This window comes from Bombyx mandarina, chromosome 23 (genome assembly GCF_030267445.1).
Source record: "Bombyx mandarina strain Sakado chromosome 23, ASM3026744v2".
NCBI lineage: Eukaryota > Metazoa > Arthropoda > Insecta > Lepidoptera > Bombycidae > Bombyx > Bombyx mandarina.
In genome coordinates this window covers 3,566,506-3,638,594 of record NC_143229.1, presented here as the reverse complement: position 1 = coordinate 3,638,594, position 72,089 = coordinate 3,566,506, and the positions used below count along the sequence as shown (strand labels likewise).

The 72,089-nt window shown below is 40.6% G+C and overlaps 1 protein-coding gene and 1 long non-coding RNA gene across 3 annotated transcripts; one reads left to right on the top strand and one right to left on the bottom strand.

Moving 5' to 3' along the window:
* The first annotated feature begins 30,051 nt into the window (after positions 1–30,051).
* On the top strand, positions 30,052–31,197 carry LOC149500117 (uncharacterized). Its single transcript, XR_016325215.1, has 2 exons — positions 30,052–30,259; positions 30,458–31,197. It is a non-coding gene; the product is annotated as an uncharacterized LOC149500117 (long non-coding RNA).
* Positions 31,198–31,840: 643 nt separating this feature from the next.
* On the bottom strand, positions 31,841–35,275 carry LOC149500116 (uncharacterized). Of its 2 annotated transcripts, XM_089737398.1 has the most exons (3): positions 34,156–35,275; positions 33,501–33,733; positions 31,841–32,093 (listed from the first exon to the last, which is right to left on the bottom strand). In XM_089737398.1, the coding sequence occupies exons 1-3, from the start codon at positions 34,372–34,374 to the stop codon at positions 32,036–32,038; spliced, it is 510 nt and encodes a 169-aa protein (XP_089593524.1). In that variant the 5' UTR covers positions 34,375–35,275; the 3' UTR covers positions 31,841–32,035. The 2 variants fall into 2 exon arrangements, with proteins under 2 accessions (XP_089593524.1, XP_089593525.1); XM_089737399.1 differs by lacking the exon at positions 31,841–32,093 and having other exon boundaries at positions 32,511–33,733; positions 34,156–35,267.
* Between the last annotated feature and the right edge of the window lie 36,814 nt (positions 35,276–72,089).

Sequence of the window (72,089 nt, the reverse complement as noted above, 5' to 3'; positions counted from 1 at the left end):
ACTTTATTGGTTATCCGATAAATTGAATGCTTCAGGTATACGGAAAGACATTGAAATTAACATAAATAATGTTACCTACTTATGTTTAATGTTATAAATATTAGCCTTCAAGCTAAAATGAGAATTTTCACCACATCAAATCTTATGTTGGTACCAAAGTAAGCAGAAAGCAATATTTATGTGTTGAGTCATATTTAGTAAGTTAAACGGCCACTGAGTTTCTCACGATTCCGATCCGGTGGTAGGTTCATCGAAGCACTGCTCTTGCTAGAACTTGTGTTAGCAAATCCGCCAGAGTGAGCCCCATGAGCTCGCCTACACGTTCGGTGATACTAGTATAACTCCTCGAGCTTACTAGAATAGGTAGAAAAAAAAGTAATTTATTTTTTCAAAATGGCGTCACCCAGTAGAGCAGGAGCTGGGCATCTTGGGCATAACGTGGGAGGAGTTAGAACATGATTTCAAAGACCGATGCAAATGGTAGAGTTTGATTCGAAGTCTACACCCCAGCAGAGGGCAACAGGAAAGAAAGAAGAAGATTTTATCATGAAATTTCAATCTTTGAAGAAAGATGTTCCCGATATCAGCGAATGTATAGTTTTATTTCCTTATAAATTACTATTTCATTACTTTTGATTGATTTTTAACCCGTCGAAAATCTTTAGGATTATTATTAGTAGGAGATATGGAAATGTGATTTGATTGTATTGAAACAATGATCTCGAAGAAGTTCTAAATACTGAATATTTATTGAGTTTATTTATTCTTCTCATTTGTGCAGTGAATAATAAAAATGGGCGTTGTAATAATAATAAACATATTATGTAATGTTAAATAACTAAACTAACCTTTACTAACTAAACTTAGTTTAAGTTAACTGTTTCATTATTGTTAAAATTATTGGGTAGCTACTATAAGTACAATCCATGTAAATAATTGCTAGAGATGAGTACGAAATACGAGTGGTCATTATCTGCCATAATACACTTGAAATGCAATCAATAAATTCCTGTTAAAAAAGGAATTATTTTGAGAAGTGAGATTTAATTACTGTCACTATGAAGAGTAATGATAATAATGAACAGAATTTATGATAGAATATTATTTATAAAAACAAGATAGCGTCAATGCCGCTGCTATACATAAGAATATATAATCAATATGAACTTCAAGAACAGTTGGAGGACTACGGACCAATGATGTAAAGTTTGTTTGAAATTTATTTTTCAATACAACGCTTTCACATTTCTGCTTTTATTGTATCGTTTCGTTTTGGCCTAAATTATTCAGTTATTTAAGTGCTCTGAATTGAATTTGCATGGGACGACGTCGAGTGAAAGATCTACGAATCTATTGTATTCGCGCATTAGAAAAGGCCGTTTTATATTATGTAAACTAGATTATCCTGAGGTAAATTTAGAATATTATGTTTATTGAATGTAGGTACTTCAAAAGGCAATTTAATTATTCCATCGTTTTTTTTCTCAGTCACCGGTTCTCTTTATAGCATTCAGATAAACTAAAGAGACTATATCTTTACTTTTGTTTTGGGTATTTCACTTGAGTTTAGTTAGTTATGTTTTACGTAGGATGTTTTGTGAGCAGTGTCGTGGGCATCAAAATTGAACCTACTTCTGCTGTAAAGCATTAGTAAGTGGTAGTGGTAGCGGTGGTAGGACATTTTGTGAGTCCGCACGAGTAGGTACCACTACCCTGCCTATTTCTGCCGTGAAAAAGTAATGCGTTTCGGTTTGAAGGGTGGGGCAGCCGTTGTGACTATACTGAGACGTTGGAACTCATAACTCAAGGTGGGTGGCGGAATTTACGTTTTAGATGTCTATAGGCTCCGGTAACTACTTAACGCCAGGTGGGCTGTGAGCTCGTCCATCCATCTATACTGTAAAAAAAACAGTACTGTTAAGACTTCTAGTGCACGTTTAGATATAGGTAGCGGCGCTTACCTTTTAATGTCTATGGACCTTAGTGCTCACATTATCATGTCCGTCTCTATTGATAAAAACATGGATGGATAATGATGAGGAAAATATTAGGAGCTCTAGATATACTGGTCGATTTATATTTGACTCAACTTATTTATATCGCGTCAGATCTTTTGAAGTACCTAATGCGATATGAAGTACTTTTTAACGTACGTGACTGTTAACATGCGAATTTTATTACTTTTCCGTTTTTTTTTCGTTTGTTTAGTGCTAAGATAAATTTTAATACTGAACCACTCAATACCAGGCAGACCGTGAGCTCATTATTCTATTAAAAGGAAAACCAATACCTCTTAAATTTAGAATTCACGTCGTGGACGCCATCATATATCTGTTCCGGTCCCAATAAAATAATTAAGAAAATTCATAAAATACTCTTCTTATTCAGGATTATGAATGCATGCTTCTTGACCCTCGGAGAACCAATTAAGAGAAGTCTGGTTGATTATAATTGAATGGAAATTTATTTATGTTGATATTTGGACATATCAAATTATTGAAATCGATCAGACTCACTTCAATTATTTCAGGCAAGTACAGTTTCATAATTTAATTAAAATTATAAAAATTGTAGCTTTTACCCAACGTGTTTTCGTTGCCTATTTCCGCGGTCAAAACAGTTTTGTTGTTTACGGTTTAAATTTACAGATTTCGCCATTGTTCCTGTTTTTCAATCCCTATCTTGACCATGACACTTTTTTATTGCTTAGATAGAGGACGACCTTACGACTCACCTGTAGTTACCGGAGTCCATAGATTATAACAATATAAATGCCGTTATCCACTTTGAGAAATAAGTTCTAAGTCTAAATTTTTATAGTACTGCCCCATCTTTCAACCAGAAACGCATTATTGCTTCACTGCAGAAATAGAGAAGACAGTGGTCACATCAGGGCAGGCTCATAAGACGTCTTTCCACCAATAAAAAAAATGTAGCAGTTGTGCAATGCCTTCTGTTGTTGGATCATCCACCGTGATGGTTTTTGCCAATTTACATCGGTTAAAAAGAATAGTCGAGCCGAGAAAAGACTTTAATTTAAAATTTAGTTATAAACCTTGATTATCTTACAACAAAGGAACAAGTTTTAATCGAAAGAAAGGCAGAATCTAAAAATTCACGAATATCCTTAAGCGTACCGAAAGTTTAAGCTGAGCTTATTAAGTGAGGGCTTTTTTTTTTCCGGGCCGGGGGCCGAACCTCCTACGAGGTCCCCGCGCCTAGGGGGCGCGCGGGGTATGTGAGACTCAACGATCTGCAGGTGTTGAGAGCAGATCGCGGGCCCAAGGATTTTAGTTTTAAGTGAGAGCTGAATTAAGTTTTTTGTGCTTAAATACTACATTAAGGCAAGTCCATAGTGTTCTGTGTTCGTTTATACAAAAGCCATGTTGGTTGAATGGGCACAAATGGTGTCATAGTTAGTTAATTTTCAATAACAGCCGAGCTATTAATACTTTACAAATGACAAGGTTTTGCTGATTATTAATAATTCTGTCGTTTGGCCTATCGAATATTTTTTGTATTTCAATAAAATTACGAGAAATGATAATAATAATATACGAGTTTTGATTTTAATAAACATACTTCTAGGAATTTAGGAAAATCAAGTAGAAAAGGCTAGAAGATTTGAATATATTGACAGTACATTTTGACTACCTCCCCCTCCTCGCTTCGGTTTCCTTAATGCCGAGGGTCGTTCGTGACCATGTCCTAGCAACAAGAGCTTATTGTGGATCACTTTAACTCGTTTGTTCCCATCTGCCGCCGAGTGTAGAGCATCGTGGACTGTGGTGTTGAGAATAGTGCGGATCTGGTTAGTCCAACGTGTTGAGCCTCTACCTCGTGGTCTTATTTCGTCTACTTTGCCGGTGAATATTAGCTACTCCAAGACTATTAAATAAGAAATGCAAATATACGATACTGACTTCCTCGAGTATTGTATTTGGGAGACTGGTTGTAAGAACCCTCGTAAAATCCAAACCCTTAAGATTCCTTTTTTCATCTTACCTAAGCTAATAGCCTTGAGAGGCTATGTCCGCGTATCCCTAACGTGGTAGGTGAGCTCTCGGGGCCCAAACCAGGAGGCGTTGCCAACACTGGCACTAGCAAGAGCAGTGCTTCGTAGAATCTACCATCGGATCGGAAACGCGACCCACTGAGAAGATCCGGCGAGAAACATAGTGCGCTGTGTCTATGGGTTAGTTTACTCGCCAAACCTTTCGTCGCAAGTGACGGGTTCGACGGGAACGGTGACCGCTGCTTTTAGGTACCTAAAAGTTAGTGGATCGGGAGGATCCGAAATGTCGTGAAAAAGTCTGAAAAAGCGTAAGATAGTAATAATATCATTGCGGTTATGACTGCGGTAGGCAGCGGCTTGGCTCTGCCCCTGGTATTGCTGAAGTCCATGGGCGACGGTAACCACTCACCATCACGTGGGCCGTATGCTCGTCTGTCTACAAGGGAACTAAAAAAAATGGTGGAGAGCGGACTTATGTTTTGGAGCTTGTAAATGGCCAGGTGGATAACGCGAATACGCGAATTAAAAAATAGAAATAATTTAAGAATACTTATAATCAAAGAGAAATCTGTCTTTTAGTAATTTGAAACATGAGAAGATTTTCAAGCTGAATCTCACACTAATCTCCGGAGAATACATTGCAATACTCGTAGCTGTTTTGGTACTTGTAAAAAATATATTTAACATCTAGTCCTGCTCTAAAAACATCAGCGTTTTAAGCTGAAAAACTATGATTTTTAATCAACTCAAGTTCATGATTTAAAATTCAGTACATCGTCGAATAGAAGGACAATAAATTAACAGATTAATGTAGCGAAAATGAAAGATTCAGTGAACTAAACGTAATATACGGCGAGTCGCGCATGAATCTCCTACTCTTATTCAGTAGATCGAGCCCACTCTTATCCGCTTTGAAACAAAGGCAGGCACGTAATTTTGTCCATGATATTTCCATGTCCATAGGTGGCGATAACCATACTATATTATGTGTAATGCAAAATTGTTTGTAATAGTTATATTAAAAATAATAATATGTAATCAAAATAACCAAGTGGCTAGGATTATCCATCAACAGCTTGCTCTGAAATATGGTTTTCTTTATTCTGCTGTACCTATTTACCAAATACCAACCTCAACCAGTTCTTGAAAATGGTCATGTTAAGTTCCACTAAGACCGATCTATTATCATGGATAGGTATATTGTTGCCAATAAGCCTAATATTGTGATAATAGATCGGTCTACGCGTCGAGCAGTGTTGGTTGATATCACCATTCCTCATGACGAGAACCTCGTGAAGACAGAAAAGGACAAATTAATAAAATATTTAGACCTGGCCTATGAGACTACCGCGCCATGTGGCATGTTGATTCAACCATCATCGTTCTAATAGTTGTGTCGGTACACGGTTTGATAGCGATAAGTTTCCATCAACACCTTGAGAAACTTTCGTTATCCAGCTGGATCAGCTTGATACAGAAGGCAGCAATCCTCGATACTGCGCGTATCGTGAGGAGACTTCTCATTCTGGAGTCCTAACCACTGATGGCTTGTGTCGTAGACACCACCATCGGTGGCAATCTATTTTTATATAGTGTTTTTTAAAATTTGGTTTAATATCTTCTTAAAGAATATTGTATACTAGCGACCCGCCCTGGCTTCGCTTCGGAAACATTAAATTTTATTATTGATAGCTGAGTCCCACGCTGTTACCCGCGGTTATTGTCGTACCGCGGGTGAAGCCGCGGGGCGAAGTCTAAAAAAAGTAGCCTAAGTTACTCCTTAAATCATCAGCTACTTATCAGTGAAAGTTCCGTTAAAATCGGTCCAGCCGTTCCAGAGATTAGCCGGAACAAACAGACAGACAGACAGACAAAAAGACAGACAGACAGAAAGGCAGACAGAAAGGCAGACAGAAAGGCAGACAGACAGACAAAAAATGTAAAAAATGTTATTTGGTGTATGTACCGTATATATATTCATATGCATGTAGTAAAAAGCTCGTAAATGGAATCAGTGACATACACATTCTGAATTACGTTTTAAATATACTCATAAATAGTTATTAAGCACCCAGACAAAGAGAAAACAAATTGTTCATTGCACGAATATTTGTTGAATGTAGAAATCGATCCCACGACCCTCAACCAAGCAGTTGTGCTCACTACTTCACCACTGAGTCAGTCAGAATGGTAAACATTATGTTCAAGATTCCATGGTAATATACGTAGAGAAATTGCAGAATCATTTTATTCACAATACCTTCTGCTGTCAATCAATAATTGAGCGTTTTAGAAGATAATACAAAATATTAATACAAAAGAAAACCAGTGTAGTGTGCAGCTCACCTAACCTTATATTTGTAACTGCACACACTAAATTATAACAGTATTATACGAATTGTCGACTAGAACAGTTCTCTTTATTTCACCTACAACACTCCAATACATGGCGACCCTGCCAGCAGTTAAAATTTTGCAACATACGTAAAATACGAGAGTAGCTGAATAAAATATGAAGAAATATAATTATGAGAATAGTATGAAGAATAGAAGTTTGTAAAACGAGAAGAGAAAAGAAGATTTTCAAATTATAGAAAATGAAAAAAAAAAAAAAATAACCCTCACAGAAGATTGATTTGGATGAAGCGATGAGAACAATAGAAGAAGACAGAAAAGGGTGTTGCTGCCGGGGCCGGGAGAATGCTCAAGCCTTATGATGAGAGGATATGCAGGGCACCGGGAGATAAATTGTACGGGTCCGAGATGGAGCAGCTAGGAGTTATAGCTCGAGTCCAATGCTGAGGAGTTCATTCACCCATGCTACGTAAGACGTCATGACCTACTTATACGTTGACAGTAAATACGTGCTTACTGCAATGTAAGTTTTTGCTCTGATATTGTAATAATTTTTTTTACGTTATTTAATGTTCTGTATTATATGTTATTATTAAGTTCATGCGGAATTTCTTTATGTTTAGTTTACGGAAATGATGTCACGATAATTACGAGATTTTCATGCTAATTTAAAATATTAAGAGATATGTAGTAAAACTTGGTCCAAATAGGCGTACAGAAGATTTAGGTTTTAAGAAACTAGAGGAAGCTCAAAAAGAATATAGTAAATTGGAGTGTATTTTGACTCAACCGAATCAAGAAATTCAAGATCAGAAATTAGATTATAATCGTAACTATAATTGTTATGAAAATAGTACAGGTCAAAGAACTTCACATATCGTAAATCGAGGTAAACACTCAGGCGATCAACGCCAGCGTCAGCATTTTCGCGGACGGCCGATGAATAATCAGCGTGTACAGCATAATACGCAAGAGTCCAATGTCCAAGACAACTTGCGCAACGATAACGCAAATAATTATAACAACTTAGAGTTTTTCGCACCTAAACAGTGCACTCATTCGATTTTTAGTTATAGTAATTTTTGTGTAATTAAGTGTCAACTGAAAAATAGTAATATCGATCTTAATTTATTAATAATCGATAGTGCAGCTAGTTTAGTAGAATTTATTGAATTTAGTAAAACATGATAAGATAATTATAAAAGAAATTAGTGGTAATTTAGAGTCGATGGGATATATTTATTTAAATATTATAATTAATCATGTGAATTTTGCTCAACGCAGTTGCAGATGCATTGAGCCGGATACCTTTTACATCCAACAGCTTAAAGGAAATGCAACAGCATGTAGTATCGTTCATGACAAGAGTACAGGCTCGTAGATTACGTATTGACTGTGACAACAATAATATGACTACGGAGGTATCCTCTACTCCAAGGCCTGATCAACCTAAAGTAGTGGAAATCCTCAAACGACCAATTGACGGCGTTGAATTGATTCTATTTTGTAATAAAAATATATTAAAACAGATAGAAAAATTCAAACATTTTACTAGTGATAATGGTAATTGCAAATTCGTGCCTGAAAAATCAGCAATTTTTATAATTTCTCAATCGTTGTCTACCGTAAGTGTGTTAATGAGAGAATTATAACGTTTTTGCAAGCAAATCAAAATAAACGTGCTCGTAATAATTAAAAGCAAGCGCTATGAACAATTTGTAAACAATTTTATAAAGGAAATGAGCCATTTGAAAGATTTTCCCAAGTTACTTGTTATAAAAGATGTGACAAGAATTACTGACAAAGACACAAAGACTGTGTGATCCTAAATGACTTCCACCTGTTATCCACGAGTGGCCACGCGGGAGTAAACAGAATGTTAAATAATATTAGGAAGTATTATTATTGGCCAGGAATGACCAATGACGTATCAGAATACGTAAAGAAATGTAAAAGTTGTCAGATTAATAAACATTCCAATAGATATACGAAGGAGCCAATGGTTATCTCATCCACGGCATCCACTGTTTTTGAGAGAGTTAGTTTAGTTTTAATGGGGTCATTAGATGTAGATAATTTTAAAGGATAATAAAGCATATAGATAATAAAGCATAAAGATAATAAAGCATTCATAAAATAATACAAATAAGTTTGTAACTTAAAATATTGTTTTATTGGATTTTTGTTAGTAAAGTATGAAATTTAATAATATTTTGCGTAATTTAGTTTAAGTAAAAAAAAAAAGGAATTAAATAATAATATATATTTTTTTAAAAAAGGGGGGAGGTGTAGTGTGCAGCTCACCTAACCTTATATTTGTAACTGCACACACTAAATTATAACAGTATTATACGAATTGTCGACTAGAACAGTTCTCTTTTATTTCACCTACAACACTCCAATACACCAGACTTCAACAAAATAAAATGATAATATCATCGATGTATATTTCATTTTGACGGATAACTCAAATATGACTGATTAGATCCCAACTTCAGTGTTAGATCCTAATAGAATTGAAGTTGGACAACATGAGAAGCATTGGTTGGCAAATGAAAAAGGATCAAGAGAAAAGAAACCTAGGTACAAAAAACTTCAGAGGTGACATTAAAAAAAGTCAATTCATAAACTCCTTTTTTAAGCCGTTTTAAAAAAATACACAATAAAAAACATAATGAAATTCATATAAAAAAATTATTACAAAACACACATCAACATCACAATATTTCATTAATGTACCCCGTAAGTAATACCCGCATTTCCATTTCAACCAATCCTCTGAGCTTCAAATGGAAATTGTGTTAAGGGGCAGGTTTAGTTTGGCTCGTGAAATGCAGTGCTAACAGAGATTTAGCATTCGTAATGCACACACTAAAAGGTCTTCTGTTGTCTGTTTTCACTAGCATACATGTGTTAGTTCTAACGATCGAACGAAAAGTTTTGGAGTCGTCGTGGCCTAAAGGATAAGACGTCCGGTGCATTTGTGTTGAACGATGTACCGGTGTTCGAATGTTACCAATTTTTCTAATGAAATACGTACTCCACAAATGTTCACGATCGACTTTCACGGTGAAGGAATAACATCGTGTAATAAAAATCAAACCCGCAAAAATTAGAATAATCACTGGTGGTAGGACCTCTTATGAGTCCGCGCGGGTAGGTACCACCACCCTACGTATTTCTGCCATGAAGCAGTAATGCGTTTCGGTTTGAAGGGTGGGGCAGCCATTGTAACTATACTTGAGACCTTAGGACTTATATCTCAAGGTGGGTCGCGCATTTACGTTGTATATGTCTATGGGCTCCAGTAACCACTTAATACCAGGTGGGCTGTTTGTCCACCCATCTAAGCAATAAAAAAAAAAACTTCGTTCCAAAAAAAGAATACTCATTGTCTAAGCTGACAGACATAGCCTATCTACTTCCAAATTCTACTGACCCTATTTCCTATACCTATTGTAATTTCCGTTTTTACTGTTAATTGTTTGTATTGTTATATTGGTGTACAATAAAATATAATCTACTAAAGCCAATGATTGTTCAACACCAGTAATGGGATTTCGTATACTTGCATTGACAAGTAACAATTTTATTGAGCTTAAATCGCAGCAGAGAGGACAAACATTTGACGCGCTGGCAACACATTGAATCATTCAACTCGTCGGCAACGAAAGGGTTTTCTCAAATTGACTTTGACGAGAATTCGTTATAACGTTTCAATTTAGATTTCGCGGTGATTCCTCAAGGCGACGTTCAATAAATAGGCTGCTTACTGATTGTGTTTAGTATTCTCTTCGGTTTTCGTGAATCGTGGAAATTAATAATTTCATTTATTAACGGCCGTCTGGTGTAGTGGTAAGTGACATGGTCACTACACAAGGGGGTTGCGGGTTCGAATCCTGCCAAGGGAAGATATTTGTATGATAAATATAAATGTCTTTTCCAGGGTTATGGATGTATATTAAATATATGTATGTGTAATAAAAATCTTACATTTATTTCCGTTATCTGGTACCTGTAACACAAGTTCTTTACGAACTTATCACGGGACTAGTTAACGTGGCGTGATTGTTAGTAAATATTTATTTATTTTTTATTAAAAACGCGAGATTAAAGCGTAAAAGTAATTTTAATGATATTTAGTTTTCATCTAATATAGTTTTAATAAAAAAAAGATGTGTGGTGTCGTGGGACACCGGATAGGACGAAGTTCCTTATTATAAAAATATTAATATAAAGTTCTATTCGAGGTATAAAGAAAATAAAACTAGAGGTTTCGCAACCCACCGGTCATTCGGTAACGTGCGAACTTATTATGGTACTACACTTCATTCATTGTTTGCATAAGAGTTAGTGTATTGCGCAAACGAACGCTCTGAGATCGTGGTCAATGAATGATAAAAAAATGTTATTTTTTGTACGTTTTTTAATGTGTGCATTACTAATTTGTACGTTATTACAAAGTTAAGTCGTAAACTGTATGCATTACTAATAAAAATCTTACGTTACGGACGTTTTTTCCCGGTTAGGGTACCCCTCCGCATCGTTTTCGTTCCAAAAATCCTACTACCTATTTGCTAGTAGTGTAAGCTATTTCATCTACGCCTGGACGGGTAGGTGAGCTCACGGGCTCAACCTGAGAGAATATGCAGAATATGCTAACAATAGCCCTAGCAAGAGCAGTGTTTCGCAGAATCTATCATCAGATCGGAATCGCGACCCCCTAAGAAGATCCGGCGAGAAGTAGGCTCAGTGGGCTATAATAAATACTAGAGGTCCCGCAGTAGTCGAAATTCGACTATAATTAATTAGAACTGTAACTTTGTACACTATTATGATTGTATTTTATACTTCTATAGTCACAAATTTCGCCAAGACTACACTATCTTCTGCGAGTGCACTATCTCGCAGAAGGAGGTGGCGGGCGCGTGAGAGACGCACAATCCCGCCGCCGTCGAGCGGGGGCCAGGGAGGCGGATCTCGCCCAAGCCCTGGCCCTCTAAGTGTTTCGGGTCCCCCTCACATGTCGGTCTGGGGACCGGCGAGGGGGCCTAAGAAGACGACGTGCAAGCTGCTCTGCACGCGTTTTACGCAAGAGCATCCGGGTGATGGAAGGCCGGCTATCCTGGACCCACGCTGGTTCTGGCCCAGCGGGTATTCCGTAGGGTAACCCACTCAACCGGGCTTCGGACAGTCTGCCGACCGAGAGGGCTGGTGGTCGTGGCGCCGACGACCGCCAGTCCGGCGTCCCGAGGGGAGGGTGATGGGAGAGATGTGCTCCGCACTAAACGCTTCACTTTCCCCCTTTGCCTTGTCATGAGTTCTGTCTCATGCGAGGTTTGGACGTTGGTTGTTAGGTTTTAGTCAGTTCGACTCTGACATACCCCGCCCGGTAACCCAGAAAAGGGCGGAAGTCCGGCGATTTCCTCTTGACCAAAAAAAATAAAGACTACACTATAAAAAATATTAACAAAGACAAACATTTAATCTATTCTCAATTTGACAACAGACGTCAAGAACAAAAGTTTGACAATAAATAGTATCATGCGTGTGTGCGTCAAATACATGGTCTGTAGTGTGTGTAATGTTTTCTTTATTGATTTAATGTATCTTTTATGCATTATTTTAAAAAATATTAGCATTTTGCACTTCTTCTCTATATTCTCTATAAGTGTGGAAATATTTCATACTCCTCCGTCCGCGCAATTTTCGTAAAAAGGGATACAAAGTTTTTGCTTCACGTATTAATATATAGATTATCTTAGTAGAGTATCGTATATTTGATATGCAAATATATATACGTATTATATTCAGGTACATTTATTAAACATTACACATGTAAGTGTAATGTTAAATGCTTCAGACAACAAAATAATAGCTACAAGGACAGATTATATTCGAAAACAATTTGAATTATCAAACAATATCTAAATATAGGTATATAAAAATGAATTTGTTCGTTAGTCTCGCTAAAACTCGAGAACGGCTGGACCGATTTGGCTAATTTTGGTCTTGAATTATTTGTGGAAGTCCAGAGAAGGTTTAAAAAGTAGATAAATATGAAAATACTCGGAATTAAATAAAAATAACAATTTGTTTTCCCTTTAGTTTGTTTTATTTTATACAAAAGTTTAGGTTTTATTTGTCGATTGAGGCACTACGAAGTCCGCCGGGTCAGCTAGTTTGAAATAGAGTTTTTGTTGTTGAGTGAGGACGAGCTCACAGCCCACCTGGTGTTCAGTGGTTACTGGAGCCCATAGACATCCACAACTTAAATGCGCCACCCACCTTGAGGCAATCGTGAACATTTGTTGAGTACGTATTTCATTAGAAAAATTGGTACCCGCCTGGGATTCGAACACTGGTGCATCGCTCGACACGAATGCACTGGACGTCTTATCCGACTTCTAATTCTGGTTTTCGTAAACATAATACTTTTAAACTTTCGTAAATTATTGTGGATACGAGTGTAGATGGGACGGCGTGGTCCTAACGCCGAGTGCTGCTTCAACATAATTTATTAACGTGCTTCATAACTTCATTTAAATACGGGATCGGAGCACGCTTCTGTTTTCGTATGAGGACGGTCGTGTTTTCGCCTGCGTATGATTGATGTTAAACAGGATTGTGTTATTAATTAACACTAATCATACCAACACTTACTGGTACCTATTTCTACCGTAGTGGCTAGATAACAAGTAGACGACAAGTATTACTCAAAAACAAAAAAAAAAGGAAAATAACTGTAAATTAATTGGTAAAAAAAAGTCATGTAGTCAAACGTGCAACAGCAAAAGATGATACGTGCATTTTCAATGCAAAAGCTCAAAATGGGTCATTTGACCTATTATGGTATGTTTAGTGTTAAAAAACTACTTTTGACGTTGTCGTTTGGTATACATCACAGTTTTCCTGGTCACCGACTACCAAGGTGTTATTCAAAATGTGATCGTTGTGCTAACACAATAGAGCACGAATCAAATTAAATAGGATTAAATCGTCAAAGTGCTTTTAATTAGTTTTAAGCCAGCTAAAACTTAAGAAATTATTAAACAATAAAATTGTACGCGTAAATTTTAGTGCTTTTTGTTTACGGTAGTGTAAATAAATGTACGTTCCAAATTTTACGTTTCTAAGCTAGTATTTTCCGGGTTCTCTAATAGTACATGTTCAAGGGCATTCGAGCACGGAATAAATAATCACGGCCAAGTTTCAAACTAGACCCAACTGATACAGTTATCAAATTCACTTACCTCTACAAAGCAGGGAGATAGAAAGCAAATTAAATTAGACCACTACGAGTTTGAAAAGTGATTTAATTTTATGTATTTTGTAGGTATTTCTACTATATTTATGTATATTAGTTCATATTATTATTAATTTACATTGCACACCTACGCAATATTTAATATTATATATTATTAATTACGTATTCTATAACACACTCTCATACAGTACACAAATACGCTAAACAATCATACATTCACAACACTACTCAAAATTATATTATTTACACAAGCATAGTCGGGCGCAACCGCTAGTATGCGGCAAAGACCCCGACTATGTATAGCTGCGTACATACTGGTCGTCGCCTGCGCCAAGACTCGGCCGCCGCTCGCGGCCAGTCGGGTTTGATCAACGCTAGACTGTGTCACTCCTCGACTTACGCGTACTCTGTTGCTTCGTTACGATTTATTGCTTTCACCTATTTTTATTATTGTGTTGCTTTTATCTGTGCCTTCTGTACTCCGTAATTTCTCCTTCTAAATATTGCTATACTATCTGTGATTGGAAATAAACTGTCCATCCAATTACGGACTCGTTATTGTGCCGCCCGGCACTGGTGACCTTACCACCACCATCAACGACAACCAAACTGGTGACCCACGACTACGAGCACCCGGAGGAATAGATGTCGGAATCCAGCGGATCGGACACGGCGCGTTCGCAGGTAACTACACGACCACGTCGACACGTCAAGATGGCGTCGCCTGTCGGGCCAGCGTGCCAGAATACACTCCTACATCAGGATACCACCGTTCTGGCCTGAAAACCCGAAATATGGTTTGCGCAAGTGGAAGGACAATTTGCCATCATGCGAGTGACTGACGAGGCGACAAAATTTTATAATATATTGGCCAGCCTTGATCGCCAATATGCTGCCGAGGTAGAAGACGTGCTCACCGGTCCTCCCGATTACCAGCGCTTAAAGAGGAGCTGATAAAAAGGTTGTCGGCGTCCCGCGGTAACAAGGTGAAGCAGCTATTGACGCACGAGCAGCTCGGTACCCGCAAACCGTCACAATTCCTGCGTCACCTACAACACCTCGCCGGACCGGAGATCCCGGAGGACTTCCTGCGGACTATATGGACCAGCCGGCTACCAACCACGTTGCAGCCGATCGTCGCTTCGCAGTCGACGCTTCCATTGGACGCACTCGCCGTGCTCGCCGACCGTGTCCACGAGATCGCAGCACCAATCCACCACGTCGCGGCAGCTGTGACGTCATCATCATCATCATCTGCGTCATCACAAATCAACCGGCTGTAAGTAGCGGAGCTGACGCGGCAAGTCAGCGCCTTGACGACGCAGGTGCATCATCAACCGCGGCCGCAGGAGCGCGGGCGCGAACGTGGACGTCAACGACAACGCAGCCACTCATCATCACGCCGGTCGCAGTCACACTACCGCAGGTACCCATTTGCTGGTACCACAGCAAACACGGTGCCGAGGCGCGAAGTGCGTGCGACCCTGCGACTACAAGGCGGAACCCGACAAAGGCAATTTTGTCTCTTCATCAAGGACCGCAGCAATAATATAGACTTCCTCATAGACACTGGAAGTGACATTTTGTTTACCTATTCTAAGTTGTGTGAACGTCGTTCTAAGACTAGTTATCAACTCAGTGCTGCCAATGGTACAGTTATAGACACTTATGGTTATACGCAATTAAATGTTAATTTAGGCTTACGCCGCAACTTTCCATGGCGCTTTGTTGTTGCTGACGTCACTAAAGTCATTATAGGCGTCGATTTTTTGTCTCATTATCGACTCATAGTGGACGTCAGCCAACAAAGATTAATCGATAGTCTTACCAACATGAGCACAGTAGCCAGTCTAGATGTAAATAATAATCGTGTTACTAGTGTTAAGATAATGACAGGTGGCGACAGTAAGTACCACGCTATCTTGGCTGAATACCCGGAGCTAACACGCCCAGCTGGTACTCCAGGTATTGTCAAACACAACACGAAACACTACATACGCACTACACCAGGTCCACCCGTAGCATGCTCACCCGTCGTCTCGCGCCGGACAAACTTAAAATTGCAAAACAAGAATTTAACATTATGATAGCCAACGGAACTGCACGTCCGTCTGACAGTCCATCATGGTCATCCCCACTTCACCTTACTACCAAGAAGGACAACGGTTGGCGACCGTGTGGCGATTACAGACAGTTAAATTCACGCACAATACCCGATCAGTATCCGATTCGTCATATTTCACATACGATTTTATACATACGATTTTTCACAAAGTTTGTCTGGTTGTAAAATTTTTTCAGTCATCGATTTGGTAAAGGCTATAATCAGAACGGGGAGGATATCCCGAAGACCGCGATCACACGCCATTTGGTTTGTTTGAATTTCCTTTCTGAATTTTGGACTTAGGAATGCCGGTCAAACCTTTCAGAGATTGTCGATGAAATGACGCGTGGCTTTGACTTTTGCTACCGTATTTAGACGATTTTCTTTGTTTTAGCAAACACCACGTGACCACGAGGACCACTTGCGCAACTTTTCAATCGTATGAAAGACTACGGTGTCTCATCAATCCGGCCAAGTGTTTTTCGGTGTGCCTGAAGTTACATTTCTCGGGTACCAAATCTCTCAAAGGGGCACAAAACCACTGGATAGCAAGGTTGAAGCAATCAGCATTTCCCCCACCAAAAACCGTCCGAGAACTCAGACGATTTTTGGGATGGTGAATTTTTACAGGCGATTTTTTCCCAACGCCGCGTCAGATTCAAGCCCCGCTGAATACCTTGTTATCCGGTTCAGTTAAAGCTTCTCATCCAGTAGTCATGAAGGAGATTACTCAGAGCTTTCAAGGATTGCAAGAAAAGCTTGCAGATGCAGCTGCTGGCTCACCTGACCCTCAAGCCAATTAGGTCTAGTTACGGACGCTCCGATACCGCAATAGGTGGAGTACTGCAGCAGCTCAAAGAGGAAGGTTGGCAGCCATTAGGTTTCTTCTCCCGCAAGCTGAGCCCGTCACAGATGAATACTGTCCGTACGACCGTGAGCTCCTTGCGATTTACGAGAGCATACGCTACTTTCGGCACATGCTGGAAGCTACCCACTTCACAGTCTACACTGACCACAAGCCGCTATGTTACGCTTTCCACCAGCGGAAAAGTAACTGTTCCACGTCAGTATAGGCACCTCGACTTCATCTCGCAGTTCACCTCGGACATTGTCCACATCGCCGGTAGAGATAACGTGGTGGCGGATACCCTATCGCGCGTTGATGAACTGCAGACGCCTGTCGACCTAGAAGTGATGGCCAATCTACAAGCCTCAGATGCTGAACTCCACCTAACAGGCGAGACTTCTCTTCGCCTAGTCCAGACGGCATACCTGGGAGTCGTGCCTTTTGTACTGCGACGTCACCCCAGACCCTTCGTCCCACATCAACTGCGCCAGCAGGTTTTCTGCTCCACTCGCTCAGTCACCCAGGCCCCAATGCGACAGCTAAACTCGTTGCGCAACGCTTCGTTTGGCCACTGATGCGTAAGAACTGCCGTGAATGGGCCAAGGCATGTTTGACTTGTCAGCGTGCGAAGATAACTAGACACGTTGCCTTTTTTTTTTTTTTTTTTTCGGGTAGAGGGCCGAACCTCCTACGAGGTCCCCGCGCGGGGCGCGCGGGGTATGTGAGACTCAACGATCTGCATGGTGTTGTGAGCAGACCGCGGCCCAAGGATTTTAGAGCCCACCCACTAAACGACTCCTCTGCATTACACCCGACGTCCGATCCCCTCCGAGGTCAGAACCCGGATGAGGTAGGGGGGCTACCGCGGTCAACACTACACCAGACGGCGCGGCTCACCCAAGGACGCCCAGCCGACGGAGTCTTCGAGGCGAATCGAAGGCTCTAAAACGTCAGCCGTCTCGGTACGGCAGCCCGTCGGGCCGCCCAGACGGTGCCGCTGGTGTCCCGGAATACCCCGCTGGACCAGAACCAGCCTGCCGGGTCGGGACGCGATACACCGTCGACCGGTCGCTCTATTCACTCCACGGCAGCGCGCTAGAGTGCTGGTAGCGCGCCGCGCGGCCTCCTCAGGTCGCCCCTTGACCTTCACCGGGGGGAGGCCGCCACCTACAGGGGCCGGGACGTACGGGCGTATTCCCGCCTCCGGCCGCTCGACGGCGACGGATCGGTGCGGAAAGGGAAGAGCTCTCCCTCTCTCGCTCCGCCGCCTCCTTCTGCGAGATGGTGGACTCGCAGAAGTCGAGCATCGCCTTCCAGGACGCGTCGCTGCCGAGCATCGTAGCCACGACGCGCGGCAGCGAGAGGTCCTCTCTCACCTTTAGGTTTTTTTTTTTTTTTTTTTTTTTTTCACAGGAGAAAATCGCCGGATCCCCACCCGCACGGCAGGTGGGGTATGTGGGAGTCGAACCTCACTAAAACTCCTGCCGCTCACAGCCGGCGCCCTACCTCGGACCGGGTGGGAACCCAGTCGGAGTTATTGAGACGGCGGGACAGGGTTTACGCAGAGCACATTACATCCATCCCGCCGTCCCCAGACGCCGGACCGGCGGCCGCCAGCAACATGACCGCCGGTTCCCTCGGTCGACGGGCCAAGAGCCCGATTGATAGCACCGCGCTACACCTTCCCCGGAGCGGTCGGGGAACGCGACCTACCACGCTGCCCCACGCCTCAGCTCCTCCCCGCACAAAGCGGTGGAGCCGAAGCTCTTAGGGGCCGGGTTACGGACGGGACCCCGGTCCCGACCCCCTGCTCGGCGGCGGCGGGTTTCTGCGTAGTGAGGAGAGCTTTGCCTCACTCGCCCGCCGCTCCTTCTGCGAGATGGTGCACTCGCAGAAGTCGAGCATAGCCTTCCAAGATCGTCGCCGCCAAGCATCGACGCACGACGCCACGACGCCAGGCAGCGACAAGTCTGGTCCTATCTTTGCGACAGGACACGGCGCTGCACCTCCCAAGCGGGGCAGACAGCGAGCGTATGCTCCGCCGTGTCCAGGTCGTGTCCACAATGGTGGCACCTCGTCGTCGGCTCAGCTCCTATCCGGTGCAGGTACTTTCCGAAGCATCCGTGCCCAGTCAGCACCTGCACCAGACGGAAGGTGAGGCGTCCTCGGCCACGATTCACCCAGTCATAAAAGACCGGGTAAACCGCCTCGACGGTCCGTAGACCCCACGTGGGGTGGCCAACCGCTCGACCACGATTCGAGCACAGACCGCCGAGAATGGGCCTTCCGCGCCCGCAGCTCACTTTGGAGGGACGCGCCACGCCAGAGCACGAAGCACTGCGCCACCGATAGTCGGCAGCGAGCGACTCCGCCTCCAGCTCCCATGGCGGCGTCCCCGCCAACACACACGCCGCCTCGAATGAGACGGTGCGATATCCACGGATGACCCTGATAGCAACGGTGCGCTGCGGCCGGCGCAGGACCGAGCCATAGTAGCCCGATTGCGCGGCTCAGCCCATACAGGCGCACCGTACAGGGCCATCGATCGCACCACCCCAGCGTAGAGGCGGCGTACAACCTGATCCGGCCCCCGATATTCGGGAGCAGTCGGTTCAAAGAACCGGCTGTCCTCATTAATCGAGGGACCAGCTCCGCAAAGTGAGCACGAAAAGCCACCGGCCGTCCAACACGAGGCCGAGGTACCTTAACTGCACCCGACCCCTATCCGGACGCCCCAACCACGATGTGGGCGTCGACAGGTGGCGCTCTCCGCGGCCCGTGAAACCACAAGGCCTCGGATTTACTGAGCGACACGTCGAGGCCCAGTCTCTTGATCCTCCCGACGACGAGGGCCACTCCCGCTGTGGCGAGACGGGCAGACTCTCTATAATCATCCCCCGGGCCACGACCAACGTGTCGTCCGCGTAACAAATAACGCGGAGACCCGGGAGGAGGGCACCCTCAGCACCCAGTCGTACCCGAGTTCCACAAGAGGGGTCCGAGAACCGACCCCTGCGGAACACCACGCACGACCGGAAACGGTGAAGGTCCCACCGTACCCGGTACATTCGACCGACCTGGCCTCCAAATAGGAGCCAACCAGCCGGCGGAGGTAGAGGGGCACCCCATGCCTCTCCAGTGCCCCCCTATCACAGACCAGGGCAGGGTGTTAAATGCGTTGGCGATGTCAAGAGACACCGCCAGCGCCACCCACCCCGTGAGACAGCCTCGTCCGAGAGGGCCCGCACGCGAAGAATTGCATCCACGGTCGAACGGCCCTCCCGGAAGCCGAACTGCTCCGCCGACAGGTCAGGTCCAACCCCGACCAGGTGCTGAACGATGCGGGCAGCCACAATACGCTCCAGCAATTTTCCCGCCTCGTCCAGCAGTACGATAGGACGATACCCGGCGGCTGTATCCACCGGGCGCCCCTCCTTTTTCAACAGCACAAGTCTGCCCGTCCGCCAGAGCAACGGAAACCGTCCCGACTCCAGGCAACCATTAAATAGCTCCAGGAGCCGGTCCCCTAGGGCATCGAGGGCCAAGGCCAGCACCCGACCATGGACTCCGTCCGGCCGGGGGCCGTGTCCTTTGCAGTCATCCTGACAACGGCCACACGGAGCTCTGCCCCAGTAATATGGGGCACCTCAGCAGGGGCTTCGCCGTCGATGGCGTCCGACGGCTCACCCATAGCGGGGGGAAAAAAACCCTCCCGCTCCTGCGGGAACAACGCCGAAACGATGTCCCGCAGCTGTTGAGGCTGAAGTCGCTCAGTCAAAGGGGGGCCCACGGGCGCAGTTTACCGCGCACCAGCCTGTACGGGCTCCCCTCACCTTTAGGTACGCACGTTTTGCCTTCAGCGCGTTTCAGACATGTTCATTTAGATCTGATCGGTCCACTACCGCCCGCTGGCGAATATCGGTATTGCCTCACAGCCGTCGATCGCTTCACACGATGGCCGGAAGCAGTGCCTATTACTGACATTACCGCTGAAACAGTAGCCAAAGCGTTCATCTCCTGCTGGGTGGCGCGATATGGTTGTCCTACCGAGATCGTTACCGATCGAGGCGGACAATTCCAGTCGGCGTTGTTTCAACAACTGTCCAGGTCCATCGGTTTCGATCACCGGAGGACCACTGCTTACCACCCACAATGCAACGGTTTGGTCGAGCGTTTTCACCGACAGCTGAAGGCAGCCATCACCTGTCATGCTGACGTCAACTGGACCGAGTCTCTGCCGCTTGTACTCCTCGGCGTAAGGAGTGCCTTCAAAGAAGATCTTCAGTCTTCGTCGGCTGAGTTGGTTTACGGTGAGCCGCTTCGTCTACCGGGCGAATTTTTCGGCCACGATGTTGCCTACTACACCACCGACATAACCGAGTTCTCAGCACGGATGAAGTCTTTTGCCGAGAAGGTACGTCCTGTTCCACCCCAGCACCACTCCAAGCAAAGAGCCTTCGTTTTCAAGGACCTGAAAACTTGTACTCACGTATTCCTTAAGGAAGAAGTGATACGTGGCGCATTACAGCCAGCTTACACGGGTCCACACGAAGTACTCAAGAGAGGCGCCAAAATGTTTGTTGTTCGCGTCCTGAACAAAGATATGACAGTAAGCATAGACCGCCTTAAGCCAGCTTATATACTGTCGTCCGATGTTCCTGTACTCCGGCGCAAGATACCAAAACTTCCCGATTCCGACCCGGATCCAAAACCAAATCCAGGGCCTCCACACCAGCAGACGACTCGATCGGGGAGGAAAGTACGTTTTCCCGATTATTATCGACCTAAGTAGGTCTCAGGAGGGGAGTGTTGTAGGTATTTCTACTATATTTATGTATATTAGTTCATATTATTTATTAATTTACATTGCACACCTACGCAATATTTAATATTATATCATATTTAATTACGTATTCTATAACACACTCTCATACAGTACACAAATACGCTAAACAATCATACATTCACAACACTACTCAAAATTATATTATTTACACAAGCATAGTCGGGCGCAACCGCTAGTATGCGGCAAAGACCCCGACTATGTATAGCTGCGTACGTACTGGTCGTCGCCTGCGCCAAGACTCGGCCGCCGCTCGCGGCCAGTCGGGTTTGATCAACGCTACGCTAAGACTGTGTCACTCCTCGACTTACGCGTACTCTGTTGCTTCGTTACGATTTATTGCTTTCACCTATTTTGTATTATTGTGTTTGAACTTGCTACCGCTTTATCTGTGCCTTCTGTACTCCGTAATTTCTCCTTCTAAATATTGCTATACTATCTGTGATTGGAAATAAACTGTCCATCCAATTACGGACTCGTTATTGTGCCGCCCGGCACTGGTGACCTTACCACCACCATCAACGACAACTAAATATTTCATATTTTTATAATTAGGAAGTCGATATTCTCGTTTGATCTGTATATTTTAGTCAGTCATCTTTTTTTAATTAGTTGTTTCTTCTGCGAAGCTTGAATAATTTATTGGAAAACCCTCCTTGGTCATGAATTAATATCGTTTTAACGAATTCAGAAGATACTCGAGAAATTAAATGATAATTTATGTAATTATGACTACCTAATTTATGTAGCGCACTTATGTACGAGTCTACCATAGGATTTTGTGAGTGTGGTTTAATTTTTGAAGCTATACTTCTTTAGGCGCGTTATGAAAAATTGATGAGAGTGAAATTTTACGATGCGCGCTCACCGTGACACAAAATGTACAGAAATGAAGTTGCCCACTAAATCGCTCATTACAATACGACCGACGTAACTAGGCGAGTCTGAATATAGCCGCAGGTGAACTTTCGCGCATGTACACTCGTAAAAAAACTGTTATTAGCATTCATTTTTTAGTAATATAAATGACAAAATTATGATTCATACTAAACATTATTAAATTATTAACGTTAAATATTTATTATTATATACTTAAAAAAAAAAAAAAAAAAAAGTATAACTTCTTACGCGCGTACATAAGTACACGCACCCTTTCTTATTACGCACATTACACACTTGGAATGTTTTAAGTTTCAGAGAAACGGCGTTGTCTTTAGATAGCTAATTAACAAGCTTTGAAGTTTTCGTTTGATCCACCACCTGGTATAAAGTATTTATCGGATCTATATATAGGCTTTAAATTGAAATCCCGATTTTGTGTCTGCCTGTATGCTAATTTATTAAATTTGTTCGTTCGAGCTAATGCAATGACTATTATTTAGTTGGAATGACAACTCCAAAAATAAAAATTAAAATTCACTGGCACACGTAATAAGCTGGTATTTTCTACAATAATAATTATACCTAAGCTAAGTTAAGCTAAGCGTAGTTCGTTTCCAAATGATTCTTGTTCGCCAGATGGTTGTCTAGAAGAGATCGCTCTTAGCGATAAGACGGCCAATTGTACTTTTTTGTATTTAATGTATAGCACTGTTTATTTGTTTTTTGGTGTACAATAAAGAAAACTCTCTCTCTCTCTCTCTCTCTCTCTCTCTCTAAGCTTAACTAACACAACATGAGCTCCGATTTCAAGTACAGATTATACATATTATGTATCTAAATATCTAATTACAATTTATATTATAATCGTAAAAATCGTATAAAGCGTAAAAAATTATGGGGTAATCCCGGTCATGCATCAACATCGTCTGCAAAACCAAACATCCATGGTTCGAAGCTTCTTCTCTGTAGTTGGTGGGATCAGCAGGGTGTTATTTATTTTGAACTGCTCAAACCGAATGAGACTATCACGGGGGATCGCTATCGATATTAATCGATGCGTTTAAGTTGAGCCTTAAAAGAAAAACGGCCGCTATATGAACAGAGACACGACAAAGTGATTTTACCACATTTTTTTTTATTGCCCTTGTAGGCAGACGAGCATACGGCCCACCTGATGGTGAGTGGTTACCGTCGCCCATGGACTTCAGCAATACCAGGGGTAGAGCCAAGCCGCTGCCTACCGCTTAATACTCTCCACAAGCCTCGTTTGAAGAAGGACATGTCATAGCGCTCGGGAAACACTGTGGAGGGGAGCTCATTCCATAGCCGGATGGTACGTGGCAAAAAATACCTCTGGAATTGCACTGTGGATGACCGCAGTGGCTCCAGGTAGTATGGATGAACTCTAATCCGGTGGCGGGCGGTGCGATGGTAAAAACGAGATGACACATGACAACGCTCGACCTCATGTTGCAAAACCAGTAAAAACCTGCCTGGACACGCTTCAACGGGATGCTCTACCCCGCCCGCCATATTCTCCGCCTCTTTTGATTTTCACCTATTCCGTTCGATGGCATACGGCCTAGCTGATCAGCGCTTTTGTATTAAGAAGCTACAAAATGGGTCGGTTCTTGGATAGCCTCAAAAGACACACCGCTTTTCCGGCGCGGAGTTCATATACTGCCAGAAAGATGGGAGTAAGTAGTTGCTAACGATGGGCAATACTTTGAATAAAATGTTTTTGTTCAATATAATTTAAATAAAGCTTTTATTTTGAAAAGAAACAGCGAGAGCTTATTCAAGGTCCTATGATATTACTTTTATAGCTTAGTTACAAGAAAGCCTCACGTACATAAAATTCAAGAATAATGTAATAAAAAAAAAAACGATATTAATTTGCTGATAACAGGCATAAACACATCACTTTAACAATTTAGATTTCGTGATCACGCGATGAGACCCGCCAGTAATATTGGCGAGAAAAATGTACTGGCGTTCCTTTCAGACTAATGATCTCGCTTGTTAATTGATTTAAAGTTATGGTATACGTTGTACAATGGAAACAATTACAGTTACCTTCTTTTTTAGTATGGCTTTTCAATGAATTTCAAATAATATTAGATACATACATTTACATAATATGTTGCTATCTGAAAAATTAAGTGGAGCGTAACGAAAATAAATAAAAAAAGGTCTCAGAAAAATGAAAAATAGTGGAAGCTTATTAAAATTTCACTAAATTCCTTGGAAGAATCCGAGAAGCCAAATCTAACGACTTTAAAGCAATAATTTCTTTAAAAAATAAACAATACTATATATAGACAAAAATAGACAAGTAGGCCTCTCTCCTCGCTTTCACGTTAAAGGGTCCCGTTAGTATTTTCGGCATATTCTGTTATATTTTTCATACCCGATCCGGTGGATCGAATGGTAAACAGTCGACGTTGCCCTAAACACGTCATTACGGATCCTCCCGATCCATTAACGGTCTTTTTAGGTACCACAAGCACCGGTCACCGTCCTCGCCGAACCCGTCGCTTGCGATGAAGGACTCGACGAGTAAATTAACCCATAGACACAGCTCACTGAGTTTCTCGCCGGAACTTCTCAGTGGGTCGCGTTTCCGAAGCGGTGGTAGATTCTGCGGAGCACTGCTCTTGCTAGGGCCAGTGTTCGCAACAGTCCCGGTTTGAGCCCCGTGAGCTCACCTACTAGCTCGGTGAATCTAGAATAACCCCTCAGGGCAACTAGAAAAGGTAGGAAAATAAGTTTTTTGAGTTGATTACTTGCTAATTTGAGATTAGTAATTTTCAATATTAAGTGGATACGACCACAGATAAATATCGTTATAGTACCATTGGTACATACTGAAGTGAATCTGTAAGCGATTTTATATACTTTAAATTTATTATAGAGATTTTCTGATGTCCACAAGCATTAAAATTTGAATTTGACACAGTTGCAATTTTAGTTGAATAATGCTTTACATAGCTTAATCGCAAGTATAACGGCCAAATAAATTACGTATAAAAACAAAAGTATAAGAAAAGTCTATGCTACGATAAAGAATTACGATATTCCGGAAAGAATCACCCTATTGCGATTTTACGTATTACCCTATCGCTTACAAAGTGCGAGAATCACATTGTTTGACTAACAAATTGAGCTATTTCGGGAAACGAAGGGAAGTTTCTATCGAAAGTGTTTGCGTGGATGAATTTGATTTATAGTTATCGGGCAAGTAATGCGACCAAGACAACGAAGCGCTGGAAAATGGTACGGAATAATTGTAATTGCCAAAAGAATTGTACGATTTCTTTTGGTTATTTTGACGTTTCATTTTCATATTCTTAAGTAATGTTCGAATATGAATCAAAAGATACGCTTCCTGCTATTATTTTGTGATCTTCTAACCAAAGACTATTTGTTTTTCGTTGTATACAAAAAAACAATGCCAAAAAATCTGGTTTAAGTAAATGAATATCTAATTGTTATGTACTAAGGCTAGCTGTATCTTTCCTAGAGTTTCTTTCCAACCATAATAAAGGATAAAATATGAGCGTGTGCATCATAAAAATAATTAAAACAGTAATTCCTCGTCTTAAGTCAATTGATACTAAGAGAGACGGCTTAAAATGAATTGAAATAGTTCCGTGTATATTGTTTATATATTTTCTAAATTGAACAATTAATCTTGGTTGTTTGATGGAACTAAATAAGCGAGACTAAATTTAGTACCGTACCTTTTTACACCGTGTGTAATTTAAATTGAGATAAGGTTATGTTTGAGATATAGCGTTAACGTAACTCTTAAGTATAATATTATGTACTTAACTACTGTGGTATATAACTTTTTTTTTGCGTGGACACACGAGTTGTGAGTTTGTTTAGTGACAAGCCATCTGGTGTTAAATGGTCATCAGAGCCATCACAACGTGAATGATGTCACCCAACTTGAGATCAGAGGCCTATCATGTTTAGTAATTACACTTATTACAAAGATTTGCGAGTTTTAATTTTTATTCCACGATATTATTTCCTCATCGTGGAAGTCGTTCAAGAATATATGTTAAGTTTGTATTTACTTAAATTGTTGTCTGTCTGCAGGATTTGAACACCGGCATAGTCATATCATTCGACACGCGTCTTATCCTTTAGGCCACGACGACTTCAGAAGAGTACCTAAAATGAGCCACATGTTTGAAACTGCTTAACCAACTTCTAGTAATCCCTTCTAATGATAGCAGGTCTTTTGTATTGGAAGACGAATGACCAAAGTCAATTTGATTCTGGGATCCCGTTCATTTGTACCTGCCTTTCATAGATTAGTGCTCATATTTTTAGTGAAGTAAAATCGCTCATAAATACGTTAAGGCTTCATTTGGTACTTTTAAGGTATTCAAGCTTTTTTACTTTTTACTAGTTGACCCGGCAGACTTCGTAGTGTCTTAATCGCTAATTAAAAGACACAAACAAAAGGAATCTGTCTGACGGGGGACATAAAGGGAAAACAAAATTGTTATTTTTATTTAATTTCGAGCATTTTCATATTTATCTACCTTTTAAACCTTCTCTGGAATTCCACAAATAATTCAAGATCAAAATTAGCCAAATCAGTTCAGCCGTTCTCGAGTTTTAGCGAGACTAACGAACAGCAATTCATTTTTATATATAGAGATAATATGTGTAATCTCTTAAATCTGGTAAAGTTATGTTTTTTTGTTTGAAAATTATCAACTCTTAAAATTAACTAGTTTAACATTGCGTCGAAGTACATAATCGTTCTATCAAGTAAAACAGTCGTTTTTAGACTATGTACGGTACATGAAAGAAAATGAAATGACGCTCACAAATTGTTATATGAGCGCAAACCGTTTCCCAATAATAAAACCTTCGCAAAGTATTAGTGACATATAACTTACACGATGATAAACTTTTAGAGCACTTTCATGGTAATTCTCGTGTCGCATATGAAAGGTTTCCATTTTACGTAAGGATATTGTGTTGATGACGCGGTCTTTTTGTTCTTCTATACCGATCATGGTGTAATGGCGCGTAAGCCAATACTGGAGGGCTATAGTTATAAAACATGTTGTGAGTTTGAAATTCATAGTAGAAGACGTGATTCAAATAGTTCATAGTAAATTATTATTAAATGGTGAAGTCGTGTTTAAATACAACACACATAATGTCTTAAAGACTGTGGGAAATGATGTGAGACGGTGATTCAAATGTTGTCTATAGGTAAAACTAAATATAAAAGCAGACTTACAAACATCCATAAGCTTAAAAAGTTGTTGGAAAAGTGATGTTCCGAAACAATATGTACTCTCAGATACCCAAGCATTAGCGATAGTTACTAAGTAAACTCCGATGACGAGTTTATTCACTGAAGCGATGCACATCATTATTAGATTTGCGCTCCTCTCGCGTATTAAACAAAGATAACTTTTCCGTCCACGTACACCTACACAAACCTTAACTTAACCGCCATAAAGCACAATTTGGAATTCCGTATATGATGCCATCATTGGTAAGTTCTAGTAGACAGTAGATTGAAGATGGTTAGGACAATTTACGGATTATCACGTGACAAGTTGATGACTTGGAAAGCAGACCCCCGTCATGTCAATGTCTTTTATGTTAGTTTTATGCGAGAAGGTCCTTTATCGGATATTTCCCTATTAATAACTTTTGTTGTTTGTTGGTAGGTTCGAAGGGTTGAGATTATAGAGCGTACGGGAGAAAATGAGGTCGTGCCAGCTGGTAAAACTGGTTGGCTATGTGTTGCTTTAGAATATCATCTGTCCGTTTATTAAGTAGTGTGGCTATCGTAAAAGACCATTAAGGGAATCATAGCGTATTGTGAGCACTCACTTTTTTTTCCCTACCAAGCTGATTGCCTTGAGAGGCTATTTCAGCTTCACCCTAACGTGATTAGGTGAGCTCACGGGGCTCAAACCGGAGTGTTGTTAACACTGGCCCTGACAAGAGCAGTGCTTCGCAGAATCTACTACCGGATCGGAAACGCAACCCACTGAGAAGATCCGGCGAGAAACTTAGTGGGCTGTGTCTATGGGTTAATTCGCTTGTCGAGCCCATTTTTTATGCGAGCCCATGAGTTTACCATTCGGTCTACAGGATCGGGTATGGACCACTCACGGGTAGGCACAATGACCCTACCTATTTCTGCGACGAAGTAGTCATGCATTTTTGCTTGAAGGGTGGGACGTTATACAACACAGCCCAGATTTCGACCTCAGATCTCAGCGTAGGTTGGGCCATTCGCGTTGTGACGTCTACGATGACGTTCATCCTAGGAAAAAAAAATTTTTCCGCGTAGAAATTATAGTAGTGGTATATAACGTATCTAGATGCCGAGGTTGACTTAAAGTCCTGGTATCTACAGATTACGTTTACCCTTCAAGGTTTGGTTTTTGGTGTACTAGGCTGCACTAAAAGTATCGGGAATGGAATATTTCCACTGTTCCTGTCATATTAAAATATTTTTAATTGAAAACTCCTTGGTTTTAAAAATCGAATACCATTTATTTATTTTAAAAAAGATTCTCGGTCTTGTCACGAGGTTTTGTCAAACTTGTTTAGTCGTTGAGAAAATGGAATTGACTCGAGAAAATTCAAGAGCGATGATTTATTATGACTTTCGAAGTGGTTTAACACAAAAACAGTGTGTTGACCGGATGATTTCTGCATTTGGTGATGAAGCCCCATCCAAAACCACAATTTATCGCTGGTTTGCTGAGTTTCAACGTAGACGTGTCAAGCTCAGTGATGATCCCCGTTAAGGTCATCCAAAAACTGCTGTCACCCAAGAAAACGTTGATGCTGTGCGTAAGCTGATTGAGGAAGATCGACATGTGACATACCGCGAAATTCAGGCAACTTTAGACATTGGCATGAGTCAAATATAAATAATCTTGCATGAACAATTAGGTGTAAAAAAGTTGTTTTCCCGATGGACACCGCATTCGCTCTGTTAAGAGCAAAAAGCGGCTCGCGTTACTTGGTGCGTCAGAACTCTCGAAAGATTCCACGCAGGATCCTCAAATGCTGTATACAACATTGTATCAGGTGACGAATCCTGGATATACGCGTACGAACCCGAAACAAAAAACCAGTCACGAGTTTGGATGTTCGAAAATGAGTTAAAGCCAACAAAAATTGTTCGTTCACGGAGTGTTGCAAAAAAAATGGTGGCCACGTTTGTCTCCAAAACCGGCCATGTTACGACTATTCCTCTTGAGGGACAAAGAACGGTTAATGCAGAATGGTATGCTAGCATTTGTTTGCCACAGGTCGTTTCTGAACTCCGTAAAGAGAACTGCAACCGCCGCATCATCCTCCATCACGACAATGCGAGTTCTCACACCGCGTACAGAACAAAAGAGTTTTTAGAGCAAGAAAACATAGAATTATTAGACCATCCGCCGTACAGCCCCGACCTAAGCCCTAATGATTTCTATACTTTCCCTAAAATAAAGAATAAATTGCGTGGACAGAGATTTTCATCACCTGAAGAAGCTGTGGACGCCTGCAAAACGGCCATTTTGGAGACCCCAACTTCCGAATGGAATGGTTGCTTCAATGATTGGTTCCATCGTATGGAAAAATGTGTCAAATTTCGCGGAGAATACTTCGAAGAGCAATAAATACATTTTTAAATAGTAATGTTGTGTCACTTCGTTAATTCCCGAAATTTTCAGTGCCGCCCTCGTACTCTTCGATCAATAATACTACTAGATTCGCGATTAGCGCTTCAAAAACGGCCCGAAAAATAAGACCACAAATAAATTTGTGGTCTTATTTCAAATTAGTATGGTCCAATCATAGCCAACACTAAGACGTCAAAACGCTGCAATGCGCGTTCAAAAACTGAGTAAAAAACCACCGTAACACCAAGGTTTTGGAAGGAATATCTTTTTTTGGTAAATTTATATTATTAAGTGTTTTTCATAAAATAATAAACACAATTATATTGTAAATAAAACAGAATTTACGAATATTGTAATTGTTTGGCCAATGTTTGCAACAAGGCACCAACTATTGTAACAAACATCACCTATTCTTGGACAGGGAATGCATAGAGTAGTTTTGTTATTTTATAATGTTATTTTTGTTTGTAGATTTCCTAGTAGCCCCTTGTCGCTGTGCACAATGGATATATATTGTCGCGAAAGAAAGAGAAGAAATATAGAACCCTTATAAAAATTCTAGAATTGTTCAATGGTGGTGGCAAATCAATGCAAAAAAGTATTAAAAAAACTTTATATGTATGTGTAAATATTTTAAGCGTATATGCTGAAAAGGATTTGTTTTCTGGGGGAAACGAACACAGCCATAAAATAAGCCTAAATTAAACTGATTATAGAAAAATTCATTGATATAAGATTACATTATATTTGTAAAAAAGAAACCGCTCATATAAAAATGACTTCTAAAAGACAGCTTTATAACAAACTGAATCTGTTTAAAGGTAATTAAACCTACATTATTGTTTTAATTACTTCTGTATAAAGAATACGTGGAAAACATGTTTCGTGTTTCCTTTCATATTTTTTTTACTTTATTCAATTTTATTTTTTATCACCTATTTGTTGTAATAGCGGCAATGTAAAATATTATCTACTACTTTTTTCAATCGGTCAAAAATAGTTGCGACCATACAAAACAAACCTAAAACAAATATGTATATTCTGCAACTCTATGTCTTTCAATACTTACTGTGTTCTGAGCATTGAAATGTAATACCAAGAACTACATCTAGTTCCACAATACAATAAGCACGAAATTTTAAACAAATATTTTTAACCTTATAAATTAGGCTTTAAGTATCATTTTAGAATAAATATTTTTGTACTGATGACTTTTTATGTTCAAGTGACATTTTAAATTTATTCCATAATATTCTTTTTCTGACGAAAGGACCTAAATACATATATTTTGCAATGGTAATTAAACTTTATGTTTAAGTTTTAAGGTTTATAATAAACTGAAGTCGTTAACATTATTAAACTTTTTTCTAAGAAATGAAGATGTTTTCGTGTCTGCAAACGTGGCCACTGGAGCGTCTTATTTTTGTTCCTGATCCTTAATCTAGTACTATTATTGATCGAAGCTCGTACTATAAAAGTGGGTAGTTTTAATGATGTCTGCGATCCGCCGAAACCCGAAGAAAATACTACCTGAAACATTTCTTATAGCAGTGTATAATACATAACTTGGGCTAAACAGCAGTAAAATATAATTTCAAGCTGATTGACTGACTCAGTGGCGCAGTGGTTAGCGGACCTGACTGTTGCGCCGGGGGTCGTGGGTTCGATTCCCACATCGGGCAAACATTTGTGTGACGAACAGATTTGTTTGCTCTTTGTCTGGGTGTCTATCTATAGATGTGTTTATCTATAGATATATTTAAGCATATGTAAGCTTGAAGGTAGATATTATCTTGTTGAACACCAAGTAAAACGATGTCACTTTTTGATTCCTGATTTAATCAACAATATGTTATCGTAACGTTCACTTTAACACTTGTCCAACTTTAACCAGTACGTACAACAGTCACTGAATCACACAACGTAACAAGAATATAGTAAGTGCACCAGGCAAGCGCAGTCCAACGAATGTTCATTTCAAGGCACGTTCCGCCTTTTTATACTAGCCGGCGCAGCTGGCTTATGAGTCACCTCTGTTGCAGCTGTTGTTTACGAGTGGAACGACACGGCCGGCGCACCTGGTTTGTGTGAGTCACTCCTATTGCACGTGCTATATAACATAAATATCGTTAACGCCGTCACGGCCATACTGACGTGCGCTCGTCCTCGTGCGCGCATTCTTATGGTATGTCTGTGAACAACAAACGTGTTCGTTCATCCTGACATTAACGGATACAACATAAAACGTGGTCTATGATATTAACAATCTAGTACGGTTCGGTTCGCATAATTCTTCAGAAAATCCTATACTGGCTATAAATAGCCTTCAGACTGCTTACATACCTGGGCCAGTACATTTGAAACTCTTCAGGTATGTAAGTATGTCCCTTTTAACTTTTTTCGAACTGGACCGGATAATGCTAGACCGAATCGCAATCCCTGTAGCTAATTGTTGTGGCTAATCTGGATGAAAATCCCTATAGCCAAGCCATTGGACCGGACAGACCCTTCAATGACTTCACACTTTCTTTTTTTTTTTTTTTTTTTTTTTCTCTTTTTTTTTTTTGCTAGTCCGGATTAACATCTCTCTAGCCACATACAATTCTAATCTGCGTGTACGGTAGCGTTTGTTAAAACATTTCTTAAACCAGAACATTTATACGGAATTTCTTCAGAAATAGTGCGAGACCGACCATCGTTTTCTACATTACCTACACCTGCAACTGAGGTGCCTGAGCTTACAGACATTGTATCACTACCCACAGACTATGTTTGCTGTATCGCTATTTGCGGACAAAAATGTCGCTTCTATTGTCAGTGATAGAGTCGTCATCATTAAGATCAGTTTCATGAACAAGATTACTTAACCCATCTGTGTACGCCGTCACGTCATCGTCACTATAATTTTCAGAAATTTCTAGTAGGCCTGACGGGCCTCGAGGTACTTCGCGTAAGTTTTCATGGGGAACTTTGTACACTAGAACCATTTACATGTCTCAACTTATACCTATCGTTTTCCAAAACTGCAGATGATTGAAAGATTACTGGTGGCCCGGAGGCCTTTCCCGCTTCACCAGGACGGGTGGGCGAGCAAAGGCTCAGCCAAGAGGGGTGGGATTTGCTAACAACTGCCCGAGCGCCTCCGCAGGAGACCTAACAACTCAAGAGCAATTGCTTCGCGAATGAATCTACTACCGGATCGGAATCGCGACCCACTGAGAAGATCCGGCGAGAAACTCAGTGGGCTGATGCATGGGTTAGGTTGCACGTCGACCTCTTTGTCGAGTTCGACGAGTACGATTACTGGGGTTCCTCAGCCTGCTCCTAGTGTTAGAGCTGAAGGTATCTAATGCAAGAGTTATTGCATCTGATGGATCCGTAAGGACGTGTCTAGGGTGACTACGGTGACTTGTTCATGAAACCGCTTACCATTGAATAAATTACTATGGCTTTGTTTTATAAGACTACAGTCTGACCCTGAATGGAACATAAAGGGGGAGCCAAAACCACTTATCTGTAACACACTGAAGCTCTGGAACACACGTTGACGTCTCTGGTTGGACCTGCCACAGCACCTGGAGCAGTGTCGTTTTTCTTCTTGTAGCGCATGGAACACCCAGAAGCTACATGGCTCGCATCACCGCACACGTAACAGCCGACTTGCAGGCGAGAGCCGGGCGCCCACGGATGAGGAGGTTGTTCAGGTTTTGCAGGCTGTATTTTTGTGAGGCAAGTAGCAGCTCGAGCCTTAAGCGAATGTGTGAGAGTCAAAATTAAATCGACACCATCCAATACTTCAACTACTTTAAACGGCCCTTTAAACTTCGTATCTAATTTCGTTTGATTATGCTCTTCGTATTAATGTGTGGACGAGCTCACAGCCCACCTTGTGTTAAGTGGTTACTGGAACCCATAGACATCCACAGCGTAAACGCACCACACACCTTGAGATAGAAGTTCTAAGGTCTCAGTATAGTTACAACCGCTGCCCCACCCTTCAAACCGAAATACACCACTGCTTCACGGCAGAAATAGGCAGGGTGATGGTACCGGTGCGGTCGATGGCACTATACGGAGCACCCGTCTGGTGCCACGTCCTTACCCACGAGAACGTTGCCGCGCTGCGACGCCGGCAGCGCGCGATCGCAGTCAGAGTTATTCAATGATACCTCACAGTCTCCTACGAGGCGGCGCGCCCTAGCGCAAGTGCATCCGGAGCGCGGGGGCTCCAATATCGGCAGTCCGTGCTGGAGGCGAGGTCTCGTCGTTTGGCGGACCCGTCGGCCGGCCTCCGTACCGTCGAGGCGATCTGCCCGGTTCTCGCGGACTGGGTGGGCCGCGACCGCGGAAGTCTCACCTCCGGCTACCTGTGCAGACTCACAAGACATTTTACCACCATGCAAACTTCTTACCGCAACAAATCTTACCAGCCACCACGCAAACTACAATTTTACGGGTTCCACCTCTCTTACACGATGTTACTCCCATACTGAGGAAGCCAACCGCGAACACTTGTCAAGCACGCACAAGCACGCACTTCACCGGAAAAACCTGCATCCGCCAGCGGAACCCGAACACCGCCGCATCGCCAGACACGAACGCACCGGACGTCTTATCTTACAGGTCACGACGACTTCAGATGTGTCAATTTTTCTTCCCCACGGAAACTTGCTTGCTTTCTTGTTTGCTTGCTTGCTGGAGCCCGAAGTCATCGAACGTGTAGTGTTATTGGTATTGAATCGAGTAGATTCTAAAATTTCAGCGACAAATCACAGTCTCATGTCCTGGTTTACTGTACTAGTGCCATGTAACTCTAACAGTAGTCATTGGCTTAAAAACGATTCGTGTCGGAACTACCCACTCGTCATGACAGATCCATTATTGCGATCGAAGTTTCACTTGAGATTTGCACTTGCCTTAATTTCTTGCAATAGCTTGTTACGTGTTGTATTTCCGTTAGTAAATGCCATGTGATGAAGTCGACAGTCAAACTGGGCAACATGAGCCAGAACGTAAGATGTGACGATTTCTTCGTGGCTCAGATCTTCCATCGAGGTAATAGAGACGTTATTACACGACTTACGTATGCTGCATTCACGCTCTTGTGGCGTACCACTACTAGTATTCTGATCTGCATCATGTTTTTTTTGCTGTACTTCGAACATGTTCAAACACGTCACGCCAGTGAGAGTAGAGTCCTGATCTCACTTCTGATGTAAGCTTGAAGGTAGATATTATCTTGTTGAACACCAAGTAAAACGATGTCACTTTTTGATTCCTGATTTAATCAACAATATGTTATCGTAACGTTCACTTTAACACTTGTCCAACTTTAACCAGTACGTACAACAGTCACTGAATCACACAACGTAACAAGAATATAGTAAGTGCACCAGGCAAGCGCAGTCCAACGAATGTTCATTTCAAGGCACGTTCCGCCTTTTTATACTAGCCGGCGCAGCTGGCTTATGAGTCACCTCTGTTGCAGCTGTTGTTTACGAGTGGAACGACACGGCCGGCGCACCTGGTTTGTGTGAGTCACTCCTATTGCACGTGCTATATAACATAAATATCGTTAACGCCGTCACATATATAAGTATGTGTATCAGTCTTTAGTATACATAACACAGGGAATCCTAATTAGGAGCCGGATGACCGTGCGTGATTTATTCCCAGTTATAATTATAAATATCAAGGATCAGATTCGGTGTTACCGCCTTTGGCCGTGATCGTATAATCTTTCAATGTTCCCAGCTATTGACCGAAGCCCGTAGTTCCGTCATAGGAATCAACAGAAACGCGCAGAGTATGTAGAATTCCAGGTACCCACTCCCCTGTCCTCCGAGTCCGATTCCGGAGGACAGAACCTAAGAAGCGGCACAAACGACGGCGGTCAATTGGTACCATACGCGCGATTCGATAATGGGTCTAACGCAAGGCCAAGTATGTCTTCCGAAATAGTTAATGCGCAGTGTAATCTATCGCAATTGGTAACAGACGCGATAAATTTGTACGGATAATTGACTTTCTATTTAATTTTCTCTACAGGGTCACATCGAAGTAATCCCTACGGACCGAGTTTAGATCCCTTTCGTCAATTAAGTACTTAAAGTTATAGCCTCCATCAATTTAACTGAAGCATTTTATCAGAGTACTTAACAGAATTATATTAAACGGGCACCTGGGCATTCGTTTTGTTACCTGGAATCGTAGAAAACGCTGTCTACGTCGTTTTGTATTCGAGGTTCGAGAGTAATCTGTAGATTGGTTCCGTTCGGATTTAGCCAGCGTTTTGTGTTAATGAAGCTTAATTTGCACAACTAATTTAAAGGCTTTGTTGTAAGTACATGTCGAACTACTTCAGGGCCACTAGTTCATCTGAAATGTCAAAGAGGAGATCTTGCTTAGATGGGTGGACGAGCTCACAGCCCACCTGGTGTTAAGTGGTTACTGGAGCCCATAGATATCTACGACGTAAATGCGCCACCCACCTTGAGCTATAAGTTCTAAGATCTCAAGTATAGTTACAACGGCTGCCCCACCCTTCAAACCGAAACACATTACAGCTTCACGGCAGAAATTGGTAGGGTGGTGGTACCTACCCGCGCGGACTTACAATAGGTCCTACCACCAGTTTTTATGCATAGACGGGTGAATAAGCTAAGAGCCATCTACCATACTGGTAAATGATTATTGAAAGCCATAGAGGTCATAATGTAAGTAATTACGGTACAATTAGGGAAGATAGTAGTAACCAGTTAATTTCTCGCCGGATTTTTTCAGTCGGTCGCGATTCCGATCCGCTGGTAGATTTAACGTTTCATTCTCCTAGACTGAGCCCCGTGGGCTCGCCTTCCCATTCGGTGAAAACAGAGTAGCCCTTCGAGGCTACTGTTAATTAGGTAGGTAAAAAAAAAGACTTTATCTATATATATTATGACGACTATCTGAACCCTTCAAACCGAAACATTAGATTGCTTCGGGGCAGAAATAAACAGGATGATGTCTCCCACGTGTGCGAGCTAAAAGTACGTCTTTCTATCAGTAATTACACAAGAGTTCCTATTTTTTACTTGAGGCCCATGTTTTTTGTAGCCGTTTTAGGCAGACGAGCAGGGTCTACTTGATGCTAAGTGGTCCCCGAACGATAGGGGAACAAACAAGGCGCTGTTGTGCCTGAAGGCTAATTCAAGCAAATCTGTAAATACTAACAGACGGAAATATAGTTCCACTGATCGTGAGTGGTCATCGTGGCTCATGGACATCAGTAATGCCAGTGGCGCAGATAGACCACTACCTGTAATTTTTTTTTTTTTTTTTAGTTTTCTGTTACATAACAAACACCCTAGATAAACTAAAGCATCTCTTAATTATTTTAGCTATACTAACTATTATATTTACAGCAAATTTCCTGGCTAGTTAATATTATTTAGTTAATTCTTATCTTTTCTCATTAGCGCTTGGCACTTGCAAGATTAAGGTATGAATTATTGTAAAAGTAATTAGACGGTTAACATGCTAAATTGGCGAACATTAAGTTAGTTAAGGAATTTGTTGAATAGTTTGTTTTTGAGTTTTTTTTGGTACTTACCCGAATGTTATTGTTGCTATGCGTCAAAGTCATGCATATGATGTCAACTCAAAATCAAAGTTGATGAAAATCTTTCATAGTTGCCATATAATATAATTGAAAGAACCTAAGAATTTTTCTCTTTCACCTTTGCTTCCTATATTATTATTCTTCTCCAAAACTATCAAATACTATTAAATATCAGAAATGTCTGCATTAGATTGTATTGAAAACATTGTTGAGATTTAAACACACGCTTTTACAAACTGAGCAAGACTTGAAAGTTTGTGGGGAGTTTTTTTTTCTCTATTATATTATCTCTCCTCGCTCCCCCTCATTCTCCATTGTTGAAATCGTATAGTAGAATAATACCGATTTACAAACTTTTAGCTTACATGAACGATTACAGTTTACAAACTGGTCCCTTTAGCAATTTTGCACGAGAAAATACCAATACATAAGCACTAAAAAGTCTCTACAAGTTCGTACCTCGGGAATTTCGCCTTCACCTGACTTTTATTACCCGGCCCTGTTTTATTTTCCCTCATTTTTTCTCTTGTCTGGCATTTGTAAGGAACACTCGCTATATTTTATCAAGCTTTTGTATTTAATTTTTCTTCTTTGTTTACGAATGTCGAAGGAGTGTTTGTTTTAAAAAGAAACGTCTTCATGTTTTTCTTTTCTTAACGCCTGTTCAGAATTATCTAGAAACTACATTATGGAACGATGTTATGTATTATAAAAGAGATTATCCGTTATGTTTGCTAGAATATTTTTTCCCCTAAAAATAGAATCTTCCGAATGTGATGTAATCGAGAATTGAAGTGAGTGAGTCTTAAGGTGGCTTTCATATTGTGTTATGTCTGGGCTCAGGATACGTTAAGATTCACGGGCTCTGAGCTCACACCTATAACATACACACATCATCAGCCTATATGAGTTCACTGCTGGCCATAGGCCTCTCCAATTGCTCGACTTCTTTCTCTCCTCGGCTTCTCTCATTCAGCTCTTGATTGCAACATCTATAACGCTATAGGTAAATAACGCAATGTAAATCTTATAAAGTTGATTGACACTGAATTTTGTACGCTTTCTACTGCGGGCTTGCATGATCAGCGCTTGTTCTTGTATGTGTATGATAAAGTCTGATTGTATTTGCTGATTGACTTTCTGAGTAGTTTTTATCAGCACGTATGTTACAACATCCGTCCACGAACGAATTCTATTAGCTGAGCACTTCATCTTCCCGCACAATATATTTGCGGTTAAATTGCTCTCTCGCGTATCCAAAGACTATCAAGCCAGTTCACGCTTGCCTAGACAAATTAGACGATTTATGTTGACACTATCTCTCCTTTCAACCGACTAGTTGATGCAATTCGACATGGATTTAAAATTATCTTCGATACTAATTTAATAACTGAAATGTTGATTACTTGCTAATCTGTATAAAATTGTCTAGTGACATATTGTGTATATTTAGAAGAATATATTTGGAAACAAATTACACACTTTCGTCGTACCCCATATTAGGATTCCCACATATTAAGATTGCAATTACAATGCCATGTTTGTTTTATAAATATTTTGCTATTTGTGTATTTCGTATGGATAATGGTAAACTGTTGATTTATTGTTTCGTACACGACTAAGCTACAAACATATTCTCATTTCCGTAACCTGTATAATAATAGTCTTACTCAGAATCTAATGTCATTGGCTAGGTATATTACGTCAATACTGTTAGATGAACAAACAGTGAGATTGGTGAGGTTACAAATCATTCATTCGGTGAATCTTCTAATTTGGGTTGTAAGATAATATTTGGGATCCACAAATGCGATCATGACTGTAAAGTTTCTTTAGGAATAGATAGCGTTCGTTTAAAATTCAATAACATTTTTTTTAAACTACATTCTTCTACCAGCGCAATTGAAACTTAAATAACAAGACGTGATGAACGTGACATTTTTGAGAGCAACCGAAAATCTCTAAAGTAAATTAACTCATGAACATATAGCACCTGTTTACCTTGGAGTGCTGCCGAAGGAAGTTCGCAACAAGACACACGTGCTAATTATGATCGAGAAACAAAGAAGAATGTTTTTTTTTTTTTTTTTTTTTTTTTTTTTTTTTTTTTTTTTTTTTTTTTATGATTGAAGGATTACTGGTGGCCCGGAGGCCTTTCCTGTTTCACCAGGACAGGTGGGCGAGCAAAGGCTCAGCCAGGAGAGGTGGGATTTGCTAACAGCTGCCCGAGCGCCTCCGAAGGAGACCTAACAACTCAAGAGTAGCTGCTTCGCGAATGAATCTACTACCGGATCGGAATCGCGACCCGCTGAGAAGATCCGGCGAGAAACTCAGCGAGCTGATTCATGGGTTAGGTTGCACGGCGAACTCTTTGTCGAGTTCGAGGAGTACGGTTACCGAGGTCCCTAAGCCTGCTCCTAGAGCTGAAGACGTCTAGTGCAAAGGTTATTGGATCTGATGGATCCGTAAGGACGTGTCTAGGGCGTCGACGGTGACTGGCTCCTGCATGATCAGGATTCGGGGAGTAGTCAGCGGCGGCTACGATAAGGCGATTATCATGACGCATAGCCTTATCGAAGTATCGTTCCGACGCTGACTTCATGTATTTCCGAATTGATTCGAGGCCCAGGTCGTCGTGTAGGTCAACGTTCCTCACGAACCACGGAGCCCCGACAGCTAACCTGCAAAAGCGGGATTGTAGGGATTGGAGGGTGTCTATGTGTGTGCGGGCCGCGTGAGCGAACACCACACTCGCGTAAGTCATGACGGGCCTTATGCAAGTTTTGTAAAGTGTCACCTTGTTCCGAAGGGACATTTTACTCCGCTTACAGATCATGGGGTAGAGTCTACCGAGAATAAACGCGGCACGGTCACGGACTGATTTTATATGCGGGCGGAATGTCATCGATGCATCCAGGGTAACGCCCAGGTACTTGACCTTCCTGGCCCAGGGTATGGATTGACTAAAGAGAGTAATCGGGGGTGTGAGATTCCTCCTCCTAATACGGGAGGAAATCCGTGTGGAGCTTCCCCTCTGAAATAGCACCGCAGTACTTTTCGCTGGGTTGATGTCTATGCGCCATTTTCGGAACCACTGTCCTAGGGCTAGGGCTGCGCTCTGAAGCTTCTTCGCGATTAGGGACTTGTTTCTACTGGAATAGTAAACAGTCGTGTCGTCGGCGAATAAAGCTAAATGGGTCGGCGGCGACCGGGGAATATCGTTAACGAATAAGCTAAATAGGAGGGGTGAAAGGACAGAGCCTTGCGGGACTCCAGCTGTGAGAGGTCGTGGGGAGGAGCGGGTTCCCTCGACTCGATATCGAAAAGAGCGGTTCGACAAGAAGTCCCGTATGATGAGCACGAGACTATCCGGCACACCCATGTTGAATAGTTTGAAAATCAAACCGTTGTGCCAGACTTTGTCGAACGCTTTTGCGACGTCAAAGAAGAGAGCTCCCGTGTATAACGGTTTTGGTCGATTAAGCCCTACAAGAATGTGCTCCGTGAGGCGGTGCACCTGTTGAACGCATGAGTGATTTGTACGGAATCCGAATTGTTCATCGATGAGAATGCCCTTGGATGAGACGAAGTCTCTGAGGCGTTTGTAGAGCAGACGCTCATACAGTTTGCCTAGAGATATGAGGAGGCTAATCGGGCGGTAGCTCGTCGGATGATTTTTTGGTTTACCGGGTTTATGTATGCCGATAACGTCCGCTTCTTTCCACACCGCGGGAAAGATACAGTTCGCCATAGCGGCATTGAAAATAGATGCCAACATCACGATGAGTTGGACGGGTAGAAGTTTAATAACGCGGTTGGATATACCGTCGGAACCGGGAGCCTTGCGAGGACGTAGGTCTTTGATCAAGTCTTTAACTTCCATCGGGGTGACGGGTGGTAACGCATCCGAGGGTGGCAAGGAGACTCTGCGTTCTACCTCACTGTCTACTAATTCTACATGAACAGGGTCCACGGATTGAGTGCTGGGCGTGCACTGGGTTTGCAATGTATCGGCCAGCAACTCTGCTTTTTCGTCATCATCAAACGCCGCGAGTCGGCCTGAGGGCCTACGAGGGGGGCATAGTTACTACCATATCCGATTTGAGAGTACGAGCTAAGCGGTAGTAAGACCTTTGGGAGGGCGCGAGTCCTTCTAAGAAATCAGACCATCTGGCATCTCGGACTTCGGCGATGCGAGACTTTACGTCGCGTTGTAGGGCACGCATTCGAATACGATTTTCCGCGGTAGGATACCTGTCGTAGGCGCGTATCGAGGCGTTCTTAGCTCTAAGGAGTTCCCTAATATCATCGGACAATTTGAAGCGGTGAAGGAAGTCCTCCGCTACAACTTGTTTCGATGATCTATCTAATGTTGAGGTGATGTGTGACGTTAAGATGTCTATGGCTTCAGCGGTATCCTGAGGAGACGGGGTAGAGTCCGGGTTAAACGGGAGGGATGGTGGATCAGATTCAGCCAGGCTGATGCCCAGCGTGTGCCAATCCACCACAGTCCTCGTGACGGGAACGGAGTCGGGAGCGCGACCGAGCTTCATAACGACGGGACGGTGGTCTGAATCTAACTCTGAAACTACTTCGATCGAGTGTAAGCTCAGAGTTACGTTTTTTAATAACGCTATGTCGAGTATATCCGGGCGATGCGCGATATTTAGCGGGTAGTGAGTCGGTGTTAGCGGAGCGACGATATCGAAGGCGAGATCATCGACTAACGCGTCAAGCCGCCTGCCATTCGGGGTTGTAGTGTGTGAGTTCCACCTGATGTGTTTACAATTTAGGTCGCCCGCCAGAATGACAGAGCTCCCCATGCCGAGCAGCGCCTCGATATCACTGCTTAGAACGATCTTATCCGGTGGAAGATAAACGGACGCGATAACGATCGGCGCGTGTCCCGTCAGTGAGATTCGGCACACTGATGCTTCGATATTAGCGAGCGCGGGAGGATCGAGCGGGACGCAATGCAGGGCTCTTCTATAGTAAATGACGGTACCACCACCACGAGCAGAGAGCCTGTCGTTCCTGACCATGTTATAGTTCGCGATTTTAGGGTCACGGCGCGCGGGCTTAAGTAGGGTCTCCTGCACTAAAAATATATCAATTTGATGGTCACGCAAAAAGTCAGAAACCTGATCACGTTGATTTGCGAGACCGTAAGCGTTAAAAAATCCTATCGTTACGGATAGGGGCTTTATTCTACTTATATACGCCATTGATTACCGGCGGAGTGAGGGGAGGACGTACGTATTTAATGACGCGTATACGTCGGCGTATTCTTGCACAACGGCGATAAAGTGTTGTGCAGTGGAGGCAGCGCGAATGGCGTCGCCCAAAGCGTTAACGCGCTCAAAGTTGATCGACTGAAAGAAGTCGATCGCTAAAGCGAGATTGTCGGACGCGGTCGGAGGGCAAGTCGCGGGAGAGGGACGAGTTGCGGGGGCGGGACGAATCGCGGAGGAGGGAGTTGTAACCGTGTTCGTGTACGGCAGCGGTTTCGCCCAAGCCGAGACACTGGGCACCGGCGCCGGAACGAACGCTGGCTTAGCCTGCGACACAGAGGGTGCCGAGGCTTTGATGTCTGGGCCAGAAGCTCGGAGGCGGTTTTGGCGGGCGACGCGGCGATTTATTTTCGGGGCTCGGGGGCATCCGCGGTAATTTGCGGGGTGACCCTGTGTACGACACAGGACGCAGCTAGGCGGTTCCGTCGCGGTTTTTTGATCGCGAGTGCAGAGGGCTGTGGCGTGATCTCCTAAACACTTGACGCATCGGGGGCGCGCGTGACAGTTACGGGAAGAATGCCCGTATAATTGGCAGTTATGGCACTGGCTAGGTGTGCCTTTCTTGTGTGGGGTTTCGACGGCGATTCCGGAAAGGCTACAGACCGTTCGGATGTTGAATATTTGCTTACCCTCGGGGGTAGGCTGGAGGGCGACGAGAACCATGTTATATGGCTCCCTTCCGCGACCTGTGTGCATGCGGTGTACGGAGTTAACCGGTAGGCCTTGTTCGAGAAGGTCGGCCTTGACTAGCTCGGCATCCAACTCTTTAGGGATGCCACGTATGACGGCACGGAGTTCGCGCTCCTCCTGGAGCGTATACGTGTGGAAACTTATACGCTCCTTACGGAGGTAAGAAGAGAGGGCCCTATGGTCGTCAGGTGTTCGAACTTTAATTTGAATGCCGTTCGCGAGGTTACGGGCATTCGTGAAGTTGATATTTTTGGCCTTAAGGGCCAGGGAAACTCGATCCCAAGCTGCCTTCTCTTGGAGGATTACCGGGGGAGGGGTCTGGGTTTTATTTTGTGCCACCGGACGCGGCGACGGAGTGGCACGGGCTGGAGGCGCAACGGGAGTCTGAGGGCGGGGGCGCGACGCGTTCGCGGCTTTGCTAATTTTAGCGGCCGCGGGAGCTCGAGACTCCGCGGCACGCTTCTTACCCTTTTGTATCAGGGTGAATCCATCCGTCGATGAGGCGGGAGCGAGGTCGACCTCCATCTCCGAGTCAGAGTCGGAGGACGAGGAGGCGGGCGCAGGTGACCTACGAGCAGGTGTTTTGGAGGGCACGACGGAGGCTGCGGATGATCGCGCTGCTGGAACGGTGGCCACGGCGGACGACGCAGCAGTTTTACTCGCCAGTATAGGCGACGCGGGAACGGCAGGCACGACGAAGGCTACGGTGCTCGATGCAGAAGCTTTGCACGCAGGTACAGGCGACGCAGGAGCAGCGAGCTCGGCGGAGTCCACGAGAGGGCTCGCGGTGTGATCGGCCTTGAAGGCCAGAAACTCTGAGGCGAGCTGTGGGTGGCGAAGTCGGAGGAATTCCGCGAATACAGCGTCCATGATCGCTGAGTGCCCAGGTGGGGCGGCCCCGGGTCTTGAAAACACTCGCCTTGCGGCGAGGCCCCAACTTCTCGGACCTGAGCGGTTCTATTGAACACAGGTGGCGATGCGGCACGATTACTACAGGACAAAGAAAAAACACAACAAAACGGAAATAACAAAAAGAAACAGAACAATTAAACACTTCCAGGAAAACAGTTTGTCGGCAGATGTACCACGAACACAGAAACAACAAAAGGAAACAAAACAAATAAAAACTTCCAGAAAGAGCACTTAGTCGGCAGATGTACCACGAACACAGGCCGCGCGAACAATGGCCGGGCTAACAAAAGCCGGGCGAACAAAGACCGGGCGATCGAGTGGTCGATGAGCACGTCCGCACGTGACGGGTGCCTCTATCGGAATGAAAGAAGAATGTATTTTCGGCAGCTGTGTATGAAAGTCGAAACTTCTTCGGACCTGCCGTGTGTGGCATGTTGACTGTTTGAAAAATTTCCGTTTGTTGTTGTTAAGAAATATTTGTAATTCAGGCTGTTTCTATATCGTTTCGAAGGCTACTTTAGCCGTGTGGCTTGGGGTGAGCCGTGCGTCTGGTTGCAGTATCGACCACGGTTACCCCGCTCGGGTGCTGACCTCGAGGGGATCGGACGCTTTGGAGACAGTGCAGGGGAGTCGTTTAGTAGGTAGGGCCCAAAATTTCATCCCTTGAACTCGCTACCAAAATCTGGGAGAATCATCCAAGTTCTGTCATCAACCGTCAGTGATTCTAGAGCGATATCTCCTACTTTAAGCGAGGTTTGAATAGATTCCTTAATATTTGGCAGTGGTTTACACTTTATTGATTGTTTAGATGATGTTGAGTGGCACGGTACCTACTCGTGCAGACTGACAATAATCCCTAACAGTAAATGAATTCCATTACAGTGACGTATTGCCGAAATATATTCTTTTTTTTCTTCACCTTATCACACTAGGTGGGGTCGGCACGGCGAATTTTTCTATTCCATTCTCTTCTATCAGCCGTTATCTTAACACTCACTCCTCTCTCTCTTTCATATCGTCATTCAGACACTCCATCCATGTGTTCTTCGATCGACCTCTTCATCCTCTACCTTGCACTACTATTTCCATACCACGCCTAGTCACATGCATCTCCTCTCTACGCATCACATCTCCATACCGCGCTAATCGTACGCCCTTTAATTTATCAATCACCGGGGCTACATTCACACTTCCTTCATTGCCGACAATATATCATATTAATATTAAAAAAAATTATATACGTCCATGCCCATATTGGTGAACACGATCATCTTCATAATTTGTTAGGTTAATGGAGATTAAAATTCATAGATCTGTGAATAAATTTAAAAGGGACTGGTTCCTGGTTAACCGTGATCCCATACCTGCATATTAACTTAGACGGAACAAACACTCGAGGGTGATCCTTTAATAGCTCCTTTGGTTTATGATGATTGCCAGGAAATTTGTTTAACGCCGGTCCGAAGAGAGAAGGTGACGTTGAAAGTGAATTTTATGGGTCTAATGTATAGAAGCATATTTCATTTGTTTTTTGAAGTGATATTTCTTTATCGATGTAGGGAGGAAAAACGTATGTAACGTTTTTCGGTTACGCGCCATCTTAATTTCTTTCGATACGCGCCATGTTTATTTTATTTTATTTGATTTGTTATCAACAGATGTCGCTGTACGTAAATTCAACAATTCCTGAATCGCGGTGACGAGATGTTACACACTTGATAGACGTTCTCGTATTTCTCTTGCAAAATCATACCCACCTTTTTTAATTTTTTTTTTTAACGCTGGGGAATCCATTTACGGATACCCGGTCGAGGGGGGTAAATAAAATCATACCCACCTGGCGTCGAGATAACGTGATCATGCAGGCGGTTCCCACGGGGTGCGGCTGCTCCATTGCACTGCGGAGTGGTTGACCCTTGCGATTATTTATCTATTTTATAAGTTTCTCTTGTACCGTGTGTGACATGCACACACACATTTTTTTTTTAATAATACATAATATTCTACTCTTGTTAGGGCTAGTGTTAGCAACGTCGTTAGGTTTGAGCCCCGTGAGCTTAACCTACTTGTTAGGTAACGCTGACATAGCCTCTCAAGGCTATCAGCATAAGCAGGAAAAAATAAATAAATAAAAGTCAAGTGCATCATAAGCGTTATCATGATTTATGAATGACATAAAAATAAAACTTAGATTTCATAATCAAGATAATTTCAACATTTGGGCAGTTTGTGTTGAAAGCGCACTCAAAGTATAAAAACTCACGCTTATTTGGAAACTAGCCAGCCTGTTCAGGGAATATTCTGAACGCTAAGATGTAATCTCGAATCTGGGACATTTTCATGTATAAACTAAACCTATATTGGCGGTTCTAAAGAGATTTTCATTTGCGATCTGATTTATATGTAAATGCTATCGGCTGTTATTTATTGTAAAATATAGACGTTTCAAAATTTTATTCTTAACTGTTATCCTACGTTGCTATAGTAACACACAATTTGCCGTGGTCATTTAATGATCGACATACTACAGGAACATAACAAATGTAAATAAAAACGTACTTAAAACTAATCAAATCTAACACGAATAACCTCCACAATGAAAAAAAAAATAGCTTATACTAGTAAAATACAACGAAATTCAAATAAAAAAAAAAGTTTAAAAAAACACGCTTTATATAAAATTCAACTAGAAAATAGAAAAAAAATTGTAAAAAAAGCGTGGGGTGCTTTTTAAGATATTATTGAAATAATAATTCTCCTACTCATATCTGTCAGAAAAATATTTATAACTAATAACACCATGCACCCCACGCTTTTTTTACAAAAAATGTTTTTTTTACACTATTTTCAATTTAAATTTATTAAAATTTATTTTCTATTTTTTAGTTGAAATTTATATAAAGCGTGTTTTTTTATTTTTTAAACTATTATTAATTTTTCATTTTTTAGTTGAATTTAAATTTTTTCAATATATTTTTTAAATTTTTTTTAAAATTGAGTTGTCATCGGTCCTCGTTAAATCTACAAAGTTTGAATGAAATCTGGTCATTTAAAGTGGGTCAAAATCGCGTCTAAAGGAGTCAGATACAAACATACATACAAGTGAACCTAATATAAAGCGTGTAAAAATAAATTTGCATAACTAATTACTTATGACAAGTGGGGGCATGTTACGAATCCTATCGGATTTACCACCACTCGAGCCACCCCGAAACAATAAAACGCACACGTAAAAAATAATCTAAATTTTACATTAATAATGTTTTCGCTGCCATTTCTACGTTTTACGTTTACGGCGCTGCTCAGAACGATAAAACGTTTTGTGACTAAACCGCATCGGAAAATCCCAGTCGTCAACCGTTTAGCCGAAGGGTAAATTGTAATTTTTAGACGGGCGTCGCAAATCAAGCGTCCAACGATAAAGATAAAATACGTAAATAAAACAAATAAAACAATCCGTCCGTATATTGCTTGGCCACGATAAAAACAAGAAAATAGTAAGGGTTCGACTTTACGGGCGGTTTATAGCGTTTTTGTTGAAAGTAGGAATTCGACTTCCTAACTGTTTTTTTTTATATTTTAAAATTGAAGGATTACTGGTGACAGGTGGGCGAGCAAAGGCTCAGCCATGAGGGGTGGGATTTGCTAACAACGGCCCGAGCGCCTCCGAAGGAGACCTATCAACTGAAGAGCAGCTGCTTCGCGAATGAATCTACTACCGGATCGGAATCGCGACCCGCTGAGAAGATCCGGCGAGAAACTCATCGGGCTAAAGCATCGATTAGGTTGCACGTCGAACTCTTTGTCGAGTACGACGAGTACGGTTACCGGGGTCCCTAAGCCTGCTCCTAGTGTTAGAGCTGAAGACGTCTGATGCAAAGGTTATTGTATTTGATGGATCCGTAAGAACTGTCAGTTGATAGCGTTTGCGTGTTCTTTGACGTTCTGGATATTTAAATTTTCCATTGGTCACTATTACTTTGATCAAGAAATTATTGCATGACGGAACGATCACTATTTACATTCAATTTATAACTTCGCTTTAACATTTTGACCGGTGTACACAAGAATAAAAATGATGAAATTAACTTTTAGTTCGGTTTTCTATTGAAGCGTGTTTTCTTATTTTCTAAGCTGCATTACATTATTACGCAAATACCGTGGCAAGACCCAATGATTCTTTTGTTCATTGCATGATTACGCAAATACCGTGTATTCTACTAATATCTATAAACGATGAACCGTCGTCATATTCCGCTGTGACTATCACTAAATCTCCCAATAAATCAGTGTCAACGATAACTGTAACCAAGTTTCAACTCAATCGGTCAAACGATCTTGGAGTTAATCGATCTAATACTAATGTTCACCCAATCGTCTAAATTCGACCGTCTCAGTATTAGATTAATTGAATGTATCACACTGCCTCTTTTTTGTGTTATTTTATCGTATAAATGTGGAAAAAATGGTTTCTGTACGAAACTAATTAACAAACACAAATTTCCGAGATTAGTTTTCAATTGTAACAAAGTAGGCCTATAAATTCATCATAGAGTCACAAAAGTGATCAATTCAGTCACTCAATTAAGGATGCCACAGCTATTATAAATATAAATTGAGCCTCCGATTCCATATTTCATGGCGGATGGAAGAAATCCGTGTACTCTGGTAATCATACAATGCCGGTGTGATCGTGTATTATATTGTAATAATAGGCATCATCTACATCTTATGCTTTTTCTTGCCCTTATCCTACTATATGGGGTTAGATCAGCATGTCTTCTTTTGCCACTCATGCCTATCGTATCATTGGACTCACACCCTTTTCTCACATAATCCTCTTCCAACAATTCAACTAAGTATTTTTCTTGCTTAGCAGTATTTATTTAATTTACTTTTTTTTCATTTCATGCTCATCTTAGCTATTGTTTTTTCTTACTCTTTACTCGCTGCTATTTAATGAAACTGCAACCTCGTAAATTCCAGGAGCCTCATAAACTAGAGGCTAATCAGCTTTTACCCGAACCTTTACGGTTCACGATACAATGTGTTCTCGCTCTTTTACCTTTGACTTGGAACAAGTGTATTATCTATGCTTTGAACAAAGTTTTGGTCTGTTTCATTTGTTTGTTTTTCCGTTACCATAGTAACGTATTTACTGACGTGACAGTATTTAGGTACATTGAATTTTTTTTTTAAATGTATTTTAAGACCTGGTAACTAAGACCTTTAAGTCATTTCTTATTTTGATTAATATTTTTATATTTATGAAAAATGATAAAATGGAGTGAAATGAAATAAAGATGATTAATTTGAGACATTAATCAACTGGAATGAAATTAAATGAAATGAGATGATATGGAATTATAACTGATACGTCTGAGCATAGATTATACACTTAATATATTTGAAGTCTGAGAATTACGTCATTGTAAGAAGCCTTATAGTCGAAATGCTAGAACTTTAATTGAAAACGTGGAACGAGAGGAACTCTTTCCAAACGTGCTGAGAGTCTCAATCAATAAATAAATTTCGTATTCATGTTTGCTTATGTATAATTTCAGATCTTATCGAGTCCACGACCCCTCATCGTTTGAGACATGGAATATTAATAAACATGTAATTTTTGTACGTAAAATGAGTGCGAACAACGCACTCGAAGCAAAGAGTTTGATTATGGTCACAGATGATAACTGTATATTATCTCAAAACTACGGGAATAATATAATGATACTGAAAAGAAAAAAGGCAAGATTAAACCGTAATAACCGGAAACATTGTTTTTACTGAATGTCCATTCGACATTATGGCAATTCGATTCTTTACAGAAATTGTTGTTCCAAACGAATATATTTGTTTACCTATAACAAAATGAATTAGGACTGCGAGGTGAGTCTTTCCATTCTACACTTAATGGGCTTAACGAGGTAATTGAAAAATGTGTTTTTGTCGTAATTTGTATTCTTTATTTGTTCCGTGGGTGGGTGAAGGCGCTCACGGCCCGTCTTCTGTAAATTGCTAGTCCGTAGATAACACAACGTAAAGATCGAAGCTTCAATTAGACTATATATGGCTGGTCTCTTCAAACTGGAATAATTGAAATTCAATACACTCGTGTGTGCTTAAAATGCAATCACAATTTTTGATTTTTTTGTTTTTGTTTAACAGTTAATTGGTTTAACTTTTACTTGTTTTTATGAATAAGAGGACTATCAAGAAAAAAATGTTTAAAAGGGCGCATTGAAAAGTCAAAGATTTAGGTTCTTTGTAATTATGTATGTAATAAATTAATCCTTAACTGTAATTTTTTATTTAGTTTATTAACGCAAGGAGGAGGAGGTTAAAACAATTACCATATATTTCGTAAGTTCTTCTGAGGATTCGGACACTTCTTGGAAGCGGAATTTTATTTTGACTCTCAATAAGAATATTCAGTGACATTGAAATACGAATAAATAAATAAAATTATTTAGAATTCCTCGTGCCTATTCCTTTAGCGTATTTTTTTTTCTAAGAACACGTGCTATTACCAAGTAGTGCGTATTACTGCGTATTAGGTGTGTATTAATTAGAAAATTCTAACTATATCTTGGCGTCTAGGATTTGAATTGCGACATAATAGCATCACTCGATACGAATACATACAAGAGATTGCAAACGAATGCTTGTACGAATAGATTAAACATGCCTAAAAATATACGACAATACCTATGCAGATATTAAAATATAAGATATAAATATATATATATTTAGAAGTCGTCGTGGCCTAACGGATTAGACGTCCGGTGCATTCGTATCGAGCGATGCAACGGTGTTCGAATCCCGCAGGCGGGTACCAATTTTTCTAATGAAATATGTACTTAACAAATGTTCACGATTGGCTTCCACGGTGAAGGAATAACATCGTGTAATAAAAATGAAACCCGCAAAATTATGAATGCGTAATTACTGGTGGTAGGACCTCTTGTGAGTCCGCGCGGGTGGGTACCACCACCCTGCCTATTTCTGCCGTGAAGCAGTAATGCGTTTCGGTTTGAAGGGTGGAGCAGCCGTTGTAACTATACTTGAGACCTTAGAACTTATATCTCAAGGTGGGTGGCGCATTTACGTTGTGGATGTCTATGGGCTCCAGTAACCACTTCACACCAGGTGGGCTGTGAGCTCGTCCACCCATCTAAGCAATAAAAAATAAATAAAAAAAAATCAGCACAGAACATAATAAACTAGAGCTCACCAAAGGTGGTGCTAGGACCTCTTGTGAGCCCGCACGGGTAGGTACCACCACCCTGCCTATTTCTACCGTGAAGCAGTAATGCGTTTCGGTTTGAAGGTTGGAGCAGCCGTTGTAACTATACTGAGACCTTAGAACTCATATCTCAAGATTACGTTGTAGATGTCTATGGGCTCCGGTAACCGCTTAACACCAATTGGGCTGTGAGGTCGGAACTATGCAATAAAAATAAACGAAAAAATCTAGTGACACTTTCAATTTGGATCTTCACTAATAATTGACAAAAACGGTACTCTTTGAATCTGGGATCTACACTAAAAATTGACAAAGACGGTGTTCTCAGATACGTGCGATATATTGAGCCGGAGAGTTCGACAATATTTCTTGTAAAGTGCTGATTCTTGTAGTTTGGAGCGCGGCGGTGCGCTCGACTGAGTTCAAAGCCGATTTATGGCTCACACCTTCGATTTAAAATTTGCAGGACTCTCCTTGTTAGCGGACACGATATTTATGTCGTCGCTTTTGTGTAGAACGTGTATCTTCAGCAAAAACAAATCTATGTCGGAGACTATTTTTGTTGTTTTAATTGTTTGACACGAAAAGTATTAACTTCTTGTTCTTGAAGAAATAATCTGGCGTACAGGTGAAGTAATGTTCACAGTATTCAAATATAACTGAGTCAGTATTTTATTTATTTATTTCTTCGATGGATGGACGAGCTCACAGCCCACCTGGTGTTAAGTGGTTACTCGATCCCATAGACATCTACAACGTAAATGCGCCACCCACCTTGAGATATAAGTTCTAAGTTCTCAATATAGTTACAGCGGCTGCCCTGGCCTTCAAACCGAAACGCATTACTTTTTCACGGTAGACATAGGCAGGGTGGTAGTACCTACCCGTGCGGACTCACAATAGGTCCTACCACCAGTAGTTACGCAAATAATAACTTTGGGTTCGATTTTTATTACACGATGTTATTCCTTCACCGTGGTCCTTCACAGTCAATCGTGAACATTTGTTGAGTACGTATTTCATTAGAAAAATTGGTAACCGCCTGGGATTCGAACACCACTGCATCGCTCAACACGAATGCACCGGATGTCTTTATTCTTTAGGCAACGACGACTTCCAATACTACATACAATACGACATACTACAAGATAAAGTTTTATCATTGTAAACCATGCGTTTTTTATCAACAGGGACACTTCCTATGTTTAATTTAAAAGTGTTTTTTTAATGGCATTATCCGAAAACTACATCCAAACATATTCATTTAAAGATGACGATATTGGACCAACGGTCTCAATGTTTTTGGGAGATCGTGTATGTTGAAATCTATTTTGAAAGCATGGTTAGCAATGCTCAGGTGTTGTGAAACACCCGTTCTACTATAGCTATAGTGACAAAACGTAACATGACGGCATAATTTAATACTTATTTTAAAGAGTGGTAGAAACAAGATTGGGTTGGTTTGGGAAATGTCTTACTGTGTTGACTGCGGGAATCCCCCTACTCTGACCGGGTTCTGACCCCGGGCGGAGACCGGACGTCGGGTGTGAGAATGCAGGGGAGTCGTTTGGTGCGGGAGGGACCTAAAATATCCTTGGGCGCGCGGTCTGCTCCCAACATGTGCAGACCGTCAAGCCCCACATACCCCGCGCGCACCTTAGGCGCGGGGGACCTCGTAGGGGGTTTGACAGACGACCCGAAAAAGAAAAGGAAACGTCTCACTGTCTGTTTCGCACATTCAAATTTTAATGCCGATGACATGACGTCATAAATCATAGCAAATTTCCTTTTTCTGTTCGTACTTTACACGCACTAATCCCATTGAGTTTCTCGTAGGACCTTTTGAGTGGGTCACGATTCCGATCCTGTGGTAGATTTAGCGAATCACTGCTCTTGTTAGGGCTAGTGTTAGCAAGTTCTCTGAGCCCCGCGAGCTTATCTACCAGTGCGTGCGTAATTGGAATAGCCTCTCAAGGCTACGAGCGATTAGGCAGCAAAAAAAAAGTTTCACACTGACAAAAATGTATCTTAAGGTCTGGCGCCAACCAATTAAAGTATCCTATATAACATATTATATCATCGACCTCGCGTATCATACATACGTGTTCCAATACTGATAAATATTTCAAACGTTATAAATAATAAAATGAATATAATAAACGGAAGATTAAACCCGTAAAAGTGGCTTTTATTACGTCTACGACTCGCGAAGACCGAAGAATATTTCCATAAATTTTTGGCTGGAGACGAACAAACAATATTATTTCCTGTTAGACAATGGGTAGTTCAAACGCCGGCTGGTATGTGAGCGGATACCCACTCGTGAGGACTGATAAGTGCCACAATTTCACCAATTATCCGGGCTTGATTTGACAAGGCGGCGATAAAACACGTCCTAAAAAGAAATCTTGAGGTAGTCGTAGCCGGTATGAAAATCAGTCAACAGTAAGTTTGATCGAGTGAATCGCAATTGGTTAACACGGACCAAGCCACAGGCACTTGTAGGCAAGTGGTCGCCTCTAGCCCGCCTTCGATGCACTATTGTACACAATTTCAGTGCAGTTGATGTTCGGTAACTTGTGCTAGTTAGAAAATGGGTAGTCCAAAGGCCGGCTTGTATGTGAGCGGATACTCACTCGTGAGGACTCATAATGCCACAAGTTTACCAATTATCCGGGCTTGATTTGATAACGCGGCGATAAAAAACGTGCTAAAAAGGAATCTTCGAGTAGTCGTAGCCGGTATGAAAATCGGTCAATGGTAAGTTTGATCGAGTGAATCGCAATCGATTAACACGGACCAAACCACAGGCACTTGTAGGCAAGTGGTCGCCCGCCTTCGATGCACTATCGTACACAACATAAGTGCAGTTGATGTTCGGTAATTTAACTTGTGCTAGTTATAAAATGGGTAGTCCAAACGCCGGCTTGTATGTGAGCGGATACCCACTGGTGAGGACTCACAAGTGGCACAAGCTTACCGATTATCCGGGCATGATTTGACAACGCGGCGATAAAAAACGTGCTAAAAAGAAATCTTGGAGTAGTCGTAGCCGGTATGAAAATCGGTCAACAGTAAGTTTGATCGAGTGAATCGCAATCGATTAACACGGACCAAGCCACAGGCACTTGTAGGCAAGTGGTCGCCTCTGGCCCGCCTTCGATGCACTTTCGTACACAACTTAAGTGCAGTTGATGTTCGGTAATTTAACTTGTGCTAGTTCTAGGGGCATTTAAACTTTAACGTTCCGCTGAATAGGTTTCGAACTGATTTTGGATTCGCTAAATGTGCAGACGTTCATGTATTAAGTGAATTTATTGCGAGCGTCATTCGTAAGGAATACAGACTATTTTTATAGCAAAATAATTTATAGTTAACCGATTTCACAAAAGGAAAAGGTTCTCATTCAACACTGTGATTTTTATGACTGTGATCACAGAATCTAGGTGAACTTTTTGAGTTATCCTTAATAATGCATATCTAATTGACTTCGACTACGTTAATAATTAATTATTCCATTTTCTTTTGTCGAAGTCGACTTTCTTTTTTGTTAAAAATTTATATGGGCTTTAAAGGTACTGAGGTCCCAGGCTCTCCGCATATTCCATTAACGATTCTCGATACGCTATTTGAAACATGAGATAAATGGACAGCTATTATATATAACCTCACAAACTATCGGCAGGTATCACAGAACAGAAGAGATTTTACGATATCTACAAAATAAGTCTGGATATATACGAGTTTTGAAATGTACGCTCGATGGGAGATATCGCTTTTGTTATCACCCAAACGTGTTTTATTAAAGTGAGTAAGTAGTTTAAGTAAAACTGAATATGCGACGTAAATGTCTATGTCCAAATAACTTGATATGAGGTGAATCGTGAGGAATAAATTTAATATGAGGTGAATCGTAAACTTGTCCACGGAAACGTTATTATTTTATATGGATTACTTCGTTCAGATTCGTTAAGTGCTATGAAATCAAAACTTTCCAATTATTTGATATTCTCACTTATTATAATTTGTTGATTTGAATTACATCGTTCAGAATTTCTTTACGTGCTATAAAACTCAAAAGTTTTCGCTGATTTGATATTCTATAATAACTAATAGTTTGTTCAAAATAAAGTGACAATTAAATAAGTTGATTTTCGTTTTACAAAGATACATACTTCATTTTTAGAGGAAAAAAAAATTTAAGAACAAACAAATATATTGACACAAAACGCTGCGCACGTCTATCCATTCTCTGTTAGATTGAAATACGAAAAGGGAGGTCAATCAATCAATTTTTATTCCGATCAGCTGGTATTCATACCCCGTACTATTTACGTATTTGCCTAACGTTTGAGCTCTGTACACAATAGTGAAAAAACATTTCTATTTAATCGCTTTCATAGCAAAATCTACTTTTGTGGGGCCTAGTTCATAGTAAATTTTTTCTAGCATCTTGTCCAATAAATCATTATTGTTCTATTTAGCTTTCTGTATTAGCTGTCACCTAACCGATTTACTTACGGAACTGCTCGAAGATCGAATGTAGCTAAGTAAAATAATTAAAGTACTGGTCCATTTCAACATCCTGCTTAAGTATTTCTGCGACGAAGCATTCTTGAATTTGCGAGAATTTATTATTATTTTTGTATTACTTTTATATTGGCCCATTTAATGTTTGCTAATGGTTACTGTAGCTGGTGGATGTCAGGAATACCAGGGGCATAGTCAATACCCTGCCAATCTTAAAGGACTCGTTTCAAATCTTCTGAGACACACCGTGGAGAGGAATTTATTCCAAAGCCGGATGGAATGTGGAAAAAAGTTATCTGGAAACGCGCTGTGGATGCACGCAATTATTGTGCATACTGTTGCCTGTTCCAGTGGCAAGCGCTGCGGGGACTGAATGACGAAAAGCCTTTTGGCTAATTATAGATTTAAACACGCATTTACCTTATGGAACGCTCTCAATTTTATCAAAATGTTTTCTGTTTTCTTCTTCTCAGTCGCATGCACTCTTGGCAGAGTGGTCGTGGTCATCACTTTGGGTGGTGGTACGCTTCACCAGACGTCGCCATGCCTCGCGTACCGCGGCCCTTGTGCACTCGTTAACGGGACCGTTTAGAGCTGCTTTTATTTAGTCGGTCCATCGTAACGGTGATCTGCCGCGCGGTCTTGTACCCTCTATCATGCCCTGCACCACAAGGCGCTCAACTGAGTCGTCACCCCGCCGCGACACATACCCGAAAAAAGTGAGAATGCGACCCTGAACGATGGAGGATAGTCGCTTCTAGATGCCAAGTTCCTGTAGAATTCACTGATTCGTTCTGAACTCAAAATGAATGCTTTAAATGTTAGGCCTCAAGGACATGACACACTCTCAAAAAGCATACAGCATGAAACATAATTAGGCGGTTTACAATTGGTTCGAAACAAAGGGCAGGTTTCAGCTTCGATAAAGTCAAGAACGTTGCTCATGTGTTACACTTGTGTAAATTGAGCTTTACGACGAGATGCTGAGTCTTTCTGAAAGGAAAGTCTTGGATTTTGTGAAATTAAGATGTTTTACCATCTTTTCTCTGGAATTGTATCTTGATATTACGTCACACAGGCCGTTTTTGATACCTTATTAACAAAACATTCAGTTACTCTTGATTAGAACCCTCAGAACCATCACAGAAGCCATTTAATAGCCCATGTCGTAGCTTATTATTAGTTGAGAAGTTTTTGCTTTGAGAATAAACTAGATCATTTAGCTTATTAAAATGTTCTTTAATAGTTAATCAAACTCGTCGTTTCTTATACTTTTTCGCGATGTCCTTTTGCGTACCACTTTGAAAGTTGTTTTTAATTTTGCGATCATATTCAATTTTAAATGATCTTATCAATAATTACCATTCACAATACACCCTGCGCTGTAGTGTACTGTTAGATTTTATTCTAAAACAAAACTTAACAGTGTGAACTGTTCTTAAATAAGTGATATTACGTCGACTGTATCCATATTGAATAATGCAAGCCACTCAAATTCTGGATACATACGCAATATACTTCATAATCTTGGTCGCATGAAAAGGGCCTTTGTAATTAATTCCATCAATAAACCTTTACCAGAAAAATATTACAAAAATAAGACTTTCAGAATTGCGTCAGTATTATTATAGTTTGTTCCGTTACGTAACATTTTTTATAGCTTTTATGGGTAGATTATTAAACGTTCACCTGCTATTAAATAGTTATCGGATATTAAAGTGAGACTGCTACCTTCGTTTTGAAGTATGAAAGCAGTTCTCTGCATCAACTAGCAGTTTAGCCAGTTTTTTTTCTAGGTCTATTTCAGCGTAACCTTAACTAGTAGGTGAGCTCACGGGGCTCAAACCGGAGTAATGCTAACACTGACCCCTACCAAGAGCAGTGCTTCGCAGAATCTACAATCGGATCGGAAACGCGACCCACTGAGAAGATCCGGCGGGAAAACTCAGTGGGCTAGTTTAGCCAAACCCTTGCATTGCTATGAACCATGAACGATGATGAATTACCATCGAGTAATAGGCTCACATGCTTAGCATGGCGTGTGCTCATTTGTGCTCACGGTTGGCGATCAGTTACCAATCAACTACTGGCTCCTCAGTAAGGGGACGCTACGAAAAAAAAGGTACAATTTCGTTGTCGTAAATTAGTAATCGGATCAGATTTCTGCAGCTTAAGCAGTATTGAGATTCGTGGTAATTTGTAGAAATTTCTAGTAGTAAGAACCTGATAAACAATAGCTGCGGCAGCTTAAAATAGTTCAGCCAATACTGCCGAATGCAGAAACAGATCTGAACACTAATTGGTGACTGGTTCGATTTTCTGGGTAATCAGGTCGTTCGTAGTCATACTTTGTGGTTGGTGGAACCTGTTAAACAATAGACATAGGTAGTATTGATTTATATTATGATTCCACATGAGAAAGACGGCGAGAACTGAATAAAGCAGAGAAGGGTAGTTTGATTAAATATATAAATGGACTAAACTTGAGATCTTTAAATATTTTAAGTGTAATTTTTTAGCTACTGTGTGTTATGCCAATTTAAAATAAACCTTTATTTTATGTACATGTTAGAATATTACATATTTTCTAAAGCAATTCCTATGAAAAGCTTCCTCGAATCGAGATTAATTCAATATTTCTCTGAGACTATATCATAATTACTGCTTTCACTTCCTTTTAGCTTGAGTCCAGAGACTTGTTTAGTCATGGGCTTAAAAGATTTCATTAACTGAGAACCCTTTTTAAAATAATCTGAAAAATCTTTTCAAGATGCCTGGAAAGCTTTTAATGTTATTAAAATTGATAATTGGATACCTCCCAAGCACATTTTGAAGTAGAGTATGTTCTTATTTTTCCGTAGCTGGATCTTCTAAAGAAAATGGTTTTGGGCTGATCGCCCTTTGAAGCTGTTGTTCTTAAACTCGTCTTGAGTACAAAGAGAAGTATTCTAAACTAATCATTCTGTGTGCTTTTTTATTTCGTCACATTCAATCATTTTTACTATGAGACAAAAGGATAAAAGAAAATAAATAGTACAATTCAGAAAGCGAAATCTGCGCTACGATAAAGCTAGTCTCGGGAGGTTTTTAATTTTGGTGAACCAGACGACGGTTGATAAGGGTAAAATACATCGTAAGTTTACGTAATCCATCATTTAGTAGAGACGGAGGACTGTTTGACGCTTCTTATCGTGACTCAGGAGTAGCGACTACAATGTGTATTTATATTTGTAATAGCTATTGGGTTTAACACTACGAATCAGGTTGATTGATTCAAATAAGATTTCGAAAAAGAACAAAGATTTATAATATATAACAGCAACGCATAGGCACATGCAAAATATGGGCAAGGGGACTATAGCCCGACTGAGATTTCTAGCTCAATTGTCCTGGTGAAACTGGAAAGAACCTCGAAAAGAAAATATACTTATTAAATACTGAATAAAATATAGAATAAAAAGCCGAGTAATCAATTGCAGACGATATTGCCAGAATTTGATGTTTTTATTCTATTCCTTCTCAATGACGACAGTGACGTGTTGATGACTTTCCACTTTAGAAACAATAGAGGGCGCCCCAATATTCGAAATTTACTTAAAATATTGTGATTCCGTCGGAGGAGCGATTTCTTTGAAAACAAATTCGAATATAATTCGGTACAAGTTTTTAGAAAGTCGGAGCTACTTAAATAAACCAATTATAATTTTCCACTTCAATCCAGCCATTTTTTTCTAGGAAGGCATTTGAATTTTATTATTGGTAAAAAAAAAAATCTTTTCTTTTACTCTCATGTGTTTAGTGTTCAGTTCTAAGGCTATGCCTAAAACTACACGTACATACTAAGTCTTGATTACAGAAGCTTTAAGTAGATCTTAACTCGGACCGAATTTCTATCAACATTCGCCACCCACTCCCGTATTGAAGTAACATTAACTTCTTTTGTTTTTTATTCCTTTTTCCTACTTAAGTTGGTAGTCTTGAGAGGCTATTTCAGCGTAACCCTAACGTGTAGGTGAGCTCTCAGGGCTCAAACCAGGACGCGTTGTTAACACTGGCCCCAGCAAGAGCAGTGCTTCGCAGCCTCTACCGCCGGATCGGAAACGCGGCTCACAGAGAAGATCCGGCGAGAAACTCAGTGTCCATGAGTTAGTTTACTCGTCGAACCCTTCGCCGCAAGTGACAAGTTCGACGAGAACGGTGGCCGATGCTTGAGGTACCTAAAAGCACCGTTAGTGGATCGGGAGGATCCGAAATGACATCATTACCGAAACACGAAAGAAGCACTCACGCGTTTTGCTTTTTTTATATGTTACGCATACATGCATCATCATAGTCAGTTACTGTTGGAAGAGCAGTCGTGGTCGTGTGAAATCCTTGTTTATTAAAGCCTTCACAGCTGTTCTCCATAGTTCGCAAAGCGAGGTTTGGCGCACGGAACATACAAACTTAATCTTAACCAACAATACAACAGCTATAATAAAGGGATCCGGCAATGCTGGTATAAATCAACTGATGCAATCATTCTAGATAATCTCTTGAAATTAAACCAGAGAATCTAAAATATAATCAAAACATTTCATAAAATATCCCTTTTTACAACGCCTTCACTGGTTCTCGTAGAAGACTTTATTTTTTCACTTTATGTTATGTATTTTGTCTCGGTACTGACTACTTTTTAGATTCATTTTATTTTAATGTGAAATTTCGTTATTTTAATATTTACATAAAATTTCTGTGTTGTTTGTTTTATAGACTTTTTTTTGGACCCATATAAAAAAAAATCTATTTCTGGTTGATATTACGATCAACGTCTCATAGGATCAATGGTAATATTTTTCGAGGGACTGTCTCATCTTTTAAACCAGAACGATCGACAGCTTTGCGGTATTTCTATCGCTGATGGTGGTGGTACACGCAATATCATACCACCAGAGAAGGGGGAATCATCAAGAGTGATGCATATCACACATCTTTGCAATGATGTGAACATTATCAAAAGCTACTTATTTTTAGAAAGAAAGTGAGCTAAAGGCCGCCCGTACGTCAGGTGGGTAGAGGAAATTATAACAGTGGCTGGTAAAGATTGGCTGAACACCGCCAAGGATAAGAAGAAGTGGAGCGCCTTAGAAGAGGCTTTTACCCGAAGGGGGTCCGTACAGAAATAATGAAAATAATAATCAATAATAAATTAATATAAGAAACTAACTTTTTAATCCGTTAATGTCTTCTCAAATTGTTTGTAATTAACTGTTAATTATTTTTGTATGGAATAAAGAAAGCTTTATTATTATTATTATTACATATTTTTAGAAATCGCAAAAAATATTTTCAACGCTTAATGCTTATACGGAATTCTTTGAGGAATGGACCGTGAGAGAGTTCCCATATGCATTTCGACTGGTAAGCGCCTCGAGCTTTGTTGCACCACTGAATTGGAAACGATCATGAGGTTGGGCAATATTTCTGACATCAAAAACATAAAGTCGAACGTGCCACGTCTTTTAGTCTTGAAACTGGTCTTTCGTGCATAGTATGAAAAAGCTTTTTCGTTTATTTCTAATTTTGTACGTCGTACATTGTGTTTTTGATATCTGTTAGTTGGCATTTCGACAGCTCGAGCGTTTGGAAATAGATTTAAGCTGTTTATTTTGATAGGGCTTGGTTTCCATTATATTATAACTTTTGGAAAATATGCTTAATTCTTGAAAGTATGCTTAGTTCTTCATACACTAATCATTTTCATTTTTGAATTGGAATAATTTCATGTTCATTGTGAAATAGTTGTGACCTTAAAGCATAAGGCGCCTGGTGAGCTCGTATTGAGTGACGTGACTGTGTTTGGGTTCAGCTTTGTATTCAGGTAACACTTGTTCACTAGGAACTTCTACGTTGAAGAAACATCGGTTAGCACTAGCCCATGAGGTCTTTCATAGATATCTATACATATAAAATGAATTGCTGTTCGTTAGTCTCGCTAAAACTTAAGAACAGCTGGACCGATTTGGCTAATTTTGGTTTTGAATTATTTGTGGAAGTCCAGAGAAGGTTTAGTTAAATAAATATGAAAATGCTCGGAATTAAATAAAAATTACAATTTTGTTTTTCCTTTGATGTGTCCCCGTCGGACGGATTCCTTTTGCTTAAGTTTATTTTATACAAAAGTTTAGGTCTTTTATTTATCGATTGAGGCACTACGAAGTCTGCCGGGTCAGCTAGTTGAAGAATAAAATAACAGATAACCGTATCAAGTTCTAACTTTGAAAAGTTTTACTAATAAAAAAAATATTAACTGTTTATCTATGACGAGGTGCTTCTCTTCAAGATAATAATGTAAGAATTAAACACAAAAGTAGTAGGTAATAGAGCCAGGAAAACTTCTCTTTTCTTTTCGTGCTCCAGCTGTGTGTAGCTGACCAAAAAACAAACTTATAATAAACAAGTTTCAGCCAAAATAGAGGTCGGCATAGTCTATTTACAAATTGTTATCAATGTGAATTCCTATTTGCATATAACATATGATTCGAATACGGAGGAACCTACATAAATTTGTTATTTTGCAACCATTATACCAAAAGCAAAATATAAGGTAAGCCGCCATTTTGAATCTCGTCTCGTTGCCGCCAAAAAATATCGGAGTAGATGACAATCAAAAGCAGTTCTGCGTGCCAAATACGAGTCACAAGGTCGGCTTAACTCGCTTAAAGAGCCGTTGCAGGCCGACTTTATTTTCCGTTTTACGATAACAGACCGGAGATATGGTTTTCGAACGCATAATCCTGAATGTTACGGGCGCCCGTTTTATTGTTTGCACGTGACTTACGTATTCAAATGAGTTAATTTAAAAAACTTTTTTTTTTCATTTGTAACGCTAAGTCGTCACTGTACGGTTTTTAATGTTGAATGTTTTTGGAACGATGTTCCTTGTCGCGCGTTGCGAAAGGGGGCTAGACGGAAAAAATTAAGACCAAAAGTTGTAACGACACTTTTTGTTATTAGTTGTAAGCCGTGCAGCGTGCGCGTGTTTCTCTGTCTGTATCTCTCTCTCTCTCTCTCTCTCATAGAAAGCAAGCCAGTTATTTTCGTTTCGTCTTTCTATTTCGCATTGAACAGTGTGGTGTCGCGACGATTATTTTTGTTGAGTGTATACAGGTTTTTTGTACATAATAAATAATAAAAAATAATAACAATAATGAATCCTGACAGTGTTTCTGCACAAGTTCCGGATATTGCTGATGGAGTTAGGTTAGTAGAGATTTTATACAGACAATAATAAATGCTCAAAATTTTGATAATAATATAGATTACATTAAATTTGATAATAACGTAGTAACGACGTAAAGCAGCTGATATGATGTTCCTTTACAAGCTTATACACAGCATAATAGACTCACCAGAATACTTGAACGTATTCACTTAAGCGTACCGCGCTTGGGCAGCCGCTTATGTAATCGGAAAACTTTCCACCTACCAAAAATCAAAAGTAATCTTGGCCAGCACTCTCCTGTCTATCGTATGACTTCCCTGGAAAATAGTATACGTGATGAAATTGACATATTTGTTTGCCATGCTTCTCTAGCCTCACTTAAAATAAATTTAAGTTCCGTGATCCACACCGAGCTGTAGATCAACCACATTTATTTTATTTCTTCATTTCCCTACTTTAATTTTTATTTTCATTGTTTTTTTTTTTTTGTATGTTTGTATATGCAGTTTTTTGTTTTCTTTAGTCTTAATTTAATATTAGTTAACGATATTTTATCTTAAGCACAAACGCTCTTAAGCAAGATGTGTTCACACCCAAAAGGGTGAATTCTATAATGTATTATTTATGTAAATAAGTTCAATGTTTATGTGTGCAGTTTTCATCCAGTTGTGTGAAACTAATAAAAAAAAAAAAACAATAAAAATATAATTATAACTAAAAAAAAATTATTACATTTCCTTCACTAATTAATCGAAAGGAACTTCGTTCCATCCGGTGTCCCTTGACACCTCTTAAGTTTTTTTCTTGTCGTTATCGCAAAACGTGATTTTAATCTGCTTTCCTAAATCAAGCATTTAATATGATACTGTTACGGGCTATGGCTCGAGATAAATAAAGTTCCACCGAAGTACAAATTAACACTAATAATACTCAAACACTGATGGAATTCTTAAAACTCTCAATTCACTTCTTCCACTTCGCTTCAGGAGATCCGTCGCTGTTTCGCTTCGAGTAGAACCGCTTACTAACTGCCTCATGTCATCTACGCAATGCTTTTATAGTCGATATAACAACTCTATAATGTCGAAAACATTCCGTAAGACCAGTCGTCTCGATGTGCTTCCGCCATTTGATAGCAGATGGCGTTGCATTTCTCGAGCGTCCTCAATTTTACTAGTTCTTTTGATATTCGTTTCCGCATTCGACGACAGTGGCGTTACTTTTAGCGGCGTAACAATACAATAGTATATGTTCACTTTTGATGATGAAATTAATTTAATAATGTTACACATTATTAAATTAATTTTATTAATATTCGTTTTATATAATAAATAATAGATACGAATGAAACCGTAAAAGCGTTACTAATTAGTTCAAGTAAGCCGTGTGGTCATAATAATTATGTACTTTGAAATCGTCGTGGCCCTAAAGGACAAGACGTCCGGTGCATTCGTGTTCAGCGATGCACCGGTGTTCGAATCTCAGGCGGGTACCAATTTTTCTAATGAAATACGTACTTAACAAATGTTTACCATTGACTTCCACGGTGAAGGAATAACATCGTGTAATAAAAAACAAACCCGCAAAATTATAATTTGCGTAATTACTGGGGTAGGACCTCTTGTGAGCCCGCACAGGTAGGTACCACCGCCCTGCCTATTTCTGCCGTGAAGCAGTATGCGTTTCGATTTGAAGGGTGGGGCAGCCGTTGTAACTATACTTGAGACCTTAGAACTTATATCTCAAGGTGGGTGGCGCATTGATGTTTTAGATGTCTATGGGCTCCAGTAACCACTTAACACCAGGTGGGCTGTGAGCTCATCCAACCATCTAAGCAATAAAAAAAACATAACTTTTAAATAAAGTAATAATAAAAAATACGTGAAAGTTTATGTTAAAGTGAAGTTTAAACTAACTTAAAGGTGCCTTTGTTTCGAAACCACTTTGTATCTAACACAATTGAATTATAACATGAGCATCGATTTGCTACATTCGTTTCACCCTTGCTGAGCGTACAGCGCCGGTCTGCTATCGACAGCTCATTAGGGCCCGAAAAAATCCAAACAAAACAAAGAATAAGATGAAACATCGGGAAAAATATTGAAAAAACATTCACGGGAAAATATGAGGGGCACTCAGGATAACTGTTCAACGAAGAATCGTGATTCAGCATATTAAGTGCGCGGACCACTTGTGTTTCAGATTTATTTTTGAAATACGGAGCACGAGGTAGTTAATTTTATTTGCATACACTTTAGAAAAACGTTCAGTTTTACCAGGGCGGATACAAACTTGATGCTGCTCCTGGGAACCGAAAAATATCCTCCCATACTGGAATTTACTTATAGTTTATATATTTATTTTTCAAATTAAAATTACTAATTTATTGAAATTTATTAAATGTTATATGTTCCAAAAACATAAATAAATATTTGTTTTTTTTTCTAAGAATTATAAATTTGGCACAAGGTGACTCTTAATATATTACATAAAAAAATACTAATAAAATTTTGTTTAATTCCAGAAAATAGAAAAATCTCTTATTATTTTATCTCGAAGGAATAAAATTGATTAAATTATTTTGATTATTAATTTTTACCAAAAGTGCCAAATAATTCACAAATAATTGATGAATTGAATTTCTTGAATTAATTATAATTAGACAGAAAATTATTAATTAATAGTTTAATTATATTGAGCAATTTTGACAAGACTAATAAAAAACTTTACAATTTAAAAAATTTGCCGCCCTGGGCACTTGCCCCGAGTTTTTTTTTCCACGGGAGAAAATCGCCGGATCCGCCGCCCATCCGCGCAGCGGGTGGGGTTATGTGGGAGTTGAACCTCACTAAAAACTCCTGCCGCTCACAGCCGGCGCCCTACCCCGGACCGGGCCGGAGCCCAGTCGGTGCTATTGAGACGGCGGGACAGGGTTTACGCAGAGCATATTACATCCATCCCGACTTGCCTCGACTGCCCTTAGTGTAACCCACTGTTGAGTGTTGCAATAATATAATTGTCCTTTTGGTAAGCATTTTTGCATTCTTATAATATATAGATAGATAGCAGATATATAGATAGATCGTATAGATGTTGAAACTTAGAACAGCTGTTCGCAAAATAAAGCGAAAGGAAATTCATTTTGCGGGAGTTGTGGTTAAATTGAAACTATAGAAAATAGTCGTTCCGAGGCGGGAAGCCGATAAATTATTGATTTCAATTACGTACAAATAGCTGGCCTCTACCATTTCACAGAGCCTTATCAACTTAGAAGGCTTAAGGTTGAATATAGTTAGTTGAAATTGACTTACAAATATTAGCAGTATTTAAAAAATTGACAAAGTACTTAATTGTATTGATACCGTTCGATGACCCACAAAGAATACAAATTTTTTTATTGCTTAGATGGTAGATGGGTGGACGAATTCACAGCCAACCTGGTGTTAAGTGGTTACCGGAGCCCATAGACATCTACAACGTAAATGCCACCACCCACCTTGAGATATGAGTTCTAGGGTCTCCGTATAGTTTTTAATTTTTTTATTGCTTAGATGTGTGCACGAGCTCACAGCCCACCTGGTGTTAAGTGGTTATTGGAGCCCATAGACATCTACAACGTAAATGCCGCCACCACCTTGAGATATGAGTTCTAAGGTTTCCGTATAGTTTCAACGGCTGTCCCATCCTTCAAATCGAAACGCATTACTGCTTCACGGCAGAAGTAGGCGTGGTGGTGGTATCTACCCGGCGGACTCACAAGTGGTCATCACACCTTTAGTAAGCCCTAGTTTATTATGTTCTGTGCTGACTATATTTTAATATCTGCATAGGTATTATCGATATTTTTAGGCATGTTTAATCTATTCGTATAAGCATTCGTTTGCAATCTCTTGTATGTATTCGTATCGAGTGATGCTATTATGTCGCAATTCAAATCCTAGACGCCAAGATATAGTTAGAATTTTCTAATTAACGCACCTAATACGCAGTAATACGCACTACTAAGTAATAGCACGTGTTCGTATAGAAAACTTTACGCTAAAGGAATAGGAACGTGGAATTCTAAATCATTTTATTTATTTATTCGTATTTCGATGTCACTGAATATTTGAATTGAGAATCAAAATAAAATGTACCTACCACCAGTAAACCTATACGCATTATTTTGTTTTACCGCCAGTAAATAGCGACTTATGTAACGAATCCAAAAAAAAACTAACAACAAACGAATTCGCGTGAGAGTGATGTATGTAGAAAATAGATCAGTCGGATCACATATTTTATTTTCTGTATTTTGTTTTTTTTTTTGTTTAAGCCATTTGTACTAAATTTGCCCTGTAACTCATTCGGTGTTTTGCTAAAAGAATTATAATTTCTTAAGACGTTCCAAACCTCATTTGCTTGTCATGTTTCTATTGGATATTTTGGAAGAGAAGATTTATCCATTTTTCCGTAATAGGTTTTTTTTGGCAGGATTAATTTGTCACGGTTTTTTTTTTCTAATATATCATAAAGACTGTTATTTCATCAGAACACATATATATTTTATACCATTAACATGGGTTTTACTGGTTCGTATTTTAACGAGTTCTGACCAATAACCGACTACTAATAACCGCTTTGCCCGAGTTTATGTTTCATCAATGGCTTAACAAGCAAAGCACTCATTTAAATGAGACAAAAGCTATCCTTTACAGACCCAATGTCCGCCCAGCGAATCTAAAGTTTGTGTTGTAAATTACATTTTAAAAGATAATATCCGGGTCGAAAACATTGGTTGCTTTCGTCCCTTTGAAATCTGATCGGAATTCGGTGTTTTCTTTGTGAACTAATGAGATTTCCTGTATTTATGTATATCCCTTATGTACGTATATCTGCTTGGTTTCTTTTGTATATAAAATGTGTTATTCAGGTGGGATTTTCAATAAATTGACTTTGCCGAGAATTCCTTTTCAGTCAAAATTTACAAAAGAATGTAATCCCTACTTATGACTTAATGAATACGAAATTTCGGAGAGAAACTTGACCGAATACTTTAAAACCGTTGAGTAGAAAATATGTGTGCTTTAAGCGCACCAAAGTATTTTATTATAAAAAGAAAAGATTCTATGGATTTTTTGTGTGAGCTAAAGTACATTTTTATTGATTCCACGAGTTAATGAGCTCACAGCCTCCTGGTATTAAGCCCTCACCGGAGTCCATAGACATCACAACCCGAATGTCTCCACCCATTGGAGATAATTCCACCCATCCCACCTATCTTGCACAGCATCCATCTTGAGATATGAGATCAAAATGTCTAATATATAACACGAGGGTATTTCCTAATTATCATTCAGAAAGGAAGTGGATTTACGAAAGGATACGGTTTTATCGAGATGTATTATACGACTGCGTATTGCGGATTCAATTGTAACAGAGCTAGAAAACATTTCCACGCCGCGCCGTTGCGTGTAAGTGCGTCACGTCTGCAATTCTTATCGGTTGAAGCAGCAATGGTCTTATTAAATATATTATAAATTTTATTCACATAGAAAAATCGATTATTAAGCTATTGCATAACTTTTATCGGGACTTTGAGCGCGGTGATCAAATCAAGAAATTCCGTAACGAAAATAAAACCTAACACCCCCACCCAGCCTACCATATAGCTCGCGTTCAACACATTTATACGTTGCGCTTGTGTAGTGTTTGGGAATAAGCGCGCGGCGTGACGTCGCACTGCATGTGCATCATGAAAAATCTGCCCATCTCTCTCTCGCGCGGTCTAGCTTATGAGTGTGAAGGGGACAGTTAATGTTTTGCTTTTGTTAATTATTTTATTATTGTTTTAATATTAAATTATTATGTCTAATTATAATTGCATAAGTTGATAAAAAATGCTATGCAATAAATAGCTTTTTTATTTTGCACATAAGAAACAAAATTATATAGGTATACTAACAATAAAATAGCAATACCATCAATTATAGAGTTCTCGTACTTTTAAAGCCCTCTGTACATACGCTATATAAAAGTGTCAGCTTTATATTAAACTAGCTGCGCCCGGTGCTTCGCCCGCAACAAAATGCAAGTTTGTATTAAAATATAAAAGCCATAAGACGATTCAGAAAGTTAACTAGGCTTTAGGAAAATTTAGGTGAACATACATAAATACATACATTTTCTTATTATTCGTTTAAAGATATTTTTAATTCTGCTACTGGACTTGACCACAATAAATGTGTTTGGTCGAGTTTATATATTTTTTTCTGTTTAACCACTTTTACATATATCTATACCCAAATAACTCGAATAATATTTAAAATTGAATCTATTGATATATTTTATTGCGCTTCCTGGGCAATGGATCGACTTGAAAGAAACTCATTTGAAAGGATCCGCGCTTTCTTTATGAGTTGAATTTGCTTGATCGTTTTTTAGAAATTCAAATTTACCAGTTGGTATCATGTTGAACAATAAAAGATTTAACTGCGTTTAAAGACCTTAATAAATTCATCTAACAAAATATTCATTCATCTGTAATATGTTTTTTTTTTTTTTTCATTGCGTTTCTAGGCAGACGATGGAGACAGTTGGTTGACGAAATCGGACGGAGTCACGATCCTCAGCAGTGAGGAACCGATCGAAGAGAGAGAGAGGCAGACGAGCATACGGCCCACCTAATGGTATGGGAACAACAGGAAAACAGGCCTGTAATATTTCTATATAAATTTAATATTTTAAACAACTATATTAGTAAGATTGGATTATTCGTTTCATTAAATGACAGATGACTGAACATGTCTAATGAGTTTTTTTTTACAAATAAAAAAATGTTTTTATATCGTAAACCTGAAAATTATCCGATGAATAATAATTAATTAATATATTTTAGGCGTCTTTTTTTTATGTCGAAACACTAACGTCTTCTTTATTATTTATCATCGATTTATTTATCATAATTAAATTGCTATTTCACTCCGTCTGGCTGCTAACAAGGAGCAGATTTTCGTGGACGTGTCCTGAACAGCGAGCTTTTCTAATCTGGAAACTGCGCTTTAATGGGTCTCTAGGATCGTTAAGCAATCCGGAAATTACTGTTGAAGATTTATTCCATGGTATAGTAAGTATAGAGCTATTAATAACGCTTTGTGGATATCAATCAGGCTCTTGGAACTTTAAGCTATTAGTAAATTTAATGTTGACTGATTCGAATAAATAAATACTTTTAGTTCTCTTTTGGGATTTGATATTGAAACTAGTAAGCAACGGGGGGTTTTCACTAAATATCAAATGAATTAATAAGTCATACTTTTAGGAAATACTCTCTCCTCCTTGTCTCGTTACCTCACTGCTGAGGGTCGTGACCGCCATGTTTAAGACAGTATTATATTTTTATTGTCTTTCCAGCGTTTCCGATCATTGAACGCGTGAAGGCTCACGGAATGGGGTCTCTAGTGTGGTGAGGATTTGATCAAACCAAATAAGAAATATTAATTAGAAGTTTGGTTTGAAGGGTGGGCAGCCGTTGCAACTATACTTGAGACCTTAGAAATTATATCTCAGGTGGGTGGCGCAATTACGTCGTAAATGTCTATGGGCTCCAGTAATCACTAACACCAGGTGGGCTGTGAGCTCGTCCATCGATAAAAGAAATAAAAAAAATAAAAATAAAGTCAAGATTTATTGTCTAGATGCAGTCATACCTTCTAATCCTTATCTGTACATAGTACATCGCAGCCGCCTCTGAAAATCGTCCAACATTATTATCTAGATTTGAATACTCCGCTGGTTCTGACGCAGCGGGGTATCCGTAGGATAGCTCACTCTAACCGGCGCCATCTAGGCGGCTCCGGATAGCCTGCCGACCGAGAGGGCTGGTGGTCGTGGCGCCTACGACCGCAGTCCGGCGTCCCGAGGGGAGGGTGAAGGGAGAGATGTGCTCCGCACTAAACACTTCACTTCCCCCTTTGCCTTTTCATGAGTTCTGTCTCATGTGAGGTTTGACGTTGGTTGTTGAGCGACAGAGTTTTAGTCGGTTCGACTCCGACATGCTCCGCCCGCCGTCCCCAGTGGAGGGCGGAAGTCCGGCGATTCCTCCTGACCAAAAAAAAAAAAAGATTTGAATACTCAGGAATTTATCGAGATTTCTAATTTCAACCAACCATTAATACGTTACGTTTTACGATTTCCATAATTTACGTTGTTGAGTTCTGACCACGGCTTAAGGACTCCGTTTTATGGATCACCTGTTTAAAACGGCAGGCGATAAATGGCAAATATTGGAGCTCCAAATAAACGCTCAGACAGCCCGTATGCATACATATATATACATAATGTGATTATTTGTAATTCTACTAAACGTTCCAACATTTTGTTATTCACAGCTCTTAATATTTCGCACAAAATCCGAAAATATCTCAACAAAGCGAAATAGCAGTTGTGTCTACAGAAGCTGGACAGCGAAAGCCTTCGAGAGTTCTAAGTCAAAGGAACGTTGACAAGAAGACGTCGCGAGAAAGCAGTAAGGCCGCGAATTTCACTGGTACAAATAGAAATGCATATTCATGTAGACGTTATATTTTTCGTGGACGGTTGCTCGCGACGAGTGTTGTTTGTCGCTATTAGTGAATTTGCTCGTAGTTTAA

Coding starts and splice junctions, on each gene's coding strand:
- LOC149500116 (XM_089737398.1), bottom strand. CDS start 34,374: ATGTCTTGTGAGTCTGCACAGGTAGCCGGAGGTGAGACTTCCGCGGTC. Junction 33,734..34,155: donor GCCTCGTAGGAGACTGTGAG/GTATCATTGAAT, acceptor CATTCGCTTAAG/GCTCGAGCTGCTACTTGCCT. Junction 32,094..33,500: donor AGAGCTTCAGTGTGTTACAG/ATAAGTGGTTTT, acceptor GTTATATAGCAC/GTGCAATAGGAGTGACTCAC.